This window comes from Sporobolomyces koalae, assembly GCF_050403365.1.
Source record: "Sporobolomyces koalae JCM15063 DNA, S_koalae_JCM15063T_v1_ctg58, whole genome shotgun sequence".
NCBI classification, from domain to species: Eukaryota; Fungi; Basidiomycota; class Microbotryomycetes; order Sporidiobolales; family Sporidiobolaceae; genus Sporobolomyces; species Sporobolomyces koalae.
The window spans coordinates 1-64,799 of NW_027481713.1; the positions used below are offsets into that span (position 1 = coordinate 1).

A 64,799-nucleotide genomic window follows, 5' to 3' on the forward strand; every position below is an offset into this window, starting at 1 on the left:
TTTGGTCGCCCCCCACCTGGCGTACGTCAAAAAAAACAACCCCCGCCCGGGGGCGCCTTTTTTTTAATTTTCGCCACCCCTATACCCCCCCCCCCCCCCCCCCCATCCCGAGCTCACACTCGATTGGAAATCGCTCGAGAGCTTCAATGTTGCACTACATCCGCCTCGTCTCCCTCGTCGTCGCTCTCGGCTTGCTGGCAAGTGGTGACGCGAGCCCGGTCCCAGCGTCCGCAATCATCACGACTTCGAAAGGTCCTGTTCAAGGTTACTCGGGTACGTGCACTCCCTCTTTCTCTCGTTCATACCCTGCTCTTTCGAGCTGATCGATTACGTATCACACTATTTCCAGGCTCGGCTGGAAACCGTTACACGATTCCCTATGGTAAATCGCCGGTCGGACCTCTTCGATTCAAGCGCCCTGAAGCGGTTGCGTCGTTCAATGGGTGAGCTCTGGTTCGAGCTGCTTTTCCCCTTCTCTCCACTTGAACGTTTGCAAGCTCACCAGTTGATCAAGTGCTCGTCATCGTCGTTTCGAACCTCGGTGCGCAAACAGGACGTACGATGGTTCCAAGTTACCAAAAGCGTGTTTGCAACAAGACTCTCCCAACACCCCTTCAGACCAATCCGAAGATTGTCTCTACATGAAGTCGGTGTTCTTTCTCACGAAATTGGGGCTTTCAAAAGCGATTCTTTCAACGTCCTGACCTTGACGTGGTTCTCTGCTCGTTCTCTCAGCATCTTCACCCCGAAGCAGGCACAACCCGATTCAAAGCTTCCAGTGTTTGTCTGGGTACACGGAGGCTCGTTCTTGACGGGATCGACCAAAGACCTCGATGGTTTCGCACTCGCCAATTCGCAGGTGAGTTGCTCACGAGATCGATCGTCTTGGCGCTGTGTCCGCTGACTGCATTAATTGGGTAACTCTTTCGCAGAACATGATTGTCGTGACAGTTCAGTACCGACTCGGATACTTTGGGTGGCTCAAATACGATCCATGGGGAGTCGAAGGCAACATGGGTTTGCGCGACCTGATCCTCGCGCTCGAGACGATTCAGCATGACATTGGCGCGTTCGGAGGAGATGCGTCTCTCGTGTCGCTTGCAGGTCAATCGAGTGGAGCTCAAATGGTCAAAGCACTCTTGTCAACTCCTTCGGCTTCGAACTTGTTCCACCGTGCAATCCTTCACTCGGCGCCACTCGATTACTCGCCTCAACCTTCCGAGATTGCAAACACGGTCGGAAGCGCGTTCCTCTTCGACATTGCAAAGTGCAGCAAACTCAAGACTGCGTGTCTGTGGCGACTCAAGCAACCGTCCGAGTTTTTCCAGGCGCAAGGACAACTCGCGATCGCAGCTCAACAAGGAACGTTTGGATCTCGAGTATCGTTTGCGGAACCGTTCAACATTGTCGCGGACGGAGACCTCGTTCAAGGGGATGGACAGCAAGTCATCAACTCGGGCAAGGAAATCATCTTTACGACTGTCAAAGACGAAGGTTGTCCCGGAGTTGCTGCCGCGTGAGTCTTCTTTGCCCCTTCGCTGTTTACAGTGACAGGCTGACAGAGGTATGCTTTCCTTGAGTACAGTCTCGAATCCATCCCGCCTGGATACCCTACCGAATCCCTGATCCAAGCTTTCTACGGGGACCGTGCCGAGGCGATCATCGAGTCGGGTTTGTACACCGACGAATCGGTTTCTCAGTTCGACAGCCTCACTCAACTCGCGACCGACTTGTACTGGTGTGTTCTGCTTTCTTCTTTGAGATTTTCTCCAGTCTGCTTCAGATTGGATCGAACCGAATCCTGACTATGGCGAAATTTGTGGCTTCTTGAATCAGGACGTGCCCGAACCAGCAATTTGCTCGAGCCGCTGCGAGTCAATCGACGGTCTACCTCGGTGAATTCGAACTCGGAATCCAGGCTTCAACGTCGGCTAGGTTCGAACAATGTCGCAACAAAGTCGGCCACGAGTACGTCAAGCCTGTGGGAGCCCGCTCACTCGCAGTTATGTCTCGCTGTTCAGGGTCGAAACTGACAGGCTTATTTTCTCACTTGCAGGGATGATATCGCGGTGGTATTTGGTACTGGGGCTTCAACCGCCGCACAACAAGCGCTCGTTCGAGAAGTCCAAACTCGATGGGGATCGTTCGCCAAGAGTGGCAACCCCAACTCGGGCACCTACCCGCAATGGCCTACCGTCTCGAACGGAAATGGTCAACTCGAAGTCTTGCAGCTGGGCAAGACCGAGTCTGGCGAAAGTCAAGTCGGTCCTTCCCAGAGGATCCAAGCTTGCGAACTGTACAATTCGTTCTAGATCTTTCGTACGGTTCCCCCCGGTCCTGCATCAGCATTCTTCCCGTTCCGATACCCTTCCCTCTCGCCTTCGCTTTGCCCTCGTTCTATTTCTCCCATCTCATCGCACCTTATTTATTTATCGAGTATGTTCGAACAAGTAATTGCTCGGGAACGATTCCATGTTTGCCTCGTCTCGTTTGCATCTTTCCATGAAAGTGCGAAGCTACATCGTCAATAAGCGAAATTGTCGCCTACTATGCACGAAATCAGGCGGTTCCGGCGCTGCGTCTCGTCTCACTTCCGAATCTGTGCTCGTTGGTTCGGCTTGGTCGAGTTCGCCGTCCGCTAGGGCAAGAACGGGAGTTTCAAAGTGGAACAAGGAGCAGACGAGGCTAAAGGGACTTGAAGTGATGGGCTTCTCTTGAATAGATCGGCATTGGAAATGAATATCAACCTTAAGCTTCCCCCATGCCAGAGTTGCAATTAATCACTGCCTCTCTCGCAACCACCAACTCGACTCGCAACGCTCAAGCAGACTTACGTCAACAGTCTCTCGAACCGACTGACGCGTCAAACAAGCGCGACTCTGCTTCGAGAGAGTCAGGAACGCGGACAAACAACAACCGGAACCTGGGTTCATTCAACCAACTCTCAACTCGTCGGACCCTTTGCTCGACTCGGCAAGCTTCAAGGACCCGATTCGAGACATGACGGAAACACTTCAAGATCCGTTCCAAGCGCTGTCGACCCAACTCGTGTCGCACGGGTACCTCTCGAGACCATTACTCTTGTCGGCCCTCACCGCCGGCGCTGCTTCGACCCTCCCCGCCTCCGCATCTTCGTCGCACGTCAAACGACACCAGGAACAACTACTACTCAAAGCGAGGGCGCAGGATCAGATTACGAAACTGCTATGGCATTTGATCGAACGCAACCAGGAATCAACCGCGTTGACGAGGGAAGCGGTCGAGCGTGAACATCGCGTCGTGATGGAGTTTGACCGAGAGGTTGGGATCAGAGAACGTGCTGAACGAGAACGTGAGACCGTAGAGAGGGAGCTCGAGAAGGAACGAGCGAGAACAAAGTCAGTTCGAGTCTGCCACAGACTCTTGCTTCCAGTCACGTGGGATCCGGCTGACTCGCCCCTGTGCTTCCTGCTCTTGAAAGACAACTCGAAGCAAAGCTCAAGCAGGAACAAGAACGGCACAAACACGCGCGAGAGGAGTTGTCGAAATCTCGAAATGCACTCCAGTTTGTCAAGACTCAAGCCACGGTACGCTCTTCCCTGCGGCTTCTAATTCCAGGATATAATTATGTTGTCTCATTGAATCTTCTCTCAATTATGACGTATAGCACGATCAGAAGAAACGAGAACAAGAGGTCACGGCGTTACACCTCCGACTTTCGAAACTCACTTCCGACCCCTCGACAAGTCGACTCCAGATCTTGAATGCATCTTCCCTCGCGTCTCCTTCCAACATTTCTCCAACCTCTTCCAACTTCTCGCGAACCCGACGCTCGACGCCGCCGATGACAGTAAAGAAGGACGACGCGAGTGCGACGACCCTGAACCAAGCCGAACTCGACCTCCTCAAGACCTCGGTGCAGGAACTCGACGAAACTCGTCAACATCTCGAACACGACAATCTCGAACTGCGAACGTTCCTCGGACAATTAAACGATTGGATCGATCAAATCTTGACCTTGCCCGAACTCGAGAAGATCATCTCGCCTCCATCCGCGGCCAAAACCGAACAAGATCTACTTGAGGAGGAGGAACACGAGGATGATTCGGGGTCGGCCGAGAAACGAGAAGTGAGGCAACTGTGGAATCGACTCAAGGCGAACGATTTCAATGTCGACGAGGTAAAAATTACCTTTCGATAGTCTTCCTTGTGCACTCTGACCGCGAATTTGACTTGGGTGGTTGCGGAAACAGTCTTTCGGGATCCCCGCACCTCATCTCTCGCTTGCTCCGACCCAAGTCGTATCCCAACTCGATCAGAAACTGTACATCTTGCGAGTATCGCTCTCGAGCTGTCTCGGCTCGATCGAACGTCGAATCGGATCGACTCGCCGAACCGCACGAGACGCGATTGAACGGGAGATTGAGGCACGAGACGAAGCGATTGAACAGCGAGAGATGGTTCAAACGGAATTAGGTACGCTCTCGATTAGCCGCCTGATCCGCCCACCGTTGTTGTTGGTCTCTGCGCTGACTTTTTTTCACGACTCACGAAATCCGGTATAGTGGAAGCGAAGGAACTGCTGAGACAGGGACAGTTATTGGTTGATCAGTTTGCGACGACAAAAGACTCGGGCAAACAACCGAGACGGTCCAAGATGAACGATGATTCTGGGTAAAGCGTCATTCTCTCTCTCGCCTTTTTTTCTTTCCCTCCGGCAAAGCTTTCGGAACACTGACGACTTGTGAAATTTTGTGACTTTAGCGACGAGCTGCCAACCGAAGTGGTCAAAGAGATCAGAACGGTGCATGACAAGACCTTGAACCGGAAAAAGAGTCACAAAACCCTCAACAAAGTGAGAAGATAGACTTCTCGAATTGCTTGGCGGAATTCGCAAACTGACGAACTATCCCGGTTCCACAAATTTGTACAGCAGCTTGTCGAACCTGAAGCACTCTCAACCGCACCTCGACCTTCGATCCCTTCGAAAACGGTTTCCGACTTTTTGGGATCTTTGGGACTCGATACCCCAGTTCTGCCCGTCGAGAAGGAGAGTCTCAAATCGACTCAAGTATTGCGAAACGCCCACTCGACACAGCCTGCTACCAACTCCGAGACGATTGACGAGGAACGGTTACCGGCGAAACGACCGGAGAAACCGGTTCGGTCGAGTCTCGAGGGTGTCAAGAACGTCAAGAAGAGTCACAAGGGAGTGCTTGAACCGAGTCGAACGACGAATTCTGGAGACTCGCAACGAGACGACCCAGTCAAGACGATTCGGAGAGTCAAGACGAGGGAGGAATTAGTCAAGGAGAAGAAAGCGAGTTTGATCAAGGCTGCTGCCGCGACTGGATCGAAAGCCAGCAATGCGACAAGATCGGTCTGAACAGCACTATTCCGATGAGCTGATGTTCGCGCACATGTGCGCCTCTGAAGGTGTTTCGTTTTTCATTATGGGTCGTTTTTGGTTTCCTTTGATTCTGCTTGTTTTGCTATAGCAATATGGCTCCAATGTGATATTATAGCGAGCTTCCCTATCGTCCGCCTTGAGTGATAGCCTTGTATTGAGACGAGCTCGACGAGGAGGAGACTGAAGTAATGGCACGAGAAAAGCACGCGAAAAGAAAAAGGACATGGTGATCATGAGCCAAAAAAAATGAATTGGCCCACTGACGGACTTGAACCATCGACCTCCGCCAAGTATTCGCACTCAGTGCGTCCCAAAGACGGAATCATAACTACTAGACTAAGTAGGCCTGATGTACAGAGGAGCTTACTACGTACATATACAGCAGCGGCAACCAGTTGCAGCTTTTTTTGTCTCTCAAGTTTCACTACTTTCCGCTGTCATGCTACGAACTCGTTCCACCGCCAGGCCCGTTCTCCATCAGCGTCTTGCCCTATAGCAGGTCACCTGCTCAACGCTGGTACTGTGAACTAGCGCCCGGACCTCCGGAATCTGAACATCGTAAGTCAATGTCTTCACAGAACAGCCTACGAAATTATGACGCGCTACTCCGGGTTTTTACATTACTTCACTACTGCTTCATTCACTTTGGTACGATCTGACCGCGCGTCGTTCAATTGGATTATCAGGGCCCTACAAAATCAGCAAACATCTTTAGAGCGGTCAAGGCTTGCAATACTACCTGCGCTCAGTTCACTGAGAAATCTCTCAACTCGTCGTCCTACTTTCCTCCTTCAGAACCCGATCTGGTACAGACCGAATTGATGCCGTTCCGCAAGGAGACGACCGCGATTTCTTTTTCGTCTCGCTTTTCACGCCGCAAACTAACAATTTGGCCGACGCTGAAAAGCAACGTCGAAAAAGCTCATCATTTCTGCGTGTTCCATGTTCTGTCGAGTATCCGCCAAGTCACCTGCTAGGGAGAAAGAGCTCGCCGAAACTCTGAGCTCGTGCGACTTGCAACTACAGCTACCTGATCTGAGCCATCTGAACACTGCTTGCAGCCTTCCGTAGTACAGTTGATAGTCAGGAACGTTCATCTGCTTTCTACCGGTCACAAACCTCTCGATGATCGCTGTATAGACCATGTCTATCTCCTTCTTTTTGATAAGTATATATACTTTGTACAAGTGTGCAAGCTCACTGCTGTTTGCCCACTTAGTCTAGTAGTTATGATTCCGTCTTTGGGACGCACTTGTGTGCGAATACTTGGCGGAGGTCGATGGTTCAAATCCGTCAGTGGGCCTCTTTTTGCTCCCCGACTGTTTCTCTCTCTTTTTCTTTCTCGTTTTCTTTTTACTCGAGTCTCTTTCCGGACGTTTCTGCTTCGGGTGGCTTATACGTACGTGTGATACGCTTGGGTCTAGCGGCAGTACCGAGCTTATTGCGCATCCCAAGAGAAACATGGGTGTTACACAGCCTCGGGTTTTCGCCTGGAATACCAGAAAGAGGCAAAGAATAAGAAGGGAGGCTGAAACGAAAGCAATATTGGAAAGAGATAGATGCAGTATATATTATTGCGATTGGAAAGGTGAAATGCGAAGGGAGGTCAAGAAGGGGTATGCGAATTTGTGTATTTTTTCCGAATGCGAGTTGCAGGTGGTCCTTGTCGTGGCAGATTATGCTGTGATTCGCAAAGAGATCAGCTCTCAGTTACCTGCACAGAAAAAAGAAAAAGGAGGAAAGCCATACACGTGCTGTTCGGGGTCAACCAGGGTTTCACATGCCATAGTTCTTGTCACGCTTGAACAAGAGGATGTGAGGTTCAGGTGCATGTCGCATGTAGTGCTCCCATCCTGGACTCTGTCGAATCCCTAGCCCTCGCCATTCGTCTTCTTCGGCGAGACGGTCTGTCGGCAAGTACTTGACGAGCGCTTTCGGAACAATCACATGCCTACGTATGCAAGATCACGGTCAATTGAAATCCTGATACTAGAAGTGGCACTGGATATACCGGTATTCGAAATCATCATCTATGAAAATCGAGAGAGCAAGAGGAACGAGTCAGCATTCAATTCGCGCTTGCTTCTTCACGCATCGAGTACGCCAGCACAGAATGTTTCCGATATCGATTGATCGAGGATCAAGGAGGTCGAGAGCGTGACGCGCTCGCGGCGGATCAGTCAACATTGATCGAGTCGACAGTTTAGGTTTCACAGGCCCGCTCTGAACGATCCGATGTCAGAGCTGTAGCTTACCACTGTACCGAGGCGAATAGTAGATCTCTTCACTCCACCGTTCAATGTCGCGTTGTTTCTGTCCGAGTTCTTTCGCCGACAACATTTTTGTCAACCGACTCGCTTGATCGTGCCTTGTCCTTTTCTGTGCTGTAGTTCTGTGGGAAGGTCGAAGGTCTGATTCAATCGAGACTCGAGTCGAGTCGATTGACCCTGGGCGGGATGCGGAGGTCGATCAGAAAGCGAAATAATAAAGGTGATCCAAGTCGGATTATATTCACTCATCATCCTTCCTCCACCTTCCGACCCTGTTCTCTAGGAAAGGGATGCCCGCTACTACACTCGAACTGCCTCCTGCATGTCCGACTGGGACCGAGCATACTCACAAGGCGCAAGCAGTGGCGACCCTGCTCCCCTCCAACATTCCCGAGTGCGCCTCTCTCTCTCTCTATACCGTTCTCCTTGTCAGCTAAGCCAACGTTTCCATCAACTCTTTGATAGAGATGCCCCTGAACACTGTCCCGTACGCATCTCGTCTTCTCTCAAAGTTACAAGTTGCACCGCTTACTCATCGAAACTCGCCGATTTTCGCGTGGTTTCCAGGGAACGGAATCCTTGTCTGCAGGGAGTGCACCAGGTTGTGCAGGATGTCCAAACCAAGACGCATGCCAAACTGCCCCGAAAGGTCCAGATCCAGATCTCGCTCAAGTTCAAGAACGACTCAAAGACGTCAAACACAAGATCCTCGTTCTGAGTGGGAAAGGTGGAGTGGGAAAGAGTACTGTCAGTGCCATGTTGGGATGGGGGTTGAGTGAAGGAGAACCGGGCGAGAACGATGTCAGTCGTTTACTCTCTCTCTCTATCTCGTATGAAAACTGATTTGTTCCGAGGCAACTATAGACGGGATTGATGGATATCGATATTTGTGGTCCTTCCCTCCCCTTGTTGTTTGGGATGCAAAACTCTCGACTTCATTCGACTTCGGCAGGAATCCTACCTCTGTCGGTCTCGGATTCACTCTCGCTCGTCTCGATCGGGTTCCTGTTGCCAAACCAAAACAGTGCCGTGATTTGGAGAGGACCGAAGAAGAACGGCATCATCAAACAATTCCTCAAAGATGTCGATTGGGGCAAACTCGCACACCTCGTCGTCGATACGCCTCCAGGTACTTCGGACGAACACTTGTCGGTCGTACAGTACCTCGCGGCCGCAACGGGTGGAATCGATGGTGCCGTCATCGTCACGACTCCTCAAGAAGTCGCGTTGCAAGACGTTCGCAAAGAATTAGATTTCTGTCGCAAAGTCGGAGTCCCGATCCTCGGAGTCGTTGAAAACATGAGTGGGTTCGTGTGTCCGAGTTGTGGAGGGGAATCCGACATCTTTGTCCCGTCGACGGGAGGAGCGAGACAATTGGTAGAAGAATGGGGGACCGAATTGTTGGGACAAGTTCCGTTGGATCCTAGGATTGGCAAAACGGGAGATTTCGGACTCAGTTTCTTGGACGAGTACCCAGACAGTCCGGCAAGTACTGCGTATCGCAAAATCGTCACTCGTACGGTTTCTCTCCCTCGTCTCCTCCACTCTTTCCCGGTCCTTTTCCTTTACTGACACTCGTTCTTGTTCACACGGTCACAGGGTTGAAAGAGAAACTTGCATCGAAGTCCAAAAACTAGACAATCATCAGAAGACGCCTGCTAGTTATCCTCATAGCACTTTTCTCCTCTCGCTTCGCCCCCCCTTTTTTGGCCCATGCATCCCGATTCACCATTTGTTGTCATTGTTATCTTCACCTGTAGCTCTGCACTTTTTTCTCGTCCCACGTGTGTCTTGAATAGATAAATCCTGTCGTTTTTCGAAAGCTCTTCGAGCTGATCGGCTAGGTACTCGTGCTTGACGAACCGGATCCAGTGGCGTTACGAGTCGAAGGTCACAAAATTGAATGCAATGACTGCTGCAGCTGGTGCCGTCGCCGGTTGAACGCGCGCGCGCGGTCTTGAAACGTCCCGCTCGCTCGCGACCTAATCCTCGATACTCGCCTCTTTCAAGCCTCGCTCGGTTCAGCTCCATTAGGCTCTTATTCAGCTTCGGCGAGCCTCAAGCGAACCCGACTCGAAGCGAGGAATTCCTAACTACGGATTCCGGGTGAATACGAATTCGCTCCACCTCATCGACAATTCTCGGGGTAACAAGCCCTTACCGCAACCTCCCGCCCCCTTCCTTTGCTCTCGCGTGACCCTCGATCACTCTTCGTTTACGGACCACTGTCAAGATCTCGAGATATGGGTGCTTCGTTTGAAGGGACCGACTTGATCAAGGTTGTCAACCGGTTGCAAGAGAGTACGGCTCACCCCTCCTCGTCGCTCGTGCATGCCTGACGATGTGTTGAAATTCGCTTACAGCGTTCAGTACGGTCGGAGGCGAGACTGTCGACCTACCCCAGATCGTCGTCGTGTGAGTCTACTACACCCCTTTCCACCTCGTCAAGCCCATTTCTGGGCGATTCATTGATTGTTCAAATCCTTGTCACGCCACAACAGCGGGTCGCAATCTGCTGGAAAATCTTCAGTGTTGGAAACGTGAGTCCCCCTCATAGTCTTTCCCTCTCTCTCTCTCTCTCTTCAAGCTCGCTGACGTTGGATACTGTTTCTTCGATTCAGGATCGTTGGCAAAGATTTCCTTCCTCGAGGTTCTGGCATCGTTACCCGAAGACCCCTCGTGTTGCAACTCGTTCACACGCCTCTTCCTCTCAACCACAACACCTCTTCGTACACCCTCTCTTCTTCGTCATCTTCCCATGGAACCGAACCTTCTCCATCGTCCGCGGTTGGAGCGAACGCGCCTCAGGAGTATGGAGAGTTTTTGCACATGGACAAGAGGTTTTACGATTTCAAAGAGATTCGCAAAGAGATTGAATCTGAAACTCTTCGAGTCGCGGGAGGCAACAAGGGAATCTCGAGGTTACCGATTCATCTCAGTTCAGTCTCGCTCTCTCGCTCTCCCTTTCCTCATTCTTCTTTCAGTCCTTTCAAATGTAACTGACCGAATCTGACATTTTGCAGAGATTTACTCGCCAAACGTCCTCAATTTGACCCTCGTCGATTTGCCCGGATTGACCAAGATTCCCGTTGGAGATCAACCTACAGACATTGAACGTCAGATTCGCAACCTCGTTCTCGACTACGTTTCGAAACCCAACTGGTAAAGCAGCAAGCAGAGAACCTTCAAGGGATTTCCCACATCGCACTGACAACTCTTTTACAAACTCAGTGTCATCCTTGCCATCTCTCCCGCAAACGTCGACCTCGCCAACTCCGAGTCGCTCAAACTCGCACGAGCGGTCGATCCTCAAGGTCGACGCACGATCGGAGTGTTGACCAAACTCGACCTCATGGATGCGGGCACAAACGCCCTCGACATCTTAACCGGACGCGTGTACCCGCTCAAACTCGGGTTCATTGGAGTCGTCGGTCGTAGTCAACAAGACATCATGAGTGACAAACCGATGGACGAACAGTTGAGAACCGAGGAAGAATTCTTCAGGAACCATCCGGGATATCGCAACATTGCCCATCGGTGTGGTACCAAGTTCCTAGCCAAAACTCTCAACCAGGTAAACAAGAGAAATTCATCCGTCGCTTCTGATTCGAACAATCACGCTGATGACAAAAGGGAGTAGGTGTTGATGAACCATATCCGAGACAAGTTGCCCGATATGAAAGCTCGACTCAACACGTTGATGGGACAAACTCAACAAGAATTGAACGCGTTTGGCGACTCCCAGTTCGTGTCGGAAGGTCCTCAACGAGGAACGTTGATCCTTCAACTCATGACTCAATTCGTTCGAGACTTTGTTGCATCGATCGACGGTACTTCGCTCGAGATCTCGACGAAGGAACTGTGTGGAGGTGCGAGGATCTATTACATTTTCAACGACGTGTTTGGACACGCACTCGAGAGTATCAACCCCACTCGCAACTTGACGACTCAAGACATTCGAACCGCGATCCGAAACTCGACGGGACCGAGACCGAGTCTGTTTGTCCCCGAAGTCGCGTTCGATTTGTTGGTCAAACCTCAGATCAAGTTGCTCGAACCTCCGAGTTTGAGATGTGTCGAATTGGTGTACGAAGAGCTCATGAAGATTTGTCACAACTGCACTTCGGCCGTCAGTGTTTTTCCTACACCTCTATGCAGCACGCAAGAAGCTGATTTCTTGAAATACCGCTCTCAAAACAGGAATTGCAACGGTACCCTCGTTTGCACGCTCAACTGATCGAAGTCGTGAGCGAGTTGTTGCGCGAACGATTGGGTCCCACTTCGGAATACGTCCAGAGCTTGATCTCGATCCAAGCGGCGTACATCAACACGAACCATCCCGATTTCGTCAAAGGCAGTGCCGAAGCCGCTCGTGAGAGTGCGAGACAGACTGAACTGAAACGCCTCGAAGCCGAGAAAAAAGTAAATGCGTCTTTTTCTCGTTCTCTGTGTCATCAGGGAGGAGCTGACTCGTGTGAATGATCATATGTAGGCATCGGCCGAGGAGGACAGTCATTCGAATTCGGGACCGGATGACGAGATTGACGATCAAGCTTCAGGATACCTCGTACCAAATGGTCGACCCGCAGGTACTGGTGCGACAGGATACGAAAAGGCACGTTCGACGTCTTCGACTGTACACGATCGATCCAAGAACGGACCCAGGTTCTCGGATTCGGCAGCAGCATCCACTTCTCAATCGACGATCATCTCGGGTTCAGGTTCACACCCACACCACCAATCTCGAGCATCGATCTCTTCGGCTTCTTCAGGAGTTGCTGCATCTCGAGCGTACCCAGCTTCACACCTCACTTCACCTTCGTCTCCCTTTGCGCATTCCAACTATGCTTCTACGAACGGGATGCACTCGTCGTCATCGAACCACCCGGGATCAGCGAAAGAATCGTTCTTGAACTACTTTTTCGGAGGACAAGAACCTCACCTCGCGGGACCTGCTTCAGTAGGTGCCCACCCGGGAAGGATCGTCGGACAAAACTCGTCGTCGGTAGCGACGAGGGAGAACCCGTTGCATGGAAGGAAAGGGTTGGAAGGGAACGCCGCTGCATTCGAGATGAAGAGTCTTGAAAAACACCTCGAACCCGTAAGTGGACTCTATGAGTTTGGGAACAAACCCTTTCTGAACCCCTGACCGATCTTCTTTGCTGGATTGAACAAGGCACCGGCACTTGACGAGAATCAACCTGGAGGAGAATCGGGATTGACTCAACGAGAAGAGATGGAGACGAATTTGATTCGAGCTCTCATCGCTTCGTACTTTTCAATCGTACGACAAACGGTCAAAGATCTCGTTCCTAAAGCCATCATGCGTACGACGAGCTCTTTTACCCTCCTCAACCTCATGGATCAAACTGACGAGCTTTAATCGTCGTCGTTGTCGTTACAGACTTGTTGGTCAATTTCTCACGCGAGTCGGTTCAGAACCGTTTGGTCGCATCGTTGTACAAGGACTCGTTGTTTGGCGAACTCTTGTACGAGGACGAAGCGTTGACGGCGGAACGTACGAGGATCAAGGGACTCTTGAAAGCGTACAAAGAAGCGTTCCAGGTCCGCGTCTCTATTCTCTTGCTCGGACGGGGAGACTAGAATTGACTAGGTTCTTTCTATGCAGACACTCTCCGAGGTCCTGTAGACAGGCTCAAATCTTTTCCGTCCATTTTCTCTCTCTTTGCTTCCTTGTGTGCCAGTATAGCTGTACAATCCTTTGTTCACGTCTTTCTTCGAGTCGTTGCCACGTTTGATCGCTCTCGCAATATACACGTCCGCGGAGGATCATTCTTTTACGACTCCGTTTCTTTTTTGTTTTGTTTAGTCTCTCTCACCGTTGGCGCACACGCTCGAAAAGACTCTTCTCACCATGTCTCTATTGCAATGACATGTACGATGTCGTCGTGGGTTGATTGAGAGAAATTTCCCCCGGTCCGATTTCGCAAGCGCGCCCACGCCGCGTGTTATTGTTTTCGCCGCTAATCGCGCCTCGCGCATCTCGTCTCTTTCTCGCCCATCAAAGTTTCCCACCACCGCCAACAACGCCAAAGGGACAAGTGCTTCGTTGCAAGTTGTCTCTCTCTCGGCACTCCCCACACTCGTTTAAATCCTCTCCCATTCCGACACGGAGCAGAAAGGGAACTGTGCGAATCTGAAAGCGACGGTTCGGACCCCGGTTTCTTTCGATCAACTTGTCGACCCCAAACCCTCACTCTATTCGCTGAACGATGGATCACCATCATTCACCTGCGATGGATCGATTGATCCGTCGACAACGAGTTGGACCTGAAGCGAACGCTGCGGCTGCGGGAGATGGTTCAACTAATGCCGCAACGTCCTCTTCCTCGGCCGCACAAGCCGCCGTCACCACCACTTCTCGTGCACCTGAAACCACTTCTCAAGCACCAGCAGCACAAACGACGACGACTACGACTCCGCAACAAGTTACGACGACGAGTTCACCTGCTGCTGCTTCGACTACGACGACGACTACGGTCGCTCCGGTGGAATCGAGTTCGACTAGTACTACGACGACTAGTTCGAGTACGACTCCCAGTTCATCTGCAGTTGTTTCGAGTTCGACCACGACTACCAGTTGAGTCTCTCTCTTTTCTCTCTCTCTCTAGGAATCTTGCCGAAAAGATCGTTCGTACATGACTTGATGGGAGATGCCTCGTTGGTGGAGCATGGTGGGAAGAAAGGGAGAAAGCTTCAAACAACAAAAACACGACTAGTGGCAGACGCGTCTTTTCTTTTCGATCATTCAACAGAAACTCGACGCGTCGTTGTTTCGGACACCCCGGTCCCTTTTTCTCATACGGAGCTCAACGTCGGAAATCACTGTATAGTGCACGAGCTGACTTGCACTTGTCCCGACGAACGAAAACCCAGGTACTTCAACTGCTGCGACCACTGCGTCTTCTGTGAGAACCCCACTCTCTTCGGAGCTACGCAGGAACACCCTTTGAGCTGATATGTTTCTGATACTCGTAACAGAGCTCTTCGAGTCTCAGTAGGATCGAATTGACCTCGACGCCCCAAGATGCGACGTCGACTTCGGCTCGGACCACGGTCGTGATTGTGAACGGTACTCCAACGATTGCAACGGCTTCAACCGCCGCGCTCGCGAACGCGACTGAAGGTTCGTCGTCCGGTTCGAGCATCGGTACTGGAAGTGTCATCGGAATCGTCGCGGGTGCAGTCGTCGGAGTCGTGTTTGTCGCGGCGTTGATCGCGTTCCTGTTCAAGAAGTACTCTCGCAAACACGACGACGATGTCATCTCACCGTTCGATCGAGACGAGTTCCACCGAGCTTCAGTCATGCTCGATGACGACGACGACGCGTACGCGCAACAATCCCTTCATTCGTTCCGAGGTCCAGCTCTCGCAGCTGGAGTAGGTCCTCCCGGTGCTCCTGGAGGACACTCGCCTCAAATGAGCGAGTACTCGATGTCGAACGTTGGAGTAGGAGCCATCTTGCCTGGACTCGCGCGAGGTGGAACGCTCAACAACCCTCGTCCTCCTACGGCAATCATGAACCACTACCAACATCAACAGATGATGCCTTCGTTCCAACCGGGTCAAGTCGTACCCGCAGGACAAGGGTACTCACCCCCGCTAGGAGGTGATCCATACGCCTCGTACCCTCAAGCTCCCCAACCGGTTCAATACGCCGATAATGGTGGACTCTCGACTGCTGCTGCTGGACACTGGAACGGGATCGCACCTCCCATGATGATGAACTATTCTCAACAACAACAGAACTTGTCGCGCGCCAACAGTCAAGTTTCTTCATACAGTCAATTCTCGGATGGAGGTCCAGCGACAAGAGCGATCGTACCGGGTCCATTGCGACCTGGAGCATCTTCGTCTTCTCACTCTCATGGACATCCCGATGAACGTCCTTTGTCGCTCGTGTACGAACACGATGATGAACACGCCGAACCTTTGTCCGCGAACCAACGAGGTCGAGTCCAATCTCCCATCGAATACGTTCAGGAACGATCTGGCACTCCCACCGATCGCAACGTGCAACAAACGTTTTTCCATGGGACCGAACGAACTGGACATGATGGCACGAGTAGTCAAGCGCGATTGGGGTCGGGAGAATGGAACCAGGATGAGGAAGAACGGGAACAGGCCGTCAGGAGGAGGTTGAGCATCAGGAATGGAGGTCTCGATCATTACCAGGATGATCAAGAAGACGATCCTTATGGTGGGATCAATTAAGCTCTCTCTTCCTCATCAAACGTTTCTCTTTTTCTTCTCTTCTTTTCTTTCTGCTTTTTGTCGGAACTTTTCTCTTTCTTTCCTGCTTCTTTCCTTCTTCTTGCCTCCCCACACCACGAACCTTCCCTCGTCTTTCTTCTTCTTTTCGACTTTCAAGATCGCGCCTCTCACCTATTTTTCTCCTCAACCCTTTTCACTCGACGTCGTCGACGTAGATCCCTTTTTTTCTTTCGTTCTCGATATATACTCCGAACTCTGACGGATGCTCACATGTCTCTCATCGAGCTCCTGAGATCAAATCAATCCCGTTCCCTTTTCTTCTTCTCTCTCTTGCAATCACTATCTTTCACAAACCTCGTTTTGTCGTCTGCTCCAACAACAAGAAGTGAATTCCTACAACGCACCCCACAGATGGTATCGAAGAATAGGAGATTGGGGGATAGGGTCCCCAAGAAAAGAACCCCCTAATTCCTAGTCATGGCTTGTCTACTACGTTTCGGTCTCCCACTATCGTGATACCCTCTCAAAGTCGTATTCCCACCCATATGCTGACCGTTCGAGTTTGAATGATTTGGTTCTCCGTCGGAATCGAATTCGTCTTTGCCTCCGCCTCCGTGGGGGTTTGAAGAGACGGTGATTGAAGTTGGATACCGTCTTTCACGTGGTTGGTGGGTAGAAGTTCCATTTGCAGTAGTTTGAGGAGGCGCATTGGGATCTCTGTAAAAGGTTAGAGAGAAGGAATCAGTTCCTTGGCGAGGGGGAAAAGCAAAAGCTCAAAGAAAGAGATTGTTCCGTACCCTGGTAACCGAGTCACATTCGAGTAATACTCTTCAGATTGTCTCGGAACGTGATACCTAAAGAAAACAACCCTTTGTCAAGGAAAAAAACCAACAGAAAGGGTTTTCCGAGTTGGTGTTCGAACTCAACGTTGCAGTTGACCAATCCCAACAATCTTGTTTTGTTGCGATTCGAGTCCGACGGTTCCAAGTCAAGAGTTTGTTGAATTGACTCGCTTGCATCGCAGCTCTAGCCGCATCCGATTCGGTACCTGCGAATCGTTCCAACCCTGGTTCTGTCTCCGTCGCATGTTTTGGTGCTTCCGTTGAATCGAGTCCAGTCGTTGAGGGTAATGGTGTCGAGGAGGACGCTGTGGATTCGACTAGGGTCGAGGCAGGTCGGGGAAGAGGCGCCGCATCCGAAGGTTCCAAAGTCGAGTCTTCAGGGACGGTCGCCGGTGGAGCGACAACAGAGATTGATTCCGACATGGTTCACGTGCGTCAGTCGAGAGTGAAAGCCTTCGAGGTTCCGGGTATAGGAGTTGAGAGCGAGAATCGAGAGGTGATTGCAAACAGTCAGACACGTGACGCCGCTTCGACTTTGAGTCCGTACGATCGACGCGGGGGTGAATCGAGTGGGGGCTCTTGAAGAATTTGATTGATGCGCCCAAGGTTGGATGTACGGGCGACAGAGCAGCCGAGTCTATCGGGTCGGCCGGGGGAGACTCTACGAACCGATTACAAACTTGTAAAACCCGGATACAATTGCCGGGTAATCCGATTCGACGTCTCATCTGCTTCTCTCGCCTCCCTCTCGACTACACGTATCGAGATTGACTTACATCACCATGCCTGCTCCTCTAAGTCTCACTGACGCACAGCGCGCAACCTTGATCTCTTCGGCTCTTGCGGGTTCGTCATTCTGCTTGTCTCCCTCCCCCCACACCTTGCTGACTATAACGGAACCTGCTTGATCACACTGCGACACCAGCGAGGGACGGCAGTTACTCTCCGTACTCGAAATTCAGGGTCGGAGCTTGCATGTTGAAAGACGACCACGATTTCGTGACGGGAGCCAACGTCGAATGCGCGAGTTACGGTGGTGCCATTTGTGCAGAACGTACTGCCATCGTGAAGGCTGTCTCGTCGGGAACCAAGAAATTCCTTGGACTCGCCGTCACTTCGCAAGTCTTGATTCTTCCTCTCGGGGTTAAATGCTCGACAGTTTCCGGTTTGTCTGACTCGTTCGATGTTTTACAGGGATGTTCCGGCGATTATCTCTCCTTGTGGTATCTGTCGTCAACTCTTGCGAGAGTTTTGTCCCCTCGACGTGGGTTCCCCCCCTCTCTCACTCCAAATACTCGAAAAATCAAGTCTTGCGAAATGTTGAACCTGTCGGCCTACAATTACAGATGCCAATCTTGCTTGTGCCTTCAAACTACAAAGAGGGTGAAACCAAAACGGTACAACTGAGAGACATTGAAGGGAAACCAGGTGTCGAAGGAGTTTTGGTTGAAACCACCATGGGTCAGGTAAGAAAGAGCTTCTATGCGCGTTCTCAAATCGATACTTATCTTTTTTGTGTGTGTGTGTCGATAGCTCTTGCCACTCAGTTTCGGACCTGAAGATCTCGACAAACCGCGAGACCACTGAAACGTTCTGAATTCTGACTTTGACATTTCCTCTTCTTTTCTTGTGACCTGTACCAACGCTGCAAATTTTCCATCTTTTTGCAAATTGCAACTCGGCGACCTTTACGATTCAATGTCGTGTCAGATACGAATCGGCTCTTTCCCAAAATTTTCAAAACCCGCCCCCCGAAGTACTTTCCACACTGAACATAAAGCAGATCCGATTGGATCCCCCCTTGCAAAGAGGAGGGACCTTTACCTGTCGCGCTGCTGATCCCGCTCGAGAGTATTCCCGGTCCCATACCTCTTGCATGAGCATGAAAACGCACAGACTCTGTGCAAACGAAGGGCCGTGCGGCCATCCCAAAGACGCTCCTTCTTACAAGACATTTGATCGAGTCGAGCAGGAACTAATTGCCGTCTCAAGCTTCGTCCCGCTTGGACCGCCAAGGAAAGTGCAAGGTTCTCGTTTTCTTTTTGTTAAAAGACTATGCGCTCGGTTACCCTCTCTCTCGTGGCATCTCTCTTGCCTGGGACTGTGCACACATATGCGCACAGGGTCCACCTTGTGCTTGGCGAGTTGCTTCCTTTCATTCCTCTCTCTCTCGTGTTTGCTGTCTTCCACATCGGCTCCTATTTTTGAATCCTCAACATGCTTCAGGTATTGACACTCGCCTTGCTCTCGACTTCTTCCGGTCAGTCACAACTCTACAGAACTCTCTCCCCAAGATTTCGCTGATTCCCGCGAAACACTTGCAGTACTCGCCACGAGTCCCCCATGGTTGGTCCGTCGACAAGACACATCCTCTCCGGCAGCGGTCTATGCAGCTCTCGAGAATTTCGCTACTGAAGTCACGACCAAAGTTGGACAAGGGGAATGTACGAACGATGATAGTTGTGCAGGGTGGTTGAATGGAGCACTCGTAAGTAAAAAAAAATTCCTCCTTTCGTGTCGGGGTCCATGTATCATGAAAGCTCATTCTCTCTTCTACATACTTCTTTTTTTCATTCACATCTTCTTGGATCCGACAGGGATGTCTAGGACCAGGTGGAGATCAGACTGATGAGAAAGCTTTGACTGCTTGTGCATGCGAACAAGGGTTGAAGACCAAGTTTGACTCTTGCGTGACTTGTAACACCGTCTCGTCTCTTGTGATGCCAGCAAAAAGGGTGCCAAGCTGACGACGAGTTTCCGAAAACAGGCGTTGGCTCAGAGTCGGCAACACAAACTGGACAAGGTTAGTCAAGGAGACTGTTTGCCGTTTTTGTAAAGCTTTTTCACGCTCACCACCACGAACTCCCAAACATACACAGCGTTCAATCAAGTTTGTTCCGCTAGCGGAGGAACCGAAAGCTCGGCCTCGTCTTCAGTTGAAGGAGAAATATCGAGCACCGCTACCAATTCAGGCGAAGCTTCCGAAACTTCCTCCGGAACCCCTACCGCTTCTTCCGCTTCTTCTTCTGCCTCGGCAACGAACACCACTTCAGAAGGTTCCAAGACTTCTTCGGGTGCATCACCCACGGCAACCGATGCTGGTTCAGGGGTCAAGGGCTTGAGCGATTCGCGCACCACATGGATCTCGTTCGCGGCAACCCTCGCAACAATCGCCTACTTTGGTTTGGCATGAGTATCCACACCCCGACGAGGTTGATGTTCTGGTTTGGTCACAACTTTTCTTTTTGGCAGTTTTCCAGTTATTTTGGGGTTCCGCGTGTAATTACGGCGCAGACGCTGTTCCCTGATCTCGCAACTTGCGCTTTTATCTTGTTCTACCTTCTTAGTTGCTTGTGGGAGAACCACACCGCGGCGATCAGAGACGCTCTGAACGCCTCGACGCTTGCTGATTCGCGATACGTTGGCAACGATCCGCTCATTCTATCCAGAATCTACTCCGTTGCGAACACATCGCGGGAAGTGAGCTGTATGTACTTGTATTCTGTATTGCGAATGAAGAAAAGAACGAAAGAGGAAGAGAAACGGAATCTAACTACTTTCGAGGATTGGTAACTACGTGGTTTGCGATTTTGACCCCATGAGAAACTCGGCCAGTCCAGGATTCGGATGTTACAGCTCATCATCGTCTGTGTTTGCCAAGAAGTAAATTAGCATGGGGCTGCGATTCCGAGTTCAAGACGAAAGGGACACTCACAATCTCCCAACAACTCGGCATCGAGCGAATCGTCGAGCCTGACTGTCCGATAATGACTCCTCGAGTTCCTCCTCAAGCGTTCACTCACAAATGGGATCTCGACCGTCTTGGCCCACGCAGCGACACTGCCGACAACTCCTATCACGAACCATGGAATCGAGATGAGGATTTCGGCGAGACCCGACCGATTGCCTTCTCCTGGTTCAGGCAAACGGATCCTGCCTTTGCCACCTCGTCTCCTCGTCCACCACACAGCAGCGAGTGCAGCGATTCCAAACGGCAAGACAGCGATCGTCGTCCAGAAAATGCCGCTGCGAGCCTTGTTTCCGGGACAGACATGAGCGGAACCTCGATCGAGTGCGAGTCCACCTTCGCATTTCGAGTGTGGGATCTTGCGGTACGGAGTTCGTTCGTACCAGAACGGTTGGTCCCATGCGCATGTTTGATCCGATTCGAGCGGGCGTGCGCCAGGCACGAGCACGCACTCGTCCTTTGCATCAAGGCGGTAATTGAATTCGCTGTAGCGCAGCACCAGAATCATCACATTTCAGCTCGTTGCTCTATCGGTCAGACTGGAATCTTGGGGACAACTGACCACTCAAAGTCTTGCCTTGTACAGGCGCAGTGCTTCTCGATCTTGGCGGGTTGAGGGAGCCGTTCTCCGACGAAACAGTTGCGGTCTCGAATGCGACGGTGATAGTAAGTCTGCAGGAACGCAAAGAAGGCGTAAGCGCCGGTGGATGCGCGAGAGTGGATCAAGTACATGTCGTAGGGCTTGTACTCACTTGCATACCAAACAAGCAGGGTTCATCTCGAGACTCGCTCGGCGTCCACAATGTGAAATCGTCTTGGTCGGGATGGGCGAGGTCGAGCTTGCCTGAGTAGGGGAAAGGATCGAGTCAGACCAGGGAAAACGAGAGAGCAAGCTCGAACAAGGACGTACATTTCACGTTGGTAACGGAGGAGAAGTCCAGGTGGACAGCAACGGTCGACTCGGGACGGTCCGGTGCGGTACCGAACAAGATGAATCGACGACTCGTGTCCATCGGGACCGTGACGATACTCTTGACTCGAATGCGCTCGCCGAAAGTGTAATCCTGCCAGCTGAGACCTTCGTCGAGCGAGTACGTGACATGGTCGGTAACGTCCTCGTCATTCGCGAGCAAGAGGATGGATCCCTGATCGCCGTATTCCCAAATATGCGCATCTTTGTGAACCTCCTCCCACGTGAAACCTCCGTCCCGAGTCAAGAACGTATCCGAATCAGTGTAGGGCAACAAATGTTCGCCGACATTGCCGACCGCGAGCATCAAGCCGACAGCAGAGGGTGACGAATAGGTCGCGCGAGGGTCTCGACGTTCGGTGTACCCGTGGATGTGGAGAGTGCAACGCTGTGCTCGTCAAGCGAATTGTCAGAATGAATGTGCAGAGAAGAGCTGGACGCGGAACATATTTGACGACTTACAGCCGAGGTGCAATCGTACGTTCGACCGAGAGCATCCTTTGCCGGTGGGTTCATCGGTTTCCATCGGCCTCCATCGTTGTGCGTGATGCGAGATTGGAGCTTCTTGTTGCTCGAGAGCGCAGCCTCTTCCGGATTCGAGACGACGTTGATGACGGCGATACCATCAAGTCCGATCATCTTTTCAAAGTCGACGAATCCTTTGCCGTTGCGGTTCACGTATTCGAGCGAAGGCGAGTAGTACGTGCCGTTCGAGTTGGACTTGAACAGGGTGCCCCATTCACTTCCAATGTTCGGGTGGGTCGTCACATGGAGGAAGATCGAGTCGGTCGTCGATTCGAGCACAGTGTAAGCCTGCCGCGAGCGATTCCAGCTTTAGCAAACGATCCACCAAATAAGCACATACTGCCGCCCATGACACTTACCTGGTTCTCGAGTTCCATGTTGGGAGGGAACCTTGCAAGCGCAAAGTTTTTGCCATCGAGCGAAACCTTGAGTCCGATCGCCCTCGAGTTTTCCGCGAGCTGTGCAGCAATTGCAGATGAGCGTCAAAGCGAAGGTAGTGGGTCATTCGATGAGCAAGCGCTGCGAGCTCACCTCGGCCACCACCATGTACTCCTCGAACGTGGCGAATCCCACGATCGATTCAAACACGGTCTTCTTGTTCGAGTAGAAATAATCCCCCTCGACGAGCTGGAGTGGGTTGTTGTTGGCGTACACGGCTCGTTGCGACCCTTTCTTGTCACGGTAACTCTCGCAGAAGATGATCTTCTCGTCGAGTTTGAGCTTCTTGTCCCTCGCCCAACTGCACACGCGCACATACTCCTCGATTTTGTACCAATCCCGACCATTGTTCTTCGAGTACCACGCGACCGCTCGACAGCGACTCTCGTCATTGCCTCCGCACCCTTCTTGACCCGTCCAGATCAACCAATCTTCGCGGAGAGGATGGAAGTCGAGTAGCGGGATACCAAACCCGTTCGGATCTCCGGGTGCCTTGAACGTTTTCCAGGTTGCACCTTTGTCGGTCGTGAAGTGTACTTGCTGCGTTTCAGTGATCAGGAATGCACGCTCGCGAGCGTAAGAGTGCATGGTCATGGCGACAATGTGCGTATTCGGGACCACTTCGTTCCAGCTAAATCCTTCATTGTTCGATTGCCACACTTTGTTCTTGCTCGTGAATGCGAGGATCGTCTGACAGGAGGAACCCCAGGTGTCAGCTTCGGGGGCAAGGGCAGCGAAACAAACGAAAACACATACGTGGGAGTCGCCAAAGTAATTTTGATCGATAACGAGACCAGGGAAGGTAAACTAATGACGGAAGGAGAAGCAGCAATCAGTTTCACTGCGTTGACCTGCCTCGTAACGTGACAAGAGACTGACCGTTTGATGCGAAACGAGACCGGGATTCGCTTGACCAGCATGGCACGGCTTCATCTTTGCTGCGTCCTTTTTGATTCCGCGTGAACGATCACACGTGTTGCCCGGAATCAGTCGGAACCCGGACGACCCCAAGAACTCGTCTTTCTCGTTCTTGCATTGTCCCGCCGGGATCGCTTCTGGACCGACCGGAACGCAGTTACCCATGCCGTCTGGAGCAAAATTGTAGTCACTGTAGAAAGAGTGATCGTCAATATACGCTTCCTTTTGGCAGGGGCATTGAAAAAGGAAAAAAATTACTCACCATTCAAAGTCTTCGTCATCACAAGGACAATTCTCTTCCTTGCCAACCGGATCGTTCCATTTGTCGGCAACGACGCAATCGGCATCAGGTTTCCTCCGTTTGTACCACTGTTTGTGTCCCATCAAACAATCCGCTTCTCCATTCTTGCCAATCTTGCGCGCGTACCACTTTTCCATGTCCGATTCGGTACACTTGCGTTTCTGAAGCGACTCGAAATCAATGTGGACGACAATGTGACGTTCTCCCGCTGAACCCTTCTTGTCGGATTTGCGAGTCAGGGTACCGAGTAGGAGGAATTTGAGCGAAGTCGAATCAGGAACGGTCGTCAAGAGTCGCGCTCGCAATTTGACCCCAAGATCAAACTCGAACCTGTCATTCCACGCGATTCCGAAAGGGTTTTAGCTGGACGATACACGGGGATCGATTACTATCAGGAAAGAAACTTGCCAGGTCTTGCCCATATCGAACGAGTATTTCAGTTCGTCGGTAGGTTCCTCGTCGTCGACCATGACCAACACGCTACCCTGATCTCCAAACTCGTACTTGTTCGCCCCATCATCTGCCATCCTCCACGTGACTCCATTGTCGATCGACAAGAACGTGTCACACTCGTCGTATTCGAGCAAGTGAGGTCCGATCGATCCGACTCCCATCAGTAATCCAGGCGCGGTCGACGAGAACACTCGACCATAATTGTGAGGCTGCGTCACAGAATGCAGGTGAAGCGAACAAGATCCCTTCAAATGAAGAGAAAGTCAGTCCCAGCACAAGGTGTAAAGGGTAACGGAAGAGAAGATCGTTTACAATGTCTTCGACATCACATTTGACTTTTCGACCTTCGTGATCGGTCGCGGGCGCTTTGATCAAGCTCCAACTGCCGCCTGTTGAAACCATTCAAACCTGATCAGTACTTCCCAAAAGAGGCATTGTGACTGCAAGATCTTTTTCTTTACCATCATCGAACGTGATCCTCGTTTTCAGTTCCTTGTCATGTCCAGCTTCAACCGCTTCTTGGTTCTCGACCGTGTTCAACACGGCGACTCCTTCAACCCCCAACACTTTTTCAAAATCGACAATCCCCATCTTGTTGCGATTCGTGTGTTCGAGACTCCTGACAAAATACGTCCCGTTCGAATTGCTCGTGAACAACGTTCCAGAACTCGAGGTCGGTGAAGAGTTGACATCGATCATGAGTGAATGTGGAGTCGATTCGACAATCGTGTAGGCGTTTTCGGACAACCCATGTCCATGTGGGAATTGTGCCCTCGACCAGGTCACCCCATCTTCGGTCACATAGAGGATCATTTCGCCGGGTCCGGATTGAGTACGTCCACTCGAAGGTCCCGACATGCTAGGTTTGAGCGCTGTGACGAGGTATTTCTGAACTCCACCAATCCCAACGATCCCTCTCGCCTCTTTCCCAATTCCGAGGTCGACGTATTGGTTGTCACGTTCGAAAAAGTCGGTCGAGCTGTACAGTCGAGATTCTTTGAGCGCTCGAGGTCCAGACAGGAGGGATTTTACTGCGTCTTCAAGTGAGCTCGAACTGGCGGTCGAGGTCGAAGGAGGTTCGAACGCGGCGCAGTACACGAGAGACGCTGGAATCGTCGAAGATGCAAATTCTTTTTTGTCGTATGCGAAAATGCAACGAGTCGTGAACGAGAGGAGCAACTTGGGGTCGGAAGCGAACGCATCTTTCGTGTAGAATGTCTAGTTTTTCCCTCGCATTAATCAGGCTTGACGATTCCAGTCTTGGATCAAAATAACTTCTCACTTACCTCGTCGTGACAAATTTTGCCGCGCCATCCACCTTGATCTTGACATTTCTGACCGGTATAGAGGATCCAGTCCCAATTTTTCGCGTTGAACCCGAGCGTGTTGGCACTGAGCGAAGGAGGCAGTGCCGTCTTGAACGAAGACCACGTCTCTCCTCGATTCATGGTACGGTAATGAGTTGTCGAAGCGGTCAAGATGAACGCCTATCAGGAAGGAGACGCTCTCAAACAACGTCAGCGGGACCACGCAATTGTGTGCATTAACAAATAGAGGACAGACGTACGATGGTCTTGTCGTAAGGGTGTTCTATCAGCATGAGGGCGTCACCTTTGGGTACGCCATCGAGGTGTTTCCATGACTTGCCCTCGTCAGGTGACCGCAAGACGTTCTTTGCGACTTGATCGTGATACAGTACGACCTGCAGCACAGGAAAAGGAGGGGCAAGCGAGCAGAGTTGGAGTGAGTACGGTTGTAGGATGAACCGGCTCGAGATGATGTGTCGACCTCTTGCTCCGAACTACCCGACCCCCGCTATCGATCCTGGCTCGGTTCTCGTTCGTAAGGGCACGTTGCCGTCACGTTGTCAATCGACAGCCCATTCCGATCGAGCGAGCGGAGGGTGACGCGGCTAGTACTTCGCGCAGCAAGCATGCAGCAGCAGCACCACCTGAGGTTCGGGAACCAGGAAGCGAGAAAGGGTGGGGACTCACGGAACTGTCTTCAAAGTACATGATCCTCGAAGGCAAGTTCTCAAACAGGGTGTGACTGAGTGCCGGTTTCGGACCTTCGGGTGAGGCTCGCGCCATCGCAGCATACGCAAACACGACGAGACTCGCGAGGAAACACCATCCTGGTAGTCGAGTACGACCTCGTCGTCGTGGTGTGGGTAGAGTTACCATCGGAGACGGTTGTGGTTGATGATAGTGTTGCAGAGTCGTGTCGGGCGAGTGGAGCCGTGGAGATCGCGTCTCACTCGAGGGGAGGTCTCTTTCTACCCTTCGTTCGGGCGCGTCGTACCCAAAAAAACTTGGCTCGTACAGTCACTCCTCTCTTCTCTTCACTTTCTTCTACCTCGCCTTCTTCGGTTCTTCGGCTACGCTTCTTGTCGACACAATTCTGCTTCTTGTCGACACGGTCCTGCTTCGCTCGCTCTCGACTACTCTCATCCAATCTCGTAAGTTCTCACCTCTTTGAACAATGTCAAGAAGGATTCGGGTCGGAGGGGCTAGGATGAGAAACCATTATCGCCAATAGCATGTTAGACTGCTGAGGGGAAGGAAGATGACTCTTCCTTTCCCGGTGCGGAGAACGATTACGCACGTCAGTTTGATGCCCCCCGAGAACCCGAAATTGGGAGGAAATGGAGCAGAGACGGGAAGTTGTTGAAGCATCGACGCTGACCTGTCTTCTGCCTTCTACAGCCAATCCTACTTGTATTGATATGCCAGTCTCTAAACAACCTGCAATGATTCTCCCTTTTCACCCACTCCTGTGTGAATTTGCGTGCAGTTGCGACGAGAGAGTCGCTGTAGACGGAGCCTGTTCCGTTCGAGAGCAGTCGAGATACTACGATGTAGTAATGCCAGCTCGAGACCTGGACAGCGTATGAGCGCACAAGAAAGCGGAACGAGACAGAAGAACAGATATTTCAGAGGTACGAATCAAACAAAAAGTGTAGTTTGTGAACAAGCGAGATTTGCTACGGAGGCTCACGGATCAAACAAGCAGTAGTCAGAGAGTGTGGGTCTGCAGATACATCTTGCGTTGACGCGCAGAAAGCGGTACCTGCAAACGCTTTGAGAGCGAATGCTCAGGGTGCTCAAGCCTTGCAAGTTCCTGCCGGAGAGCGTCGAGCTGGGGTCGCAAATCCAAAGCTTTGACCTGTTGCGGGAGTCCGTCCTGTTCAAAACTCAGAATCTGCGCCTGTAGCGCTGATATCTCTGCCCTGAGATCGATACGAGGCTGAAGACCATGAATTTCCTCGTCGAGAGCCTCAAGCTCGCGTCGCAAAGCTGGAACCTCCTGATGGCGTCCCGCGGTGTGAAGGTGCGCCATTTTTGCTACAACATAGTTTCGACCCTGAAGAGCTATTTGATATTGGAGATGCAGGATTTCGTTGTTGAGAGCGTCAAGCTCGCGTCGCAAAGCTGGAACCTCCTGATGGCGTTCCGCGGTCTCTAGGCGCGCCATCCTTGCTACAACATAGTCTCGACGATGAAGAGCTAGTTGGTGTGAGAGATGCATAAGTTCGTTGTTGAGAGCGTCAAGCTGGGGTTGCAAAGCTGAAGCCTCCCGCTGGCCTCGCCCGGCCTGTAGCTTCGCTATCCTCGCTTCAAGATAGTGTCGACGCTGAAGGAGAGCTAGTTGGTGTTGAAGTGCCGGCAATTCCCTGTTGAGAGCGTCAAGCTCGGGTCGCCAATCTAAAACCTCCTGTTGGTGTCCTCCGTTATGTGGGCGCACTATCTTTGTCTCCAGCTCTCGGAGCGTTGCTATGAGATTGATTTGACGCTGAAGAACTCGAATTTCCTTGTCGAGAGCGTCAAGCTCGGGTCGCAAAGCTGAAACCTCCCGCTGATGTCCTCCGTTATGTAAGCGCGCCATCCTTGCTTCAAGATAGTGTCGACGCTGTTGAAGAGTGAAATGGTGTTGAAGTGCCAGGAATTCCGTCCAACGAGCGTCAAGCTGGGTTTGCAAAGCCGAAACCTCTTGATGGCGTCCGTCGGTCTGCAAGCGCGCCATCTTTGTCTCCAGCTCTCGGATCTCCGTTGTGAGATTGATTTGGCGCTCCAGAAGTTGCAGTTCCTTGTTGACAGCGTCAAGCTCGAGGCGCAAAGTTGGGACCTCCTGCAGGTGTCCCTCGTGCTCTAGGCGCGCCATCCTTGCTCGAAGATAGTTTCGTCGCTGAAGAGCTAGTCGATGTTGCAGGTCCGGGAGTGCCGTGTTGAGAGCGTCAAGCTCGCGTCGCAAAGCTGAAACCTCCTGTGGGTGTCCCTCGTTCTGTGGGCTCGCCATCGTCACATTTAGCTCTCCGATCTTGACTTTGAGCTTCTCTTCTTGACCGTATAACCCAGGATCAGGCACGATTGGCTCAAGTTGATTATATTTGCAGGGCTCGTCCAGCTGTTTCCCCGCTATTCAGCTTGCTCGGCTTGATGAGGAGGAAGAGTCGAACGCGAGAAGCGGTCTCACCTTGTATACGTACTCGCAAATTTCGGGATCCCACTCGCGCCCCGTACCTTCGGGTACATCCTGAACGTCTCGAGCCGCCAGATCCCTTGCGGGACACCATCGCTTCTCGTGCTTGACAAAGCTATGTCTCGAGCGATCAGCTGGCGGTATATATCGGCAGAAACCCAATGAAAAGAGTGCAAAGAGAAAGGCAACCGACTTGTCTGACAACCAGATGACATGGCATAGTCCGCAAGGCTTTCGTGTGTCGTTTTGCAGGTCGTCACGAATTCGCAGGTGCACTTTATTGTGCCCCGATGCATCCTGTCAATGTGGCGACCATGGTCAGCAAAGAATACATTTGTCGCTGCGGGTGACAGAACTTGGATATACTTGCATCTTCGCTTGTGCTGACATGATCACAGTACCGACAAAGATAGCTCCAGCTGGAACGCGGCGGCATTCGAGAAGCGCGAGATTGAGGAGAGGGAAACCCCGAGGGATCCGTGACTCGTTTGAAAGACCGAGACGCACATTCCCTTATCCCCGAATAATAGACCGCGGGGTCGGAGGTTGGAGGTACGTTCGGATTGTTGAGGCCCCGACGCACGGTTCGCTCCTCTGTCCGAGATCATCGGGGGCCTTTCCATGTTCACTTGATCCGAGATCGCGTATGTGTAGTAATGATACGGGTTCTCGAATTGAATTGACGCTCGATAATTCGAAAAACCGAAGCAAAAACCGAAAAGATTGCAATAATTGATGGAACGCGCGATAGGGACAGGGTCAGGGGTTTGTAGCTCAGTAGAGCCTTTGGAAGAAGAAGAAAAACAAAACGAGATGCGGGCAAGGAGATAGTCATTCAGATAAGGGAAGATTCGCCGTACGTTGCGTGTTGGCGAGCTGTGAGAGAGGTCGGTCGAGCTTTTGAGAGGGAAGAGGCTGACGAAGGATCAATTTCTTTGAGCACGTCGTCGAGGGCCTTGATTTTGAGAACAAGCTCCTCATTTCTGGCCCTCAACTCTCTGAGATCAGAGGATTTTGGTTTACTCTGGCGTAGACTGAATGCCAATAACCGCTTTTCACGGCGTTCAAGCCAAAGTTTATCGCGCAGTTCCCGTAAAACACGCACGCCCGGATCCAGCCTTTCGGTTTCGACCAGATTGTAGGGACTTAGGGTTTTCTGCGGTCAACGAAGAGTGAGATGCTGCAATGCAAAGACGAGATACGTATTCGATGCCTCACTGAATAGTCAAATCTCAAAGTCCTCTTGTTCCAGGTCCGCCTACTTCTGTCAGGTTCTGCCTCATCGCCTGCCGCAGAGCTCGCAGGGAGTGCCGCACAGTATTTTGTATGATCGGCATCATGTGCTCTAGTAGTTACAGCTTCTAAAGTTCAGCTCAATTCGCCCTGATTCGGTCGATCAAGTCAAGCGTACCCCGGCAGCCAAGTGATTGAGCATTCTAAGCACTGATACTTGCGTTCGCCATCTGGTCTATGAGCCGAAGACTGGTGCACGACCATTATCTGAGTAGAGAGTGTAAGCATCAGCTGCTGGAGCCGTAAGGACTGCCGGGTTCGCTTACATTCCGCTCTGCGTTCCTTCGCCAGCAGTACTTGCAAGTGTACCATTTCGAAGGTTCAGGCATTGATTGCGGGTCGGAAGTCAACAAGGCCGGGGACCGACTGGGGAAAAAAAGTGAAGGAAGGGGAAGTGAAGGGTGAAAAGAAGAAAGAGAGCAGCGGTCCGGGGTCCGGGACCCTCTCTTTGTTCGGACTCAGCTCGAACCTGCAGTCTCGCCGAATCGGAGATGTGATCTGAGCGAGAAGAACGAACGGACCTTCAATCGGCCAGGTTCGGAGTAAAAGGAACGAGCGGACTCCGACCGGCGAAACAATGACTCGACACGAAATCGAGAGCTGACTGAGGAAGAGCAGAGAGCGCCAGGACAGGTATTCCAAGTGGGTATGAACGAGAACAAAAACGCGAGATCGGAATCGACAAACTGGGCAGCCGTTGGAAACTCCGTCATCGCGAAATTTTCGATTCGCATGGGTCCTTGCGCTGTCTCACCCAATGACCGATCGCCGCTATGAGGATGACTCATGAGTCATGAGCCCGTAAATATGTAAAACCATCTGCTTCGCAGTAAAAGATCAATACCGAAACTAGAAAACCCAATAGAAGGAGAAAGAAAAAATCAGAAAAGAAAAGGAAAAGCAGAGACAGACATGAGCAGCGCAGTTCAGAGGAGGCGAGTCTGGCAGTACGTCGCACGTTGACGAACCGAGAGTGAGGTCTGATGGGTTTGGGGGAGGGAAGATTGCGTTGGATGATTTCCAAAGCCGAGTTCCCAACGAATTGACCTGATCTGAGCTACAAGCAAGGCGATCTCGGTCTCAAGCTGTGCTAGTTCTGGTGATGGTCCGTGATGGCGTCGTAGGTAAGCGGCTACTGGTGCCCAGTGGTGCCACTGGGATGTGTAACTTGTCAATAGATGGTACAAGATAAGCGGTGCAGGATCCGGCATGTCGCATTCAACGTAGGAATAAGGTGGGCTCGGAATGTTCTAATGCCAAGTACAGTCAGTATGATGGGTCAAAGTCGTCTTGGAGAGAAACGAGATGAACCTCTTCGAGGCGAAGAGCGAAAGGGTTCCATGTGCGCCAGGTGTTCGTGTTGAGTGTCGCGCAATACATCCTTTTGTGCTCGTCCATATTATCACTAAACAGAAGCAGCGGTCAGCATCGATGAACCCTGTCTCATCGTGTGTAGCAGGGCAGAAACAAAGGAGGCACGAACTGCTGGCGGAGGAAAGTGATCATGCAGCGGTCGCATTGGAGATAGCCGGGAACAAGCTGGTGACTTCCTAGCTGGTGTTTGACAATATCCTGCGGCGAAAGTGCTATTTGAGCTGGAAGCGCTATAACGACAAGGGAAAATGCTGACCTTTTTAACGGGTGTGACGCGACAGCAGTACTTGCAAGCGTAGTGCGGCATGTCCCCAATGCCTGATCCGACGCGATGTTGGATCAGCGCGCAGTGTGCAGAAGAAACTTCACAACGGGGAGGGCTGACGAAGAAGAAGAAGGAGAAACGAGAGGGGGCGAAACGAACCGAACGCATGCGGACGGACGGTGCGCGAACTCTGAATCTCCACGGAGTCCGCTAGGATACAGCCTTCTGGATCTGTCATAAAAGAACGGACGGTCTGCGGAATCGGGTTGGGTTTGGCCGGAACCTTACCCAATAGAGAGGGGTTGCGGATCGCGGATGGCAAACCCCGAAAAGCTCGCAGAGCGTGGAAGAAACGAATCAGGAACACCAAGACGCCTTCTGGAGGGACATCTCGCGAATGCGATCGGACGTATGTGTCTGACGTCAAAAACCTGAGGTCACGTGCACACTGCACGTCGACATGAAAATGTCGGTGTCAGTACTACAGACAAGTCTTATGCTCCTTGTCCTCGCGCCTCTGTAGAGACACGATTGGCTAAGATCATGTGTCTAGGGTGCTGGTCGGGTCGCGTGTTGGCGTCAAGACCGCGGGGTCGATGTTGACGTGGGTTCGAGATGAACAAGGCGCAAGAGGAGCGACCTGGACGGTCGAGTCGCGAGAGCAGTGGCGTGACAGTAGATCCAGTATGCCCTTGTGATGGACCGAAGCGAGAGAGAGAGGAGAAGCGAGAGCGAACGTACAGGTTTCTCTGTTCCCCGTTCATGTCGTCCAGCACCTCGGATCCTGATGGTGATACTGGATCCATCTCGCCTGCGCTTGACTTCTTTGCTGGGACGGTAGCTGGTGAGTCTCTCCCGTTGTGCTGGCGCGAGGCGGACTGCTCCCCACTCCCCACTCGCATCCCTCGTGCAGGCGATACACGCGTATGTGATAGCTAACGAGCACTCTACTGGTGGCTATACAGGTGTGGCAAGCTTGCTGACAGGTCACCCATCCGATACGAGCAAGTAGTTTTGCTGGTTCTCGCTCCTGAAGGTCATCAGGTTCCCCTTGGAGACGACTAACGGCTCAGTGATGATGCTGACGTCGTGTTGTCCGCTGAGCAGGGTCAAGGATTGTACAAAGGAGTCGTGAACTTTCTCCACTCTTCAGTTTCTGGTGTCTGTCTGACGACGAAATGCTGGCTCTATAGACATCACCAATGGTACACGGTTCTCTCATGTTTGTACTCCTCGATCGCAGCACCGGCTAACGGGCGCCATCGTCGCAGCTTGGCATCGTGTTTTCTCTCAGGATCGCTTTCTCCCTCCGTTCCAACCCGAGTCTCCCTCGGTGCCGTCCCAGGCTCTCGATCTCCTGTATCGAAATACACACCCCGGCTTCTTACGCTAAAACTCTCCTACGGCGACCGAACGCGAAAAACCGAAGCCGAAAGCAGAAGCCCAAAACGTTGCAAAAATTGAGAGAAAGCGCGATACGGACCAGGGGTTCGTGGCGCAGTAGAGCCTACCGGAGGAAGACGAATAAGAACGCGACATGGGCAAGGAGAGAATTACTCGAAAGCGAGCGGTCAGAGAGGTCAATCGGTCGTGCGCGTCGTCGTACCCCAAGACAACCTCGCTCATACCCAGAGGTTTGTGCTTCTGATCCAGTTTTGCTTGTGCTCAATATTCTCGCTTTCTTCGCAAGTCCTCGCCTTCATCTTCAGGTCAAACCAGGAAGATAAAAACGTCGATTGAGAGGCTAGCATGAGAAACCTTATCGCCGAAAGCATGTTTGACTGCTGAGGGAAAGAGAGATTCACCCTTCCCTTTTCCCGGTGCGGAGACGATTGCGCACGTCAGATCGATGCCCCTCGAAAAGAATGGGAGGAATACAGCGGAAAAAGAAACCGGTTGATGAGACATCGACGCTGACCTGCCTTTTTGCGCTTTACCAGCCAATCCTAGAGCGAGACAAAAAACAGATATTTCAGGCGTACGGATCGAAACAAAAGTCCATAAAGAAGGATAAAGGTTTGAACAAGCAAGATTTGCTACGAAAGGTCACGGATCAACCGAGTAGTGCTCAGAGAGTGTGGGTCTGCAGGTACATCCTGCGTTGACGGGCGGAAAGCGGTACCTGCAAACGCTTTGAGAGCGAATGCTGAGCTGGGTGCTCAAGGCTTGCAAGTTTCTGCAAAGCACGTTCAAGCTTGTCTTGCAGATCTGGAAGCTCATGCGAGACTCCCTTGCCAATCTCCGCCTTCAGCGCTTCGATCGTCGCCCTGAGATTGATACGACTCAGAATATCTTGAATTTCCACGTAGAGAGCGTCAAGCTCGAGGCGCAAAGTTAGAACCTCGTGCTCGTGTCCCTCGTACTGTAGGCGCGCCATCCTTGCTCGAAGATAGTTTCGGCGCTGAATAGCGAGTCGATATTGAAGTTCCAGAAGTTTGTTATTGAGAGCGTCAAGCTCAGGTCGCAAGGCTGAACCCTGTTGATGTCCCTCCCTTCGTAGAGTCGCCGTCTGGGTCTCCAGCTCTCGAATCTTTTCTGTGAGATCAATTTGATGCTCGAGAAGTCGTGATTTTTTTCTCAGAGCGTCAAGTTCGAGGCGCAAAGTTCGGACCTCCTGCAGATGTCCCTCCTGGTGTAGGCGCGCCATCCTTTCTGCAAGATAGTCTCGATGCTCAAGAGCTGGTCGATTTTGCAGATGCAGGAGTTCCACGTTGAGAGCGTCAAGCTCGGGTCGCAAAGCTGAAACCTCCTGATGGCGTCCCTCTTCATGCAGGCGCGCCATCCTTGCTATGAGATAGTACTGACGCTGAAAAAGAGCTGGTTGGTGTTGAAATGCCAGGAGTTCCACGTTGAGAGCGTCAAGCTCGGGTCGCAAAGCTGAAACCTCCTGATGGCGTCCCTCTTCATGCAGGCGCACTATCTCTGTCTCCAGCTCTCGAATCGCCGTTGCAAGATTGATTTGGCGCTCAAGAAGTTGTAGCTTCCCGTTGAAAGCGTCAAGATCGGGTCGCAAAGCTAAAACCTCCTGTCGGTGTCCCTCGTTTTGTAAACTCGCCATGTGTGTTTCCAGCTTTTCAATCTCGACTTTGAGCTTCTCTTCTTGACCATATAGGCCAGGATCAGGCACGATTGGAGGACGTAGGCGATAGTTACAAGTACCTCCAGGCTGTATACCGGCTCATCAGCTTGCTCGGCTTCACGAGGAGGTCGAGTCGAGCGCGAGCCTCAAGCGGTCTCACCTTGTATACGTAAACGCAAAGTTCGGGGTTCCACTCGCGCTTTACGCCTTCGGGTCGTGGCCGAACACCTGGAGCCGCCTCCCTTGCAGCACAGTACCGCTCTCGGTGATGGCTCAGGCTACGTCTCGAGCGATTAGCTGATGGTATTTTTCGACAAGAATCCGATGGAATGAGTGCAAAGAGAAAAGAGACCGACCTGTGTGTCCAGGTGACCCAGCATCTCCCGCAAAGCTGTCGAATGTCGCGTGTCAGTTCAGGGCGTCTTTTCAGATGTGCGTTGTCGTGGTCGAGCGCAGTCTGTTGATGTGCAACCACAATCAGCAAAAAATGCGTCCGTCGTTGCGGGTAACAGAAGTTTGGAGATACTTGCCTTCTGGCTGTCGCTTATCTGGTCACAGTATAGACATAGGTATGGCATGCTGAGGGGCGACAGTCCAGGACGATGAGGAATGCAAGAGGAAAACTTTGAAGGATCCGTGACTTGTGTGAACGACCGAGACGCACATTCCCTTGTCTCCGAATGGACCGCGGAGTCGGAGTTTGGAGGTACTTCGGGATTGATGAGGCCCCGACGCACGGTTCTCTCCTTTGTCCGAGATCATCGGGGGCCTTTTCATGTTTCACTTGATCCCAATTCGCGCATGTGTACTGTAGTAAGGTTACGGATCTCCGGATTGAATTGACGCTCGGCAGGCGAAGATCAAAGCAAAAGCCGAAAGAATTGCAAAAATTGATAAAAAGCGCGAGCAGGAACAGAACATACAACAGAAGCTGAAATTGGTGGCTCAGTGCAGTCTTCAGAAGAAGAAGAACAACAAAACGCGGTGCGGGCAAGGAAAAAACCAATCACCGAAGGAAAAAACCAATCACCGATCAATGTCCCCCTTCGAGGACGAGCATATGAAACCAGCTGCTTCGCAGTGTAGGTTGATACTCACACTAGAAAATCCGCATTATCAACAGATTCACGAACGCAACTGAGACATAGTTCTCGACTCTCGAGAATGGAAAGAGCAAGCACTCTGTGGCAAAAAACTGAACGAGGCACATACCAAGAAAGAAAAAGGAACAGAGAAAAAAAGCAGAGACTGACAAGAACAGCACGGTTCAGAAGATGTGAGTCTGGCAATAAGTCGCTTGTTGGCGAATCGAAAGTAAGGTCTGATCGCTTTTCGAGAGGGAAGATTGCATTGGACCACCGAGCTGCTGATTGATTGACGCGATCTCAGCTCGAAGTTTGTTGATCTCGGCCTGAACTGTGTCTAGATCTGATAATCGTCCTCGCAGGCGCAAAGTACTTGCTTCGCGTTCCAAGTCGCTGATCTTTTCCTCGTGACTTTTCTTCAAATGTTGCAGGATAAGCGGGCCAGGATCCGGCATGGCGCTGTCCACATAGATGTTAGCCGAATCTATATGGGTCTGATGTCAAGCGCATTCAGTATCATGGGTGACAGTCTGCTTATGGAAGAAGTGGGATCAACCTCTCACGTCGAATCGCAGAGCGTAAGGGTTCCATGTGCGCCAATTGTACAGGTTGAGTGTCGCGCACTCGACTGCGTGATGTATGTCCATGAACTTCCTGGTAGAAGTAGTGGTCAGCATCGATCATCCCTGTCTCAGATGATGTGGCAGGGCAGAAACGGAGGAGGAACGAACTGCACATGATAAAAAGTGATCATGCAGACTTCGCATTGGATCTTTTTGGGAGTTAGTTGGTGCTGCTCTAGCTGATGATTGTCGATCAACTGCGGTGAAAGTACACTCTGAGCTGCGTGCTCCGAAAGAGCAAGGACAAAAGCTGACGAATTTGTGGGGGCTGAAGCGCCAGCAGTACTTGCAAGCATAAATCGGCATGTCGTCGAATCCTGATCCGACAAGGTGCTCGTTCAGTGCGCAGAATTCAGAAGAAGATACGCGACCGGGCTGTATGGGAGGCGGGGCGGGTGATAGGGAAGGAGGAGAGACGAGAGGGTGCGAAACGAATCGAGCGCACGCGGACGGGAACCGATGGCGCGCGAACCTGCTCGGAGTCCGCCCTATTCCACGGCTTTCGAGAGTCCGAATCTGAAGCCCATCAGAGACGAACGGTTCGCGGAATCGAATTGGGGTAGCGCAACGGACAGTCGAAACCTTGCCCGATAGACGATAGAAAGGGTCGCGCGCAAGCGGCAAAACCCCGCAGAGCGTCGAGTCGAAAACTAATCATCCTCGATCGCAGCGTCCAAGACGCCTTGCGAGAAGATCGGAGGACATCTCGCCTATCCAACCGGACATCTGTGTCTGATGTCAAAAACCCGAGGTCACGTGCACATTGCACGTCGACATGCAAATGCCGGTGTCGGGAACTACAGCCAAGTCATACGATCCTTGTCCTCACCTCTGTAGAGACGCGATTGTTCAGTCTAGGGTCGTTGCTGGGTCACGTGTTGGCGGTAAGATCGCGCGGTCGGTGTTGACGTGGACTCGAGCTGTACAAGGCGCAAGAGGAGCGACCTGGACGGTAGAGTCGCGAGAGTATCGGCGTGACAATAGCTCAACTATGCGCTTGTGATAGACCGAAGCGAGTGAGAGGGGGAAAGAGAGAGCGAACAGGTGGTTTTCGAGATTCTTTGTCCCCCGTTCATGTCGTCCAGCAGCTCGGGTTCTGGTGGCGAAGCTGCTCCCATCTCACCTGCGCTCGACTTTTTCGCTGGGACTGTAGCGGGTGAGTCTCCCCCGTTCTGCTGTCGAGATGCTCCCCACTCCCCACTCGCATCCCTAAGCGTCAGACGCGTAGAGGATAGCTAACGAGCACTCTTCTTGTGGCTATACAGGTGTGGCAAGCTTGCTGACAGGTCACCCCTTCGATACGAGCAAGTAGTCTCGCTGGTTCTCGCTCCCAAAGTCATTTTCGGTTAACCGTCGACCCTCGCACCCTCCCGTCAAACAGTCAAAGTACGACTACAAACTCAGCCTGTCCCGACAACTTCTAGCTTCACCCCGATTTCCGCTTCCGTAGTTCGAAGCACAGGAACAAACGAGCAGAGGTACAAGAATGCATGGCATGCCGCAACCAGGATCATCAGGGAAGAAGGCGTCAGTCGTCAGGTTCCTCTTAGAGACGTTCAACGGCTCACTGGTAATGCTGACGCTTTGTTGACTCATGAGCAGGGGAAAGGATTGTACAAAGGAGTCGTGAGCTTTCTCTCCTCTTTCTAATATAATTCTGGTCTTTGTCTGATGACGAATTGCTCGCTCTACAGACATCGCCAATGGTACACGGCTCTCTCATGTTTATACTCTTCGGACACAGCACCGGCTGACGGGCTCCCATGTCGCAGCTTGGTATCGCGCTCATGAACGCGTCCGTCTTTACCGCCTACAAGTACACCATGTCGCAAATCCTTCTGTCAACTCCGGATGCGGAACCCTCTCTCGCACAAATCACGATCGCAGGTTCGATCAGCGGAATCTTTACTTCGTACGCGTACTTGTTCCTCTCTTAGACTTTTCTCACTTTTCGAAACTTATAGATTCGATGTATCTCTTTCGCTGTCAGGATAATCACAACGCCCATAGAAAGACTCAAGATTCTGCAACAATCGCAAACCGTCTCGCAACCTTCGATCGTATCTCTTCTTCGAACCCACTCGATCCGATCTCTCTACCGAGGATTCGTACCTACCTTGTTGAGGGACACGGCATACGGTCCGTACTTCCTCACGTACGAGTACATCGTTCGAGGAGGTTCGTTCAACCTGTGGCCAGAAGGAGGACGTCGTAGGATTCGAGGAGATTTGAAAGAGGAAGTCGACAGCGAATTGTGGGGGGACGCAACGACTTTGCCCGAGAGTTCAGGCAGGATCTTGATCGCGGGAGGTCTGGCAGGTATCGTCGGGTGGGGCATCACGTGAGATTGAACTTTCGTCGCCAAAACGCTTTCCTGTTTCTCCTCCAGGTGGCTGATGATTTTCGCCCTTTCTTTTCTGTCGACAGGTTTCCGATAGATGTGGTCAAGACCAAGATGCAATCGACTTCCATAGACACTTCGGCTTCTTCCTCTTCTACTCAACATCCCTATGGAACTCTTCGATCGAGTTTCAAAACAGCGTACAGAGAAGGAGGGTACAAAGTGTTTCTTGCCGGATTGGGTCCGACTCTCGTGAGAAGTGTTCCGGTCAACATGGTCAGCCTCTTCTCTTCCTGTATCCGAAGCATACAACACGAGATACAACCAACAGAGAATTGATCAATTCGAAAAGGAACAGGTCACGTTTGCGGTTTTTGAACTCGTGGTTTCTACCTTGCGTTAAAGCTTGCCGAGTCGGATGCAAGAGAATGCGCTTCTTTTTCAATGCACCATATCAATATTTTTTCTCGTCTAAGGTGAGCTTTTTTTCCCTTTGACCAGACTTGATTGAACACAGCACTGAGGCAGACAGTATACGTTCTGATGATTCTGGCAGAACTCGGGATTCCTTCCGTGTCCTCCTCCTTCTGTCGTTACTTCTCTGTTCGATCCCCAACCAGTTGCAATATCATACCCCTGCTTCCGTTTTCCTTTCAAGTACACTACATCCGTTCTTGGATCTACCGCTTCCACAATCTCTCGATCAATGAACTCGCCACGTCGCAACGTGCCATCGGGATCGTTTCTCTCTTGCAAAACAATGCGCAAGTGAAAGTGATCAATAGATTACGAGCTGGCCATGGAGGTATGATGAGATACCAGACTATTTACAAACGAGACGCTGGCTCAGAGTCAAATCAGGACAACAGGGTAATACCGAGTCCTGCAATTATTATCAACAGAATTTCAACTGAATGGAACCCGAGACGTTGTCCTGCGGTGCCACTGTGTTGATCTTGATTCGCAGCTTGTGTCGAAGAAGTAGACAAAGAAGTTGTCGTAGGAGTTGCAGTTTGAGATGCTGCTAGAATCGCCAAAGTCGAACTTGCAGAATTGCAAAACGAGGAGAAATCTAGTCAATAAAGGGAAAGGTAATCAGATTGTGTCACTTGAGTTTCGAGATGGGAAAACGGATGCGAACACTCACGGTTCGCATTGATCTTGACAGAGTTTGAGGATATACCTGAGATCCGAATGGGTGTCAAATCAGCTTGACGTTGAGCGCATTTAGGAGAATTGGGACAGACAGCTTGTGCAAGCATTCATGACTTCGAGACTTGCGGAAGAACAGATACATCCAGCGATCGAGGCCGAACTCTCCTTCTCACTACAAACCTGTTCAAAGAGAAATTGCATGTCAGAAACCTTGCGCTCGGATCCCCCGAAATTGGGGCAGAGACATTCGGGCGGAAGATGATTCGATTTCACGTACTTTGGCAAAGTGCAAGAACCCTGCACAGGTCGAATCGGAAGAACAAACTCCTTGACCTCGAACCGCTTTGTTGGCCGAGTTGGCCAAAGACAAGACTGAACTTTCTAGTGCCGCCGCTGCCGAATCGAGAGTACCGGAGCCTCGAGGGAAAATGCCACTCGCGGGGGTTGGCGAGAGCGAGTGAGGTGGGATTTCGGCGACTTGAGCGAAAGCGCCGAAAGAGCAGAATACTGGAAACCAGGTTATTCCTTTGGATCAGCTTGCAGAATCGTGAGGCTGTTCCAGACGAAAGAAAGAGGGATTCACCGGAAAGCGCGACTAACGTGATCGCAAATTGACGCATCGCTTCGAGAGGACCAAGAACCGAAATTGAAAAGAAAACGAGAAGAATCGTGAAAAGAGCACGGCGAAGGGGATCTCTTGAAGCAGGGATTCTGGCCCAGCGAGTGCAGTTGGAGAATGTAGGTCCAAAACCAGAGAACAAGAGAAGAAGCAGACGCGTGCGCTCAGAGAACGTGAGTTTCTTGGGTGAAAGGAGTGGTGCGAAAAGGAAACGGAACGCGCGCGCGTGTCAGTTGGCTCGACCCCTGGCATTTCTCGCAATTCTCAACAGTCGCCTAAATCCAGATTCTATTACGAGAACATGCTCTGCTGCTCCTTTGTCCCGAATAAGAACGTCTGAGTAAGAGACCGAGAGAGAGAGGGAAATATCTGATGAATAATCTTTGGCTGCCTCGATATTTCTGAGGCTGAACGCGACTGTGACTGAATTCTGCTCCAATCAGGCCGCTTGACGAGACGGGACCAGCGCAGAAAAGGTGTTTGAAGAGTTGCGAGAATCGTTGCTTTGCAATGAACCCGGATTCAAGCGGGGTTTCTCATCAACTGTTTTCCCAACCAGGACTGAAACGAAGAAGCGAATCACGATCTTTGCTACATGTTTGCTCCAGTGTCACCTGGACCGAATCCACCTCCACTAATCCCTCCTCCAGCTCCTGGGTTCGAGTTGCCCCATCCAAACATGGCGACTGCAGAAGGTACGCACAGCGAAGCGACATCTTGCATCGTAGGTTGTTCACCTCGAACTCGTTGTGCCATGAAGAACGGATGACTCTGTCTCAACACATTGACGAACGAGATCCAACTCGCGGGGGAACTCGCGTCAAAAGTCGAAGGGTTGAACGCCGTCGTACTCGTCGTTGGTGTCTGACCATCGAAAGAAGATGAAGAAGGAGGAGCAAGAGTTGATTGATTTGGTTCAGGTTGATCGACAGCGAGAGAAGGAGGTTCGGGTCGGTTACGATCAGGGGATGGGGAACGATCGCGTTCAGGTAGAGGTGGTCGAGCATCTGGTAATGGTGCACGTTGGAACGACTCTCGTGATTCCTCATCGTCTTCGTACCTTTGTCGATCTGAATCTTGACCCCTATCCCTGCCTCCCTCTCTCGAAGGTTGGTCCCATTTCGAAGTCCGTTTTCTACTCGGTCCATCGTACACATCTTCCTGCCAACTCTGATCTTCGTACCCTCGCTTATGGGGTAGATCTCCTCGACGGTCATACTCGTTGGTCGAGTACCCGTTCCCGTACATCCCTCGTTCAGATAGAGAATCATTTCTTTGATCATCTTGCCAATTGTTCCCGCTCGATCCTTGCATCATTGCGGTAGGAGGAGGAGGATCTCGATCGGTGGGGACTGCGGTCGAAGATGAGGACGCTCGACGAGGATCTCGAGTTTGACTGTATCCTCCTTGCTGCGAGTTGTCGTGAGAGCTGTAGCCATACGACCGACTGGTCGAAGTGGAAGATGAGGTAGAACCATAGGGATAGCCCGGGATCGCAGAGGAGGAGGAAGAGGATGGGTATTGCGGATTTGGAACCGGTGGGTACGAAGAAGAAGAAGAGGAAGTAGCAGGGTACGATGTAGAAGAAGAAGAAGAAGCGATTGGAGGTTGTGCATGCAGTGTTGTTTTTCCTTGAGCTTCGGCGAGGATCCTTTCAATCATTTCTTCCTCGCGTCGTTTTTCTCGTTCCTGGTCGAGTTTTGCTTGATTTTCGAGCTGAGTTTCTGATTGTTGTTGTTGCAACAGAGCGAGGACATTTGCTGGAATCCCACTGGTGATTGTTGTTGCCGTCGTTGTCGTGGCGGGAGGTGGTGGATAAAGATCTATTTTTGGACCCACAGAGAGATAGAGAGGAGCACGATTCAGTACATGATTACACTCTCGATAAGATGTTGTGGAGAAAAATTCGTGCGCAGAGTTATGGGGGGAAAAGGGAACCTCGGTTCTGTGAATCTGCATTGCGCGACAAGGACTGCGAGGGCTATGCTGTCTACGCCAGGTGATGCTCGACGCTGCTACCGCCCTCGATTGATGCGTGTGATGTAGGCCGGAGAAGCAACGAGTCCAGGGAGGACCCTCGAGATGGTGGAGAAAGAGAGAAACAAGAAATTCACCTGGAGTCGCGAGAGGTCCACCTTGTGGAGACATGGCCGGTGCGATTGGACTCTGATCAGGTTTGGGGTTAACGACTGCGGTCGAAGCGAGGAGTTTGTTGCCGAGTCTAGCGAGGGTCGAACTGTTGAACGTGCCCGCTTTGGTCCAAATGTCGAGCACTTTGCGAACTTTTTCACGATGTTCAGTGGGAGCGTGTTCCCACACGTCGAGCACAATCTTGCTCAACAGTCCATCGAGTTTCTTGAGGAACGAAGCATCGGTACCAACCTCGGTGGTCGAGGGAGGAGGGTCATCGGTTGGGGTGGTCGAAGCGGCTGCGGTACGTTCGGCTTGTTGCTGCTTCTTGAGTCTCGATTTGGCACCTCTCGCGATCGCGTCGACGAGGTACAGGGACGTGAGTTTGTGGTTCGGGTGCGCTTTCTTGTGATGTCGATACACGAGCGTGATCAACGCCGTGTCGTTCTACAAACTCGGATGGCACTCGGATCAGGCAACAGCAGCTGGCGTGACTCGGTGGGTGCGTACCTGGATGTTGTCTAGTGCGAGGGAGACGATCTGCTCGACCAAGGACGACGACAACTTGTTCTTTGCGATCACCGCCTTGATCTGCCCGTCGAGCACCTGCGAGCACCCTTGATCCCATGAGTCGGCTGCGTACGCGCACGAGAGAGTTTGGAGCTTACATCGAGTGACATGATCCACAGCGGAGGAGGCAGGACGAGACGAAAGAAACGCGAACGTTCGCGTGCGATTCACGTTAGGACGTTGCTGTCCCACTCTTTCTCTTTCTCTCTGGACTAGAGTAGCCAAGACAGTGTGATCCATTTCATGACAGTTCTTCGCGCAATGTTTGTACAGCTCTTTCGACTTGTGCCTCGACATCATACTCCCAAATCCACCGCATCCGATTCTCCAAATTAACTCGCATCTGTTCAAGATTGTCTCGAGCAACCGGATCCATAAACTCGTACAACTTGCCCGCCTCGTCCGAGGTCTGTTGCACTCGTTGTGCACGAGCGTGACGAGTATCGACGTACACTTTGAGCGCACGGTCGATCGCCTCGTTACGGTTTCGAGCTTCCGTCACGAAGCGAGTCGCGATCAGGCGAGACAAGAACAAGGCATCTTCGACGGCTTGACCGGCTCCTGCACCTTGATGAGGAGTCGTCGCATGTGCCTATTATTCTCGTTTGAGCTCGTCATCAATCTTGAGAGAGAGAGAGAGAGCTCACTGCATCCCCAATCAATACGACTCGTCCATCGACGACACAGTCAAGTAACGGCAACTTGAAAATTCCCCAAATCGAAGGATTCTCGATCGACTCCAACAGTTTTCGACAGGGTACGTTGAACGCCGCGTAATCTCTCATCATTTCAACTGCAGGTCTCGATTCACTCCAGGGTCCCGTGTGATCCCTGAGTTTGTCATGCTCAGGATCTCGAACGAATCCAACCTGTTTGATCGAAAAAAGTCAGGCTAACCAAGCTCGATAGTGAGGAACCTCTTTTTGAAACGTACAATGTTGATCAATTCGCCGTTCCTGACCGGAAAGTGCTGAATGGGAGAGATGATCAGAGCTGTTGCTACGTCCCTTACGAGGGGGGAAAGGAGAAACTTTACGAGAATGTGTCTCTCGTGACCACAGTGCATCATCTTGTCACTGAACCCAGCACTGTCTTCTTGACCTTGAAACGCGGTGTAGAATTGGTCCTTCGTGATCAACCCCCTCCATGCGATCCATTCACTGTAAACGGCTTGTTGCTGATCGACGGACAAATCGGTTCGAGTTTCGTACATCGACTTCCGAACCGACGATTTGATGCCATCGGAACCCACGACCAGATCTGCTTCGAAAGGGTCCAACTCGGGGTTCGTAAAGTACAGGGTAGTAACCCCGGTCGTCGAGTTTGAGGAGTAACGAGAGACTCGATGGTTGAATCTAGCAGCGATGGTTTTGGGTAACTGTCGAATCAATTCGTCGAGGAAATCGGCACGGTGACAACTCCCTCGAGCTGCATCGTCACCCGAAATCGTCGCGAAATGGGTTCCCTCCGATGATGTAGCATGTTCGGAAGAAGCTTCTCCAACTCTGAATTTGAACCACAACGAACTGTCGGATCCAGAAGGACCTGCAACTCGATCGAGAGCGTTTCCACATCCAATCAACCTCAATGCTTTTTGAGCATCTATGGAAATTGAAAAAAAAAACGACGGTAATATGATCAGTCCCTATCTCTCTCTGTTGAATGAGAAAGAAAAAACAGCTTACTTGGACCGAATGCGACTCCTGCTCCAATTTCGGCAAACTTTTGAGCCCCTTCAAACAAGGTCACTTGGAGGTTCAACGCTCGACCATCGGATTCGGATTCAGCAACAATCCGTTCATGAAACGCCAAAGCGGTAGTCAATCCTGCGATACCTGTTTCGACAATTCCGAAAGAACAGAGTCGATGAATGAACGAAGACTCGAGACGAAGGGAGGGCGCGGTGTGGACGTGTAGTGTGGGGGGGCCGACTTGGCGGAGAATGAGAGAGGAGAGATTGTGAAACTTACCTCCTCCTACGATTGCAACTCGAAGAGGTTCCGACATGAGGACGTCAACGTGAGGATGATCCCAAAGAAGTGGGAGTCACACCCACAGGCGAGCCGGAAGCCCCACTTGTGGGTTTTTGGGTTCGAGGATGAATCGCGGATCCCGGTTCCCGCACGAGCCGAGCGCTTGACCCGCCGCTCGCCAAATCTTTGTTCCGACATTTTTCGTGCTTACCCTCTCCTCAGCTTGCTTCGTCTCATTCGATTGTTTCGCTGCTCTGTAGACTTGCTAATGTGTGTGTGTACAGTACGAACCGAACACTGGACAAACCCGGGAGCACGTAAGCATGTTGTACGAGATGCATTGCTCGCGTCAGCGACCCTAGCTGTTGAGAGAGTCTACGCAACACAAAGCGAGAGAGACAGAGAGGAGAGAGAGAGGGAGAGGAGCGTATCGGACCGAATCGGCCCTCGATTGATTCGCTGGAGGAACTCCCGGATATTCGCGCCTAGTTCTCCAATTCGCTCCTTCTCCACTCCTGCGCCACCTGCTTGCAGCCCTCGATTCTCGGTCCCAAATGGCCACTCTTAACCTGTTGCGGTCTGCTCAAGGTAAGAGTCTCTCACTCCCTCGTCCTAGGTTGACAGAGAGTGTTCATCTCATCTCTCGTTTCCGTCTCAGGCGCCCGATTCAGCCGCTCGCTCTCGACTTCGGCGGTGCGTCAACGCGTCGTCTCTACGAACCCAGTTCGAGCAAAGGAAGTTCCCGTAAGTCACTTGGTCTCGATACGCCGAGGGGAGGGGTGGCGACACTGTTTCGATCGGTGGAGGAATCCGCGCGACCTTTCGGGAATCGGATCTCTCTTTCGAGATCAAACCACCCCTCTCCTCCACCGCCCTCGACTGGGTAACTCGCTCAGTACTGATTCTCGTGTTCCTGCTGCTCTAGACTACCATCAGCGGCAAGTATGCCCTGATCGAACACGAAGTGAGTCTCACTCTTCATTCGATCGCTCGTCTCACATTTACCCTGAAACTGATCTTGTCGAAACCTACAGTATGATGCGCTTGTTGTGTGAGTACTAGACGTATCGGTAGGCGAGTGACGCGCAGATTGCTGATCGATTGAGAATATGCAGTGGTGCCGGAGGAGCTGGACTTCGTGCTGCATTCGGTCTCGCCGAAGCGGGACTCAAGACGGCGTGTATCACCAAGCTGTTCCCGACCCGATCCCACACGGTCGCCGCGCAGGGAGGAATCAACGCCGCACTCGGCAACATGACCGAAGACGACTGGAGGTGGCACGCGTACGATACGGTCAAAGGTTCCGACTGGCTCGGAGACCAGGACGCGATTCACTACATGTGCAAGGAAGCCCCCAACACGGTCCTCGAACTCGAACATTTCGGACTGCCCTTCTCGCGTACCAAGGAAGGCAAGATTTACCAGCGCGCGTTCGGGGGTCAATCCCTCAAGTACGGCAAGGGAGGACAGGCGTACCGATGTGCCGCCGCGGCAGACCGTACCGGTCACGCCATGTTGCACACGTTGTACGGACAATCGCTCCGACACAACACCGAGTACTTTATCGAGTACTTTGCGACCGACCTCATCATGGAGGACGGCGAGTGCGTCGGAGTCATGGCGTACAACCAGGAGGACGGTACCATGCACCGCTTCCGCGCGCACAAGACCGTCCTCGCGACCGGAGGTTACGGACGAGCGTACTTCTCGTGCACTTCGGCCCACACCTGCAGTGGTGACGGTGCCGGAATGGTTGCCCGTGCGGGACTTCCCCTGCAAGATCTTGAATTCGTGCAATTCCACCCTACCGGTATCTACGGAGCTGGATGCTTGATCACTGAAGGTCAGTTTTTCTCTTTCCTACTTGTTGAAGCTTCTAGCGCTCAACTCGATAAAACTCTTACACAGGATCTCGTGGAGAGGGAGGATACTTGCTCAACTCGCAAGGAGAGCGATTCATGGAGCGATACGCACCTACGGCCAAGGATCTCGCCTCGCGTGATGTCGTCTCGCGTTCGATGACGGTCGAGATTCGTGAAGGTCGAGGAGTCGGACCCGACAAGGACCACATCTACCTTCAACTGTCTCACTTGCCTCCCGACGTCCTGCACGAGCGATTGCCCGGTATCTCGGAAACGGCGGCCATCTTTGCCGGAGTCGACGTTACAAAGGAACCGATCCCAGTGTTGCCGACCGTGCACTACAACATGGGAGGAATCCCTACCAAGTACACGGGAGAAGTCGTCACTGTCGACGAGAACGGAAAGGACAAGGTCGTGCCCGGTTTGTACGCGGCGGGAGAAGCTGCGTGTGTCTCGGTCCACGGTGCGAACCGACTTGGTGCCAACTCGTTGCTCGACATTGTCGTGTTTGGTCGTGCCGCTGCCAAGCACATTGCCGGTACGCTCGAACCGGGCAAGCCGCACAAGAAGATCTCGGACGACGCCGGCATGGACAGTATCGCCGCACTCGACGAGATCAGGACTTCGAACGGTTCGAAGCACACTTCCGAGATCCGTCTCGACATGCAAAAGGCCATGCAGGTGAGTTGATTCCTTGACTCTTGAGCGTATCCGAACGAGACTCACTGACTCTTTTCGACTTGTCATCATCGTAGAACGATGCCGCCGTGTTCCGTACTCAAGCGTCGCTCGAGAACGGAGTCAAGGAGCTCGAGCGAGTTCGTGGAACTTGGAAGGATGTTGGAATCAAGGATCGATCCATGATCTGGAACTCGTTAGTTTCCCCTTTCCTTTCTCCCCCTTTTGCACGTCAGCTTACCAAATCTTTCACACCTAGTGACCTCGTCGAGACCCTCGAACTTCGCAACTTGCTCACGTGCGCCGACCAAACCATCGTCTCGGCCGAAGCGCGCAAAGAATCTCGAGGTGCACACGCTCGCGAGGACTTTACCGAACGTGACGACGAAAAGTGGATGAAGCACACCTTGTCGTTCCAGAAGGACGTTGCCGGCAAGACGAGCCTGAGTTACCGAGACGTCATCTCGGGTACGCTCGATGAGAACGAGATGAAGTCCATCCCGCCTTTCAAGCGAACTTGTCAGTCTACTCTCCCTTTCTTTCTTGGGTTCTAGCACCGAGTTCATTAAGCTGACTGTCTCTCTGCTCGACTCGTGTCTAGACTAAATCGACGAGATTTTCCGTTCCATTGTCATACTCTCAACCGCCGTTACTTTTTGTTCTTTCTCTCACTCTCACTCGGCTCGCACCGCTTGTTGATGATCCTCTAGTTCACCACCAATTCGTTCTCCCCTTACTGTCCTGCTTTCCACGCTCTCTTTCGTACTTTTGGTTCCTCTCCTTTCTTCAACTGTACCCATTATTTGCTCTCTCTTTTCCGATCATCTCACGGACAAGAAGAAAGTAAAACTCTCCAGAATCGCTTGTGCAAAGAAAATCATTACAAGTCATCGTAGCTGTACAGGGCTGACCAGCTACACGCGCTAGCTTTCTTCCTCTTTCTATCAGTGGAAGGCACTCGAACGTCTGAGCCTGAGATAGATCGGAATTTGGAGAACGCTTGAGAAAATGCCAGTCAGCTTGGAACAGAAAGTGCAAGGATTTGCGCCTAATCTGAAATGGTCTGCATTGGACAAGCTAGAGAACCTCGTCAACACTTTACAAAGCCGCCGCGCCAAAGAGCTCCTTGAACCTGTCTCCTATGCTTTTCTTCCTCGCAGTACTCTCACACTTCTTCCTTCCAAGCTCGGCGACAAGTACTTGAGATCGTCCTGTTGTTGGCAGATCGTCGAAGAAGTCCGGTGCATGAGGAGGATGGGCGAGTCGAGCACTGATAGCGGATCGATCGTGCTTTCTGGTATCGGCTTTGAAGGACTCGAAAAATCTCGTTCGAGTCGTAAAGGAGGCGGGACCCGATTCTTCCTCAACTCCTTTCGAGTCCTTTCGCCATCTGTACCCAGAACTGTTCCGGAAGCGGACTCGGGATCTGCGAACCGTAATCTGTTAGAAACCCTTCTCAGGTCTCGGAGGGGTTCCGATTCGGATTCGGGTTCATCCTCGACTTCAATCTTCGAGTATCCGTCTTGTTTGTTCGCTTGTGCCGGAGAGACTCCAAAGAATCGATCAAGGGCTTCGGCATCGAACCCTTCGGCAGTGTATCGGGGAATTCGAGGTGGTGGTCGAGTTCGTGTTCGATACTTTTCTTTCCGCTTCTGTTTCTTGAGGTGGTCCAAGCGGGAGGAAGCAGTAGCTGAGAAGCGCGAAATGGGAGAAGTCGGGAGCAAGGCAAACCCGTGAGATGCTTCGAGTAGGGAGTTGGCGACACTGGTACGACGTGGAGAGGATGCGGGAGGGACAGATTTGCGAGGAGATCGAGGAATCCTGACGCGATGATGGCGTGGAGACGAGACGAGGACTGTAGTTGCAGAGCTTCTCCGAGAAGCTAATTCGCTCGACTCTTTCCTTGGATTTGGATCGTCATGGAACGAACTGCTCGCGACCGAGGTTGGAGTCTTCAGTGTTTGCTCAGTATCGTTGTTGATTGTCGACAGCAAATCGTCTTCCCATTCGGTACCGGTCGACGAGGTTTCCCAATCCTCCTCTGAATGACCCTTTGCGAATACATTATCCTCTCCCTTCACCTCGAGAGCTTGAACCGAAATACTCGAGGTCGAACTCGATTGGTCACAGTCGGAGCAAGACGAACTCGTGCCATTCGAGATTGATGACCCATCGTGTTCTTCTTTCCGGTTCTGGTCATGCTTTTGCATCGCGATCAAGATGGCGAGGAAAGGGTTTTTCGATCCAAACTCCCTCTTCTTGTCGTCCAAAACAGTCGATAGTCCAGATTTGCAATCGAAACTCGCGAGACATGCAGCAGATTCGTCTTCAACATCGTCGTCGTCAATGTCGTGAGGGATTGAGCTCGTTGATTTCTTTCTTGGCGAAGGAGAAGGAGATGGAGTAAGACACAGGAACGAGGACGAAAGCGACAAAATTCGGGCAGGCGGAGTCGTGGGTCGCTCTGAAGGTCGACTCGTTGTAGGCAGCGGTTCGATCATGAAGTGCCTTGCCAATTCGAGAACGGGTCAGTTCATGAAAGACGAGCTGCGAGGTATTTCACTCACTACGATCCAGGAGGGGTGACTTGCTAAAGGGACAAGTGAAGCGCCGATGATAAGTTCGAGAATTCGGCGTTCAAGCCGAAGATTCGAAGGAGAAAAGAAAAGGAAGAGAGCGGGAGCTTGGGAGCGCGAGATACTCGCGAGTTCTTTTGTTTTCCGCAAAAAGGTAGGCGAGAAGAAAGCATGAGAGAGAACCGTGCAAGACGCGTCGAGAAATGACGTCGCCAACTCCGGAGGCGGAGAAGTTTCGAGAGAACGCAGAACAAAGGGGAGCCAACGCGAACAAAGCCATCACGTGCACGCCGCGTTTTCTTTCTGAGAGATAATCCCGATCGGACTGGCGGCATGTAACGATCGATTGCGAGTGATGCTGCAAGGGTCCAAGTCGAGTTGACATACAACACACATCGAATGCTCAGTACTCGAGCCGAGAGATTGGTAACCTGTACTTGCCCACCGCCTTCTCCCACTCCCAATACTTCTTGCGCTCTCCTTTACCCCCTTCGGCTTCTCCTCGATACGCGGTCGTCTCCCACACGTCCGATTCCTCTTGCAAGACTTCGACTTCGAACCATTCGGTTTTGAGTCCAAACTCGAGCAGATGCAGCGAGGACACGGTCGTGTAAATGTCGTAGAACGAACGACTCGTCGCTCCGAGTCCGTGAAAGAACGAAACGGACGCGAGGTTGTCGGGAGAAGAGGATGATAGGAGGTTCGGAGTTTGGGACAAGAAAGATCGCAGATCTTGGTAATGTTCCGAATACGTATCTTCCGGGAAGGAAATAAAGAATTTGAGCTTTGTCGAGACGAAAGACTGGCGAAAGAGAGGAGGCTTTACCGAAATAGATTGCATCCCATTCGATCCATTCCTCTTCGCCCGCTTCGAGAGCTTTGATCCATTGCTGCCAAGTACCCTCAAAGAACCTGACTCCAGCTTTCGAGTACCACCCAGTCGCCTTTGCGTGTTGCAGTACGGACGGGTGCGGTTCGATAATGAGATGAGTCGTAGGGGAATACTCTTGCAAGAACGTGTCGATCTAGTGATGACACGACCTCGTCAATGGTACTCGTCAACGGAAGAAAGGTAATAACAAGACCAACGATGCCCAATCCGAACCCTACATTGACCGTTCGGAGAGGCGCGCGATCCTCCTCGTCCTCCTCGCGGATGAGCACGTCTCGCGATTTGCCTTTGCGGTCCCCCCACCCTTGTTCGAGCATGTGTTTGACCGTGTCTCGCATAATGTCCTTCTCCCACCCCATCATGACTCCGTTGCCTTCTGCATCGAGACAAATCTCTTGCCCCGCCGAATCGGTCACGTACGTGAGCGGTTGCGAGAGGTAGTGCGAAAGGGAAGAGGCAGTTGAAGGTTTCTCTGCCGGTTCGGCTGATTCCGATTCGGTCATTTCGGAATCTGGTCCAGGTTCGACCTCGTCGTCGTCGTCGTCGTTATTGGCATCAGCGGCGTCCTCCATCACGGCTCGCAACATTTCGGCTCGAACGCCTTCGTCCATGAGAAACTTGTACGCTTTCGAGTTGTTCATCGAGTACGCAATGTCTCCTGCCGACTGTAAACACCGATCGGGTCAGTACGGTTTCGGAAACCCTCGAGAAGTGTCGTGGGACAGCGTACGCAGCCAAGGTTGTCGACGAGGTTCCACACTGCATTGCCCTTCCTCAGCAATAGTTTCAACAGTTTGACGTCTCCAACATCTTTGCGAAACGATCATGTCAGGCGGAGAAAGGGACAGAGAGGGAGAGGAAGATAGGAAAGACGGACAAGCTGCGGCGTGAAGACAAGTCCAGCCTTGACGCTCGTCCGACACCCAACAGTCGACACGTTCCTCGACGACGAGTTTCTCGATCAACCCAGTCTGGTCCCGTTCCAAGATGGCATCGATCAAGCGCAACGAGAGGAGGTGGTGATTGTCGAGATCTTCGTTCGAAGGTCCACTCAGAGGCTCGAACGTGTTGGTCGTCGTGACCGACACTCCTGGCGTCACCGAATAGTTGTTCAGCTGTGCAGGCATCTTGTGCTACTTCGGTGAATCTGTGCTGGACCGTGAGAGACAAGTTTGATCACTTTTCGAGAAATCACTTTCGTTGGCTCCGTCTATCAGAACAGCACTTGCTCCGGCAGTAATCGGATCAGGCTCGACAGTCCCACAGATACGAGATTCATCGCCGTGTCTCCCGAAATGTATCGCTTGGTGTGGATAATCACATGACCGGTCAGTAGCCGGTCTGGTTTCATCGCCGCATTCGAACCAACACACTCTCTCTTGGCCCCTGTCATCTCATCAACACGCAGAGAAGAACATGAAGATTGAGAACCACTTGTACGTCGTGACGGGAGCAGGATCGGGACTGGGACTCGCAACGAGTCACCGTTTGCATTCTCTCGGCGCTTCCGTCGCGCTATTCGACCTCAACTCGGAATCCGGTCAAGCACTCGCCAACGAACTCGGACCGGAGCGCAGTCGATTCTGGCAGTGTGACGTCGGAGACGAGGACAGTGTCGAACAGGCATTCGAAGGATTGCGCGAGTGGGTGACACAACGTCAACTCACGTGGGGAGGAGTGGTACACGCAGGAGGAGTCGGAATGGTCGGCAAGACGATCGATCGCGACCTCGAACCGTTCTCGTACGAAACGTTTCGAGCTGTGCACCGGATCAACCTCGACGGAAGTTTCTTGATCGCTTCTCGCGTCGCGTCCGAGATTGCGAAACAGCGCAAAGGGCAAGACGCTGACCTGTCGAAACCCGAGAACGCGGTCGAACATGAAGGCGATCGAGGTGTCATCATTCTCACGAGCTCGGTATCGGCCACGGAGGGGCAGGTACATTCGCCGCACTGTTCTCTCGTTTTCAATCTTCCCGTCAAGCTGATCAAGGACTGTTGCATCGACAGATGGGCCAACTTGCGTACGCTTCGTCGAAAGCAGCGGTCGAAGGGTTGGTGCTCCCCATGTCGAGAGATCTCGCTCGTTACGGTAAAGCTTTTTCGTCCTCAACACCCGAACATGCAATGGTTAATCATCTCGCTGCCGTCGACAACAGGCATCAGAGTCGTGTGTATCGCTCCATCCTTGTTCTCGACCAACATGGGCAAAAACACTTCCGACAAGTGAGCTTCTTGAATTTGTCAATACCTTGTTCGCAAAGCGCTAACAGAACTACGAACCCGTTCTCGCCCATTCATCATTAGGACTAGGAACTCGCTGTTGGCTACAACGCTGTTTCCTCCTCGATTCGGAATTCCAGAAGAGTTTGCGCATCTCGCGCAGGCGGTCATCGAGAACGGCTACTTGAACGGAACCGGTCAGTTCCTTTCCGTTCTATTCGAGACCTCGCTTTCCCAAAGTTCCTGACCGTGCAAACACTCGTTTGACGTTTAGTGATCCGGATCGATGGAGGTGGCCGGATGGCCAAGATGTGAACAAAATACAAACATATCCATCCCTCTTGCCTTTCTTGTGGTGCGCTCGAAACCCTGCTTTGTCTCTCCCCCGTCTCGCCATTTTGTTGTCCTTTCAGTCTCTTTTCGTTTTCTGCCATTCGAAGAAGTATCTCAGAATCGATTGCATACGGAAGCAAGAAGTCTATGCAGAGTCAAGACACCGAAATTCGGATGAACAGAAAGGATCAAACCAAGGACGGAGAATCAAAAGGACATTCCTTGGACCAATAGAAAAGCGAAAAGGAGAAGGGGTTGAAAGGCTGAATTATGGTCATCGCGGTGAGAATGGCAAGTTGCTGCAATCACTGGGACGGGATCATGTCTTTTTTTTGCTCTCATGCACAGAACGACGGGAACTCGGGGTTTGCATGAGACAGAATCATCTTGAGTCCTCGTGGACATTCTGGTTTTCGACCAAGGTCAACCAAGGGTGGTCAGTCGATACCAAGATTGCTGTTTCTCCTTTGTGGCAAGAAGGACTCACTGAGCTTGCAGTGACCAAAATCACAAATGGGATGCCCGATACCGTTGTAACTGACGGGACAAACGATTCGACCCTGTGTTTACAAAGGGTTATAGCAAAGAGCGAAGCAGTTTAGCTTGAATCATCAGCGAAAGAGCGTAGTTGATGAATCACTAACAATGCCACAGTCGTGAGGGTTGTTGTCGAGTTTGGATTCACGCCCTGGAAAACAAAAGTAGAGAAGGGTTAGTTCTCCTCGTCAGAGACAGTTCCAGGCAGTAAAAGAGACTCGCATTTCTCGACTATAGCAAAAGCGATCCGTGTCAGCTCGCTTTTTTTTTTTTCAGGAAAGAAATGACCCTCGAAACCACTCAACTGGCTTTCAACGCAATCAATTCTTCCAACGCAAGCTTGGTTTTGAGCAACAACGGGTTCCGTTTCTCGACTTTGCCGCCGTTCTTTTGCACCAAAGCTTCGAGCTTGGCAGCACGAACTGACAGTTCGGAAGCAGTGAGAGCTGTAGGATCAGGTTGTCAAAATCAGTCTACCATGCAAACTGCGAGATCATAATCAATCTGGGCGTACGAGCTGCGTTGGCGAGCGACACTAGCGCAAAGAGTGCAAGTGACAGGATGAACAAGAACGACCTCATTTTTTATGAGTACAGAGCGAGAGAGAAACGAGGAGAAAAGAGATCCGCTGGGTTTTCTCGGTCTTGTTTTTACGTCTGTCACGCATGATCAGAGTTTACGCGAAGAACGCTTCGGTGAGAGCAGCGACTGTGACTAGTAGCGATTGAGAATGTCAAATTCGGTCCGAGCGAGAAAAGAAACTTTTTCCATTGTTTTGCCGTTGACAAGAAGCAAGCTACCTGCGATGGGAGGCGATCGGTAAGGACTAGAGACAGAACACGAGCGGAGAGAAGGCTCAGAGAAGAAGAAAAAGCTGGGGACCGGAGCTAGTACCCAAATTGGGAAACAAGGTTCTGAGGCGGACGGCGAACGCTCAACTTTCGATGCAACCTTTGAAACGCGGTACCCGAGTGCATAATCTAGCGTCAACTACATCTGAGCAGAACTAGCCCGATCGGCTGAGCATGCATAGCGAAATCGAAGCAGGGCCGGGAACTTCGAAACTTGGAAGTCCCAATCTGCAGCGCCGTGGGGGGAGGTGCGGTAATGGGTTGAGCGAGCCAAAAGTTTGTGTGCGAGCGGACCGAGCTAGTATCGAAGCTTTGAAACCTTTGAACCACCGAACCAAGCGCAAGAGGCTTTGAAGGAAACGGGAAAGAATCGGTCGACAAGGTTTGGGCGGGGCGGTCCTGCAAGGCGTGTCGCGTACCGATCGGGCTCGAGAGAAGCTGAATAGTCGATGCACGTATCGTTAGGCGCACCAGATGCGTCTGTCGATGAGAGTGCGTTCGTTCAACATGCCGGCTCGAGCACGCGTCGTCAACGCGGGCCCGCCGCACGACTTGAGCGCACTGTACAGCATAGGCGGCCTCGCGACAAGCAGCGTACTAGTATGTGCAGTTCAGCTTTCGAACTGCTTAGGAAGTGCGGCGGCTGCGAGCCAAGCCGAGAGAACAAACAAGCACGCGTCGCCGACCAAAGTTGACATGCTTCACTCGCGTCCCTGACTCGCTCACCTCGATCAGCCAACTGTCCAGCGACTCGCCGACTCGCACGATCTCATGGCCGACCCTCGTGCGCGATCGCACTCGGCGCGGCGGCTGTCAACTCGTGCCGCCGCCGCGTGCGCCTCGACGTCCGACTTGTACTCGTACCCGCTCAGCTCCGACACTCTGCCCGTGTACGAACAGGTCACGCTCACGTGGAACCCAGCATGCGTGTCCATCGGATCGAGCGCGACCGTCGACTTGTACCTGAACGTGCAAGAGGACGCGGGCCTCGTCGCTGTGCACGAGTGGACCGATGTCAACTACCAGGCGGGCAAACTCGAAACGATGCTCAAACCCTCGTGGTGGAACGCGAGTACCGGCGCAGGGTCGATCCAGGCTCAAGTCCGCCTTCTATTCTACTTGTTGTGTTTCGCAGATTCAGGCCTGACACGGTTCCTTGTGTGCAGCTTAGCATTGTTCCCTCGGATCAGCCCATCTGGAACACCCCGGCCCCATCTGGACCGCTCTTTACCGTCACGTACAATGGATCGTGCGTTGTCTTCGGTGGCTCCTGCTCAAGCTCGCCCCCTATCTCAGCTCACGCTTCTTGCAATGACCTTGACAGGTACCCTTCCGTGACCGAGTCTGCTCCTCAAGCGATCTACACGGGTCCTTCGGTCGAATCCGTCGCAGACAAGAACGCGTCATCGAACAACCCGACAGGAGGCAAGCTCGGAGCTGCGATCGGCGTTCCCCTCGTCGTCGTTGCGCTCGTTGCGGCTGCGTACGTCACCTGGAACAGATTCCGCAAGAGACCGCAGAAGAAACAATTCTCCGCGGTAAGTTCGAAGAACACCTAACCCTCGATTTCTTTGTAAACACGTTTCCCTGACGCTTCTCTTGGGTTTCCTGAACCAGGTTGTCGACAAGCGCATGTCGATGATCTCGCAGGGTACTTGGCAACCTCGACCGTCCATGGCCCTGTCCTCGGGGCATCGACCGTCGGGATCGATGTACTCGACCGCGAACCGACACTCGTACTTTGCAGACCCGAATCAGCGTCACTCGACGTACTCGGTCTCGCAGGGAAGTCCGTTGCGACCTCCGCAGCCTGCCGAGATGCGTCAACGTGGAGTCGGAGAGGGCGACCGGATCAGTCGAGTCAGTTTCGCTGGGGGCGAACCGAGACCGAGCTTCACTTCGAGTCGAGCCGGTGGACACGGCAAGAACGGAAGTATCTACAACACGGCAGGTAGTCGATCGTCACTTCATCAATCACAGCGTTCGCGCACGGCGATCGCATACCCGCAGAGTTCTCCTCCACTCTCGCAATCGGCCCGTCCTGATATGCTCACATCGTCAACTTCGTCCTCGTCGCTCGTCTCGTCGACTTCATCTTCAGGAGGTCGCTCGAGGTTCGAAGACCCGATCTCGAGGTCGGGCACAAAGGAGGAACTGCGAGATTCACCCTCGGTGACCCAGTTCCGGTTCCCGGCCCACGTGCCGCCCTCATCTTCGACGTCGACCGCAGCTGGAGCAGCGGGACACGCTCACAAACCTTCAATGACGTCTTCGTTGCGCAACGAGATCAACCAAGAACCCGCTGCCCCCGAAGATCCGTTCAAAAAACCCGCGGCTCCAGTTCGACCGAGACTGTCGCCCCTCGCGACGACAAACGTTTCGGCAATGCCGCAGTTGTCGAGCGAGCACGTCTTGTCTCCGGATCAAGCCCTCGCATCGTACTCGTTTGGAGCTCGTGCGATCTCTCCTGCTCAACCTCCTACTCCCTCAACGGGACCTCCTCCTCCTCCTCCAGTGCTCTCGACCGCGACGAGTTCGAATTCACTTCGTTTGAAAGCGACTCAGATGTTGCACAAGTTTAAATCCAACTCTTCTCTCAACAAGCGAAACGCTCGAGAAGAAGACGAGATGAGGAGGAACCAGCACGAGAGGAGTATGAGTCCGTTTGAAGATCCTCAACACGAGTTGCCTCCGATGGCGATTGACCAGATCGATTCTGGACTCGAATGGTTCGAGATTGGAGCGGACGAAGATGAACTAGATGAACGCAAGAAGAACGAGCAGGCAGCGGAAACGAGTTGGAAAGGCGGCAAAGCTCTCTGATTGGGATGAGCACCTGTCGTTTTCACTACTCTCGCATGTTCCCCACTACACAAACACTTTTCGACTTTCTCTCTCTCTCACGAATCGGGCCCTTTTTAAACATTTTGACTTTATTTCCTTGCGACGCTTGATTGATCTTTCAGTTGCTTCGAGCCTCATTCTCTGTAATCCAATATACCCTCTAGTCATTGCTCGATAACGTAATTCTCCCGAAACTATGGATGAGCGAATAAGTGTCTCATCGAAATCATTCCGAACCGCGGGTGCTTACATCCTGCCCCTCTCCTCTTCGGATTCGACGACTTGAGGCAGCCGGAACGACTCGAGTCTTCCTTGCTCGTCTACCGAACCAGTACTCGCGAGCCACGGGAGAGAGAAGAGACGATGGCTCAACTCGCGTTGCATTCGTTGTCTCCTGCCGCGACGGCATCTTTGGGAGGTACGGGTACTGGACAAGGAGGTTCAGACTACTCGTTGGCATTGTACTCGTTCCTTGATCGATTGAGTCCGATCATGCTCGATCGATTGTACGCGTCGTCCAGCTCGGTACTCTCCATCTTTCGGTGTGTTATTTCCCCCTGATATAGCTTACTGTTCAGTGATAGTTGACGTCCTTTCCAATTATCAGGTTGTTGCCGTTGACTGCGAGACATTTGGTCCTCAACTTGCTATGGATGTCGAGTCCCACCAACGACGACGATCCCGACAACAATGACGACGAATCAGAGGAACAGGAAGGACCGAGTGAAGCGACGCTGAAAGAAATGGCAGTCTGGGTTCGAGAACGCAAATCGGATGGACCCGATAAATCAGAACGCAGGTGAGCGCTTCTGTCTCTCTCTCTAAGCAAGATTCACAGATTGCTGAGGATTCAACTCTTTCGCTCTGTCTCTGACTGCGGCTACACAGACATTTGAACGCGAGTTTGTCGGCACTAGCACGATTACACATTTTGACTCCGCAAGCGCCACCTCGCACTTTTCAACAAGACGACCAAGACGAGATCATGATCCAAGACGACGAGTCTGAATCTGCGACCGTCACCGACGCAACCGTATTTCGCATGAATGACAAGTTTCGCACGAGTCTCAGACAAGCGCTCACAGGAGGGTCAGCCCGATTCCCTTTTGCTTGTGGCTTACCTGCAGCAACCCAACTGAGAGTGATTGGTCCGTCTCGATGATAGTGGCAAACCCGCAGCATTTGGACAACCCGTCTCGGAACCCGATCCGAACGTGACCGTGCAGTTTCTCGATCAACATGCTGAAACGCAGTGGGAAACGATTCAACACTTTATGGTCAACTATGCCGATCCGACTCGTGCGAAACCTTCTGACAAGGTCTTGCAACTGTTGTACCAATCGGGCCTCATGCATTCCGAGTAAGCATTGAATCGTTTCTTTCTTTCTCTGTTAGACTGGACTGACCCCCTGTTTATTCTCTTTCTTGCGACGGAGTAGCACTCGATCGTTGAGAAGCATGAGAATCACTTCGAAAGGGTTCCAGTTCCTGCTCGAGGATGTCAACACCCAGTTGTGGGACTTGTTGCTCACCTACCTCGAGAGCTCCGAGGCGAGTCTTGTCTTTCCATTTGCAACTCATGACTCTCACACAGCTGATACTGTCCGTCTTGGAAAACAAACACAGGACTTGGTCGAGACGATCGGGTTCTTGTTCATGCTTGGTTCACTAGAACTAGGGAGAGTAGGTTTTATCCTTTCTTTTTCACCATACCTGTCAACTGGGTATCACGAGATGGTCTCTGAAGGTCAAGCTATCTTGACAGGGGTACGTCTCGGATCGAATGTCACCGTCTCAACTACAGGTCTTGGCAGATCTCGCCGATTATGGACTCGTCTATCGTGCTTCCGTTAGTCTGCATCTTTCTCGCTCTCGAGGCTGTCTCGCCACTGACAAGAGCAAGGTGTGTTTGACAATTAGCCGACATCGTCAACTTTTTATCCGACTCGACTCGCAACAACTCTCACTTCATCCGCACCCCCACTCCTGTCAACCTTGCACGGTCAAGCAGAATCGCAAGGGTTCTTGGTCCTCGAAACCAATTACAAGTTGTACGCGTACACTTCAAACCCGTTACAGATTGCCGTCATGGGATTGTTTGCGAGTTTGAAAACGAGGTTTGCCAACTTTGTCACGGGCATGATCACGAGGGAGAGTGTTCGTAGGGGACTCGAGAACGGAATCACGGCGAACCAGGTACAATTTCTGTTCGCTCCTCTCTAAAGACAAGCGGTTGACCTTGGCCTCCCGTGGAGGAAATTCTTCTCCCAGATCATAAGTTACTTGACGACCCGAGCACATCCACAAATGGTCGCGTTGCACCAAGCGAGACAAGGCAAACACAACGAAGATCAAAATTTGTTACCGACTACAGTCGTCGATCAGATTCGCTTGTGGGAACACGAACGTCGTCGCATCAAGCATACCGAAGGTGAGACTTTTTGAACCTTTTAGAGTAGAATAAAAAAGAAGAGTGTGCTGATCCGAAAAAACATGGCAACAGCGTATCTGTACGACGATTTTTCTTCCGATCACGATTACAGTCTTGTAGCAAACTACGCGAGAGATTTGCGGGTCGTTTTGCTCGAATTGCCTCGACAACGCAAACTCGTCGTCACGGGTTCCGGACACGAGATTGTACGCGAGTTTATCAAACGCAGGATGGAAGTCGCGAGAGCCGAAGCAGAAGCGGGACGAGGTCCAGGGATGAATGGAACGGGATGAAAGGAAAAAAAAAAACCCCTTCAAACAAAACTCGGAGAGCATGCTACGAGTTCTCTCTTTCCAACTTTCCTTTTGATCGTAGACAATTGATTGTTGCTTGTATAACTTGTTTCCTTTCTTCAACACGCTCGCATTCTGGATCAGAGAGAAAATGCCAAGAGAACGAACATGATTGCAGATGAAAGAAGAGTATGCGAGAGTCAAGGGGTTTATAAGGCTACATGCTGTTGGAATCAAAGAGACTAGGGTTATGTAAGAAGATGATGCGAAAATGAAAGAATGTGGAAAGAATCGAGGAGAAAACGATACATGATGAGAGTGAGAGAGTTTCCGGTAAAGAATCCAAGTGATTGTGCGCGTCTAGGATACGATTGCCTGTCCGTTCAGTAAAAGGGGATTGCCAGTCAAAGATGGGTCAGAAGAAAGGTTTTGTTGTGCTGATTGAGCTTGGGGAGAAGTAGCTGCGATCGGGTTGATCGGCTCGGAAGGGGTGTTCGTGATGGCGGGAATTGCGACGTTGGGAGCAACCGCTGCAACCGGAGTGGGAGAAGCTTCAACTGCCACAGAGACAGAGAGGACAGGAGCGGTATCGACCGGGGGCAAAGGCGATGATGATACCGTTGGAAGGATAGTCGAGTTGCATACGAGACCAGAAGGGAACTCGTAGGTCGAATTGTGGGGGTCGATGTGCAAAGTCACGTTCGACAGGTCGACGAGAGTGAAGTTGCAGTTCAAGAGACTCTCGACGACAGGGGGGACCGCTCCAACGACAGAAGGGGTCGGGACAGGGTCGACAAGAGGCGAGGGAAGGACAGAACCTTCGGTTGGCACGGCGGCTGGCAACGATGAAGTCGGCAAGACTACCGGGGACGATTCAGTCGGAAGGATGATTGTAGACGAATCGATGGGAGGAACGACTGGATTCGACAACGGGATCGACGTATTGTCTGAAGCGGCGGGCAAAGTCGCAGTCGTGTTCTGTCCAGCAACGAGAGGCGAAGCGGGTGGGACCGGGATCGCAGCGATAGAAATCGAGGGTGATGCGACGACAGACGAAGGGGAGACAGAGGCAGAGACTGAAATGTTTGCGATCACAGTGGATCCGGTCGACGGCGTCGCGCTCGAAGTGGATGCTGCTGACGACTTGGTGCTGTTTGTCGCGATAGAACTGTTCCAGGTAGAAGATGGCGAACTGCTCGCTGCCGAAGAGGACGAATTGCCTTGGGACGACGACGAGGAATTTCCGTTGTTGTATCCTTGGGACGACGAAGACGAAGAGCCACCGGAAGGAGACGAGTACGAGTATGAACCACCGGTGAGAGCTCCCCACGCGGGTTCTCCCGTCCAAACCTGAATATTCACGAAAAAAGATCAGCTTGATCGAACCGGTAAAAAGTGCCCGTTGGAACAGTAGAAAGAAAATGTACCTCAAAGTCGGAAGCACCAGCGCCGGGTTGTGTGATCTGCCAGTACATCCAGGGTATCCCTTTTGCTCCAAACGCAGCGACGAATTCACTGATCTTGGCAGCTTTGTTTGGTCCGGTCAACCCCCATTCTCCCATCATGATCGTTTTCGAAGGGTGGTTGTTCTGTGCGTTCGAGAGTGCTTGGGCAGTCGCATACCCGTTCGTACCGTAATCGTGTACGGAAACGATATCGATCGCACCGCAGTTTGTCGCCCACCCTTGCAGCGAAGTCGAAACGTCGATTCCACCTCCCGAAGAGACTTGGATTCCAGATCCACCGACGAGAGACGAGATGTAGCCGGAGCGATCGCACACCCACGAAGGGTTCGGGTTGGGCATGTAACCCTGAGGTTCATTTTGAGCTTCAAACGCGTACACGACGCTGCTGAGATCTTTCCATTTCTGACCTCCCATCAACTGGTTCTGGTGGTTCAAAACGTGACTGATGCGTTGTTCGTACATCTTGATCGCCCACGGATCATTGTAGAACGCTTGCGCGTTCTTGATTTTGAGCGATTGCGACCCTTTCTGCGCGGGTTGGATGATGTTGAGCTGAACCGCGTACGAGTTTGTCGACCAGAATCCAAGGGCGTAACGATCCGACAGCGCGATCACAAGTTTGAGGCCTATTATTTTTGGAGTCGAGGTCAGTATCAAAAAGAAACGCTGTCGTCGGGGCAGAGTAACCGGACGTACCTCGCTTTGAACAGTCGGCCATGAGTTGATCAATCTTGTACAAGATGGTGTCGTCGTACGTGCCGACCTGGTTCGGTTCGACTGAGGATAGGGGAAACACCGCTCTGGGTCAGAATCGCTCGAGACAGATGAAGACGGGGATAGTCTCACGATCGGGTACCGGATTGTTGCCACTGCCTTTACAATTGCCTTGGACGCCACTGAGAAAGATGCGCACGACCGAGAACCCTCCCGCTTTGATCGCATCGAGTACAGAACGTCTCGGTCCATCATCGAGCGCGAACAAGTAGTACGACGACACTCCTTTGAACGTTCCTCCTGATGAGCCACGTTTCGAGGTATGATGACGGTGCAGGTGCAACGAATCGTGAGCCCGAGTCGTTCGCCTGAGCTTTTTCTGCATGCCCCCTTTCGCTGCGAGGGATTCGGTCACGGTCAAATGTTCGGCGAGAGGGGCATCACTGTGCTTCTTGGTCGTCTTGACTCTTCGAATTCGAGTGTCGGTCACTTCGATCTGTCCATGTTCGGTCGAGACGATGTTCGAGTTTGAAGTCGCACTCAGGAATGCTGCGCGGTCTGGTTCCTGGAGACTTTCGATCGATCCGGTGCCTTGTTGGGCAGAGACGACCGTCAGAGTCGCGATCGACGCCGCGAGCAGGACGGGGAGCGAAATGGGCGACAACATGATGTAAGAGGGAAAAAAGGAGAGTGGTGGTTGAAACGAATGTGGGGCCCGGTGTGTCGGGGCAAAGTCGGGAGAGTGACGAACGAAACGGCGAGTCGAAAGGGTCGAGAGAGAGAGAGAGCGAAGAGAGAGACCCCGAAGTGCAACTGCGACTGCGCGGGTCTCAAGTCGAGTCGTCGATAAGGCGGGTCGAACTGAAGGTGCTGTTCGACAAGTGTCGACGGCAGACGTGCACGAGAGCCTCGAGGTCAAGAAGCAAGAGCAGCGGGTGAGAGAGAGCCTTCGACGCAAGCAGTCCCGGAAATGAAGTGCCGAGAGCCACTTTATAATCTCACAGGGGAGTCGAGAGCGTCCAGAGCATCAACCAGCGGAGCACGCTTGCCCGAGTGGGAAAGAAGGGGGAGAATGGACGAGACATTCGGAGTGAGACAGCTACTTGAAGCGGAAGTCGGGATTAGGGTTACCTTTGATTACAAGTGACTATTACTGACTCACAATTACGTGTCTATTTACTTACTAGCAGGAGAGAATTACCATCTATCTCGCAGCGTCTCTTTGAGGACTGTGCGAGATCATACCAAAGCTAGCTGGCGATTGAACAAGAGAGAGAGCGCGACGTTGTCGACGATGTCAGCGCATCGCATCGCTCTCCTCACCACCTCGCCTTGCGCGCGCGCTCTCTCGACCCGCGTCTGCTTAGCTGTCAGTACGCCTGTTGACTATTCAGCCCGACGCCGCCTCGCCGCTCGTCGCCTCGATCCGCTCGCCGCAGTTTCGACCAAGATTCCGCTTGCATTCTCGCGCCAGACCAGCTCTACGCGACTGGGCTATACCTAGAGCACTTGCTCGTGACTAGAGTAAGGCATCATCAATCTTGCCAGACGCGCGTGTCTACCGAGGGGACGGACACGAGATGAGGATTGGCGAGATCAAGCATGCCCCTGGGTCTCTCTCGCTACAGGCAGACGCCAGACTCGTCGAGACTACAGTCTACTTGCACTCTTGTGACCTCTTGACAAACGCCCGGTCTATCGAGACGAGATTCATCGAGTTGACTGAACCTCTCTCTTCCCCTCTCTCGTGTTCTCTCTCTCTCTGTTGGCGCACCCGTCTGCAGCAACATTGTGCATTCTACTACATCTCTACACGCTCCTTTTCACCCCACCTCTGAACGATAGCCTTTCAACATGTTCTTCCTCGTGAGTCTGAACCCACCCGCCTCTCAACTCGTCATACTGAATGCTAACTCTGACCCTGCTAGCGCGAGTTGACCCAAGACTTGGTCATGCATCCGTCATATTTTAACCCGTCCCTGTCGGCGTACCTCAAAATGTCCCTTCGGAGACAGGTCGAAGGTT

At 52.1% G+C, this 64,799-nt stretch overlaps 21 protein-coding genes across 21 annotated transcripts in view; 12 read left to right on the forward strand and 9 right to left on the reverse strand.

Moving 5' to 3' along the window:
* Positions 1 to 146: 146 nt before the first annotated feature.
* On the forward strand, positions 147 to 2,312 carry JCM15063_006443 (uncharacterized protein; the record flags this gene model as incomplete). The annotated part of the gene is made up of 8 exons (XM_076681167.1): positions 147 to 273; positions 350 to 443; positions 554 to 646; positions 736 to 859; positions 933 to 1,516; positions 1,586 to 1,738; positions 1,837 to 1,968; positions 2,057 to 2,312. 8 exons carry the CDS (start codon positions 147 to 149, stop codon positions 2,310 to 2,312), a joined length of 1,563 nt encoding a protein of 520 aa, XP_076531682.1.
* Positions 2,313 to 3,000: 688 nt separating this feature from the next.
* JCM15063_006444 (uncharacterized protein) lies at positions 3,001 to 5,365 on the forward strand (the record flags this gene model as incomplete). The annotated part of the gene is made up of 7 exons (XM_076681168.1): positions 3,001 to 3,377; positions 3,461 to 3,566; positions 3,647 to 4,159; positions 4,233 to 4,455; positions 4,545 to 4,653; positions 4,744 to 4,834; positions 4,913 to 5,365. The coding sequence occupies 7 exons, from the start codon at positions 3,001 to 3,003 to the stop codon at positions 5,363 to 5,365; spliced, it is 1,872 nt and encodes a 623-aa protein (XP_076531683.1).
* Positions 5,366 to 7,165: 1,800 nt separating this feature from the next.
* Positions 7,166 to 7,729, reverse strand: JCM15063_006445 (cyclin-dependent kinases regulatory subunit; the record flags this gene model as incomplete). The annotated part of the gene is made up of 3 exons (XM_076681169.1): positions 7,166 to 7,340; positions 7,401 to 7,419; positions 7,645 to 7,729. The coding sequence occupies 3 exons, from the start codon at positions 7,727 to 7,729 to the stop codon at positions 7,166 to 7,168; spliced, it is 279 nt and encodes a 92-aa protein (XP_076531684.1).
* Positions 7,730 to 7,949: 220 nt separating this feature from the next.
* NBP35 (Fe-S cluster-binding ATPase) lies at positions 7,950 to 9,296 on the forward strand (the record flags this gene model as incomplete). Its single annotated transcript, XM_076681170.1, has 5 exons — positions 7,950 to 8,053; positions 8,125 to 8,146; positions 8,227 to 8,460; positions 8,524 to 9,175; positions 9,259 to 9,296. The coding sequence occupies 5 exons, from the start codon at positions 7,950 to 7,952 to the stop codon at positions 9,294 to 9,296; spliced, it is 1,050 nt and encodes a 349-aa protein (XP_076531685.1).
* A 606-nt stretch (positions 9,297 to 9,902) lies between these two features.
* DNM1 (dynamin-related GTPase DNM1) lies at positions 9,903 to 13,309 on the forward strand (the record flags this gene model as incomplete). Its single annotated transcript, XM_076681171.1, has 12 exons — positions 9,903 to 9,960; positions 10,023 to 10,074; positions 10,161 to 10,199; positions 10,281 to 10,597; positions 10,683 to 10,821; positions 10,891 to 11,233; positions 11,300 to 11,788; positions 11,860 to 12,081; positions 12,152 to 12,760; positions 12,836 to 12,986; positions 13,064 to 13,224; positions 13,289 to 13,309. The coding sequence occupies 12 exons, from the start codon at positions 9,903 to 9,905 to the stop codon at positions 13,307 to 13,309; spliced, it is 2,601 nt and encodes an 866-aa protein (XP_076531686.1).
* Positions 13,310 to 13,892: 583 nt separating this feature from the next.
* Positions 13,893 to 15,894, forward strand: JCM15063_006448 (uncharacterized protein; the record flags this gene model as incomplete). Its single annotated transcript, XM_076681172.1, has 3 exons — positions 13,893 to 14,259; positions 14,557 to 14,588; positions 14,662 to 15,894. The coding sequence occupies 3 exons, from the start codon at positions 13,893 to 13,895 to the stop codon at positions 15,892 to 15,894; spliced, it is 1,632 nt and encodes a 543-aa protein (XP_076531687.1).
* A 464-nt stretch (positions 15,895 to 16,358) lies between these two features.
* JCM15063_006449 (uncharacterized protein) lies at positions 16,359 to 17,159 on the reverse strand (the record flags this gene model as incomplete). Its single annotated transcript, XM_076681173.1, has 3 exons — positions 16,359 to 16,611; positions 16,692 to 16,748; positions 16,822 to 17,159. The coding sequence occupies 3 exons, from the start codon at positions 17,157 to 17,159 to the stop codon at positions 16,359 to 16,361; spliced, it is 648 nt and encodes a 215-aa protein (XP_076531688.1).
* Positions 17,160 to 17,518: 359 nt separating this feature from the next.
* JCM15063_006450 (cytidine deaminase family protein) lies at positions 17,519 to 19,929 on the forward strand (the record flags this gene model as incomplete). Its single annotated transcript, XM_076681174.1, has 5 exons — positions 17,519 to 17,582; positions 17,662 to 17,879; positions 17,931 to 18,000; positions 19,504 to 19,539; positions 19,616 to 19,929. 5 exons carry the CDS (start codon positions 17,519 to 17,521, stop codon positions 19,927 to 19,929), a joined length of 702 nt encoding a protein of 233 aa, XP_076531689.1.
* Positions 19,930 to 20,366: 437 nt separating this feature from the next.
* Positions 20,367 to 26,272, reverse strand: JCM15063_006451 (vacuolar protein sorting/targeting protein 10; the record flags this gene model as incomplete). The annotated part of the gene is made up of 17 exons (XM_076681175.1): positions 20,367 to 20,383; positions 20,452 to 20,969; positions 21,047 to 21,156; positions 21,237 to 21,328; positions 21,395 to 21,842; positions 21,917 to 22,267; positions 22,339 to 22,437; positions 22,511 to 23,107; positions 23,174 to 23,224; positions 23,297 to 23,525; positions 23,598 to 23,966; positions 24,045 to 24,334; positions 24,402 to 24,478; positions 24,551 to 25,307; positions 25,376 to 25,576; positions 25,657 to 25,791; positions 26,084 to 26,272. 17 exons carry the CDS (start codon positions 26,270 to 26,272, stop codon positions 20,367 to 20,369), a joined length of 4,530 nt encoding a protein of 1,509 aa, XP_076531690.1.
* Positions 26,273 to 37,361: 11,089 nt separating this feature from the next.
* Positions 37,362 to 39,031, forward strand: JCM15063_006452 (uncharacterized protein; the record flags this gene model as incomplete). Its single annotated transcript, XM_076681176.1, has 9 exons — positions 37,362 to 37,443; positions 37,553 to 37,591; positions 37,669 to 37,814; positions 37,890 to 37,913; positions 37,982 to 37,993; positions 38,060 to 38,199; positions 38,278 to 38,628; positions 38,715 to 38,904; positions 38,987 to 39,031. 9 exons carry the CDS (start codon positions 37,362 to 37,364, stop codon positions 39,029 to 39,031), a joined length of 1,029 nt encoding a protein of 342 aa, XP_076531691.1.
* Positions 39,032 to 40,993: 1,962 nt separating this feature from the next.
* On the reverse strand, positions 40,994 to 43,212 carry NRD1 (Nrd1 complex RNA-binding subunit; the record flags this gene model as incomplete). Its single annotated transcript, XM_076681177.1, has 4 exons — positions 40,994 to 42,225; positions 42,517 to 42,979; positions 43,043 to 43,138; positions 43,201 to 43,212. The coding sequence occupies 4 exons, from the start codon at positions 43,210 to 43,212 to the stop codon at positions 40,994 to 40,996; spliced, it is 1,803 nt and encodes a 600-aa protein (XP_076531692.1).
* Positions 43,213 to 43,343: 131 nt separating this feature from the next.
* Positions 43,344 to 45,109, reverse strand: JCM15063_006454 (FAD-dependent oxidoreductase; the record flags this gene model as incomplete). Its single annotated transcript, XM_076681178.1, has 6 exons — positions 43,344 to 43,694; positions 43,750 to 43,971; positions 44,037 to 44,072; positions 44,139 to 44,704; positions 44,788 to 44,937; positions 45,073 to 45,109. The coding sequence occupies 6 exons, from the start codon at positions 45,107 to 45,109 to the stop codon at positions 43,344 to 43,346; spliced, it is 1,362 nt and encodes a 453-aa protein (XP_076531693.1).
* Positions 45,110 to 45,629: 520 nt separating this feature from the next.
* Positions 45,630 to 48,221, forward strand: JCM15063_006455 (succinate dehydrogenase [ubiquinone] flavoprotein subunit; the record flags this gene model as incomplete). Its single annotated transcript, XM_076681179.1, has 9 exons — positions 45,630 to 45,663; positions 45,734 to 45,819; positions 46,001 to 46,039; positions 46,110 to 46,126; positions 46,191 to 46,918; positions 46,984 to 47,618; positions 47,693 to 47,811; positions 47,875 to 48,134; positions 48,217 to 48,221. 9 exons carry the CDS (start codon positions 45,630 to 45,632, stop codon positions 48,219 to 48,221), a joined length of 1,923 nt encoding a protein of 640 aa, XP_076531694.1.
* Positions 48,222 to 48,754: 533 nt separating this feature from the next.
* JCM15063_006456 (uncharacterized protein) lies at positions 48,755 to 50,116 on the reverse strand (the record flags this gene model as incomplete). Its single annotated transcript, XM_076681180.1, has 1 exon — positions 48,755 to 50,116. The coding sequence occupies one exon, from the start codon at positions 50,114 to 50,116 to the stop codon at positions 48,755 to 48,757; it is 1,362 nt and encodes a 453-aa protein (XP_076531695.1).
* Positions 50,117 to 50,594: 478 nt separating this feature from the next.
* RMT2 (protein-arginine N5-methyltransferase) lies at positions 50,595 to 52,210 on the reverse strand (the record flags this gene model as incomplete). Its single annotated transcript, XM_076681181.1, has 5 exons — positions 50,595 to 50,947; positions 51,018 to 51,216; positions 51,281 to 51,748; positions 51,814 to 51,893; positions 51,961 to 52,210. 5 exons carry the CDS (start codon positions 52,208 to 52,210, stop codon positions 50,595 to 50,597), a joined length of 1,350 nt encoding a protein of 449 aa, XP_076531696.1.
* Positions 52,211 to 52,499: 289 nt separating this feature from the next.
* On the forward strand, positions 52,500 to 53,620 carry JCM15063_006458 (uncharacterized protein; the record flags this gene model as incomplete). Its single annotated transcript, XM_076681182.1, has 5 exons — positions 52,500 to 53,021; positions 53,093 to 53,174; positions 53,242 to 53,308; positions 53,390 to 53,502; positions 53,580 to 53,620. The coding sequence occupies 5 exons, from the start codon at positions 52,500 to 52,502 to the stop codon at positions 53,618 to 53,620; spliced, it is 825 nt and encodes a 274-aa protein (XP_076531697.1).
* A 356-nt stretch (positions 53,621 to 53,976) lies between these two features.
* JCM15063_006459 (uncharacterized protein) lies at positions 53,977 to 54,756 on the reverse strand (the record flags this gene model as incomplete). The annotated part of the gene is made up of 5 exons (XM_076681183.1): positions 53,977 to 54,044; positions 54,126 to 54,198; positions 54,283 to 54,326; positions 54,481 to 54,621; positions 54,690 to 54,756. The coding sequence occupies 5 exons, from the start codon at positions 54,754 to 54,756 to the stop codon at positions 53,977 to 53,979; spliced, it is 393 nt and encodes a 130-aa protein (XP_076531698.1).
* Positions 54,757 to 56,038: 1,282 nt separating this feature from the next.
* Positions 56,039 to 57,849, forward strand: JCM15063_006460 (uncharacterized protein; the record flags this gene model as incomplete). Its single annotated transcript, XM_076681184.1, has 4 exons — positions 56,039 to 56,127; positions 56,198 to 56,275; positions 56,351 to 56,564; positions 56,644 to 57,849. The coding sequence occupies 4 exons, from the start codon at positions 56,039 to 56,041 to the stop codon at positions 57,847 to 57,849; spliced, it is 1,587 nt and encodes a 528-aa protein (XP_076531699.1).
* A 384-nt stretch (positions 57,850 to 58,233) lies between these two features.
* On the forward strand, positions 58,234 to 60,594 carry TFB2 (TFIIH/NER complex subunit TFB2; the record flags this gene model as incomplete). The annotated part of the gene is made up of 10 exons (XM_076681185.1): positions 58,234 to 58,412; positions 58,478 to 58,669; positions 58,759 to 58,959; positions 59,036 to 59,230; positions 59,310 to 59,421; positions 59,497 to 59,553; positions 59,636 to 59,719; positions 59,791 to 60,066; positions 60,142 to 60,301; positions 60,374 to 60,594. The coding sequence occupies 10 exons, from the start codon at positions 58,234 to 58,236 to the stop codon at positions 60,592 to 60,594; spliced, it is 1,677 nt and encodes a 558-aa protein (XP_076531700.1).
* A 360-nt stretch (positions 60,595 to 60,954) lies between these two features.
* On the reverse strand, positions 60,955 to 63,441 carry JCM15063_006462 (uncharacterized protein; the record flags this gene model as incomplete). Its single annotated transcript, XM_076681186.1, has 4 exons — positions 60,955 to 61,944; positions 62,022 to 62,686; positions 62,757 to 62,837; positions 62,907 to 63,441. 4 exons carry the CDS (start codon positions 63,439 to 63,441, stop codon positions 60,955 to 60,957), a joined length of 2,271 nt encoding a protein of 756 aa, XP_076531701.1.
* Positions 63,442 to 64,628: 1,187 nt separating this feature from the next.
* The window catches only part of RPB7 (DNA-directed RNA polymerase II subunit RPB7), a gene marked incomplete at both ends in the record, with an annotated part of 909 nt that continues 738 nt past the window's right edge, over positions 64,629 to 64,799 (forward strand). The window contains 2 exons of the mRNA XM_076681187.1: positions 64,629 to 64,640; positions 64,703 to 64,799. The exon at positions 64,703 to 64,799 is cut by the window's right edge and continues 227 nt beyond it. Of these exons, the coding sequence (XP_076531702.1) occupies positions 64,629 to 64,640; positions 64,703 to 64,799 (109 nt within the window). The remainder of the gene's footprint in view (positions 64,641 to 64,702) is intronic.